We start from the raw sequence: 72089 nt of genomic DNA on the forward strand, positions 1-72089 counted from the left end.
AACTATGTCTTCTGAAATCTGTTGAACTCCAACCAGACCTCAATGGCATTCAACAAATCAGAGACTGGACATATATCCAATTTGTTGGGAAACTGCAAATGTTCACATATGGTAAACTTACAGTGGAATTTTCTACTTTTGACAAGTAATGTCCTGCTCCCCAGGATGCTTCAGACAGTTCTGTGACATTTTCCTCAAGTTGCTCAGGAAATATAGAAATTCTAACCTGTTCCTGGCTTGAGGAACTGCCTTCTTCCAATAACGTATTTTGTCTAATCTCTTCCCACATACTTCCACGACTCTTCATATACACTTGACCACAATGATCCAAGATCTGAGAACTCCACTATCTGCTTATTTCTGATCCCATTACCCCTTTGATTCTAAACAGTTCCCTCACATTAATTGTTTACTGCTTCATTCATTCACCAACCCGGATATTCATACTGGACATTTAAACTTATGTGGCGAGTTGTTGAAATAGGGACGTCTAGTACCTTGATTTCTATATTGAGGCAGTCTTCCAGGATGCTACAGGTGAGATTGGATGAATTTATAAATCAGGCAAATGTAGTTTTCAGTTTGATTAAAGTCTGACACAGCCACCCTCATTTCACAACATAACTTTGATTTTACATCTCAGGAATTAACATGCCAACACCTTGGGATTTTTTTTGGAAGGATTTAACTGAAGTCCAAGTCCATATAACCATTGTCATTGAATCACTAGCGCGTGGAAGCAGGCCATTTGGTCCATCAAGCCCACACTAACACTCCATTCATCTATTAGTCATAAAATAGAAGTATAATGTACCCGAATTTTCACATTTTGCATTCTACAGTAGATCACAAAGATTTTGGTACTTGAGCTCATCCTAAAACTCTTGCTGCCCAGAAAGGTCCAACCTCAACCATGACCAATTGTCATCTCCTAGTATGACAATATTTAAAATTAGATCTCTCATTTTCACTTTTCAATTCTTCCAGGACTTCAGCCTATCCTAGCTCTCAATGAATCCAGTCATTCATCCCTCAAGATCTCAATTCTGTTGCAATACCAGCCTTTTAAGGATTCCTTATTCTCATAGTTCCACTGCTGGCAACTTCCAGCTGCTTAGGACCTAAATCAATTTTTTCTCCTTAAACATCACAAAGCAACAGCAGTCGATAAAATTGACATGGTAAAAGAGGAATTCATTTCCAAAAGACAATTCTACCAGTTCAGATTCAGAAAGATGCTTTTAAATGTGGCTGGATTCCCATCCAAACAGCAAAGGAGTGATAGAAGTATTTATAACAATGAGATTGAGGAAGATCTACAAGAAATGCAAGCAGACTGAATGCAATCAGGAATAGAACATTTAAAAAAAAGGAGACAATTGACAGCATAGGTATACTTATTGAAGGGGTCTAAAAATAGGATTTCCTCAAACAAGAATGAAACCACTTGCATGTCTTCACCAGAACAAAGGGAGGTGGTGACAATCATGCATTAAAGGAGCCAGGAGATATTAAGGACAACTGCTAAATGGCAGAAAAGAGGAGAGAGAAAAAAAAATCATGATTTGGGAACTAAACATTACAGCATGGATTTAGAAATATCATAAAAAGGAAAGACTGAGTAGCTACATTCATTATGTAGAACATTATGACAGTATAAAACAAAAAGGGGCATGAACTTTCAGCACGGCAAAACAGAATCCATATGGACAATTTGAGGTATAATAAAAAATATATATTCTGCAAAAAAGACCAGATTAATGTGATTCCATGGGTGACTGGATGTCGTAAGGAAACAACTGAGAATGAGGAAACATTAAGTAGCCTGACATAAGAAAGCCTAAAGAGGACACAAAGAGATAAGGACCATGTCAAAAAGCAGAGGAACTATTGTTGATACATATAAAAAGCATTGTAAAGAATATGGAACTTGATACCACAGGGAGCAGATGGAAGTTAAACAACCATTTGGGAGAAAACACACATGGTACAAGGTTCAGGTGGCATGTAAACACTAACATGGCCAGTTTTGGTTGCCAGCAGTGGAACTATGATTCTATGCTGTATATTCTAACTTCTCTTTTTTTTAAAAAAAATGTTTTAATCAAACTTCAGTAGGTTTTGTGCCTTAAGATTAACATTTACTGATATTGGGTGATGCAACCAAGGATGTTTTTACTACATTAATATCACAACATAAATAGCTGGTTATTGGACCCTTAATTTCAAGGGCACCACTTTGTCTTGTACCATTTCTTCATTTGAAATATCTCACCTTGATAAATTACTCAGGATGGTGAATGCAAACTAAACAAACCACATGTTGTGCCACAGCCCACTACTGATACCTGTAACATGGAATACCAGCATAATAACATTATAAGCTATACTCCATAAATTGTGATCGTCATAAGCAATAGTTGAAATACTACAATCATGGGTTGAAAGTTAATGTAATCACAGGATTTGGATTCACAGTCTAGAACAGTATCATCCATCCTAATTGCAGTTGAAAAGTTACAATACCTTCTCAAGTTGCTTCAGTCCCTATGGTGTAGTTAAGTGTCTTCCAGGATTTTGACCCAGTCACAGTAAAGGAAGTGAAAAAAACTCCAAATCAGGATGGTGGATGACTTGGTGGAAAACCTGTAGTCATGGTCTGCCTAAGCATCTGCTGCCAGATTTGAAAGCTGTGTCTAAGAAATCTTAGTGAACTGCTGCTATGCATTTTATGAACAGTACACATTTCTGCCACTGTGCATTGGTGATTAATGTATATCAAAGGTAGTTCATAGTGGTGAAAGCAAGCTTTTCTCTGGATGGTGTCTTTTGAGTGTTTTCAGAGCTGCACCTACCCAGCCAAGTGGAAATATGTAAATGGCGTACACACAATTCAGGCGAGGTTCAGAAAACCTCGTTTTTGCTGGCACCTCATGCATTCTCAAAAAACCAGCAAAAATTGCATAACTGAAATACTATTTTCACAATGAAGTCGGTTGAGGGTGTGAATGAGAAGGCTCTCTGCCGTTAAGTTTTATTTAAGGCAAAGCTGCATTATTATTTAATTGATTTATGCTGGAAGTATAACGTTTATACCTCCACATTACCTGCTACTAGTGTATTTTTACATTATCTCCAGCATCTGCAGTCCTCAATTTCACCTGTTTTTACATTATGTAGACCTCTTGATCATCTGAAATATTTCATCTCATGGATGCCATTTTAGTTTGCTATACTCACTGTAGAATTCTCAACCTGCTCTTGTAGCCACAATATTTATACACTTGGTTCAGTGTTCGGCTGAATAGCAACACCCATATCTTGGTGAACTGAACCAAGTTCACCAACTGAACATCAGAGGCCGATGGCTGAATTCCTTCTTGTTGAAGAGCGTCATTGCCTAGCAGTTGCACGGCTCGAATGTTAGTTACCAATTATCAAGCTGAACATTTTTGTTAAATAAAAAAGAAAAACTAAGCAGTGAAGAGGTCACTTTTGAGTAAGCTGCTTGATAACAGTGCCAACAACGCCTTATTACTTAGTGACTGACATTAAACAGCTAGGCAGTAACTTCGCCCTGGTTTTTGTGGATAGGATTTCCACATTTCTGGGTAGATGACACTTGATACTGTCCTATAACTGTTTGGCTAGAGGTGCAAGTAATCCTACAGCAGACGTCTTCAGTACTATTGATAGATATAGTCAGATCACAGCGTTTATAGTTTTCATTCAGCTATTTCCTGACATCATCTGAATTAAACTTTTTACATTTCCTCTAAAATGTGACATGGATGAAAATAGTTTCTGCCCCACTCTCTAACCTTCCAACACAGCATATTAAAAAGGAACTTCAGGTGCGATGGAAGATGCAGCTTCTGTTCCAGCTACAAAGCTTTCTTCCCCTCCTTCAGCCACAATGTACACAACAGTGGATTCTGGTAGTAGGACACAAACTGGCTTTGACTCTAAAAACATGACCCAAAATAGACACCAATTCCATATCCTTCCGTACAATGCTTAATAATTTTGGCTCAGACTCTGCCTATCATAACATCTCATCAGCTGCAAAGGAGTGAGAAATTTGCAATGCAAGTGTGATGAGAAGGAGAAGCAAATTACATCTCAAAAACGTATAGAATTTCAGCATAGGAAAGGAGTTTCTTTTGAAGCAGTATTTAGTTAAGGATTCACTTGTATTATGATCACATAATCACAAGGAACAAGCTATTGGTCTAAGGATCGATTGCCCTTGGGTAAAAGGCATGTCCTTCTACTTTGACCTTTTGTCCCTCAACACTGAGCCACTCATCAATATTCCAATGCAATATATACTATAATGAATTACTTAAAAAAAACCAAACTGCAACTAACTTCAGAAAAAAAAGGCAGATTTTAGAGCAAAGCCATTTGAAGCCAGTGACCAGCTTGAAATGAAAGCCAGTGCTTATTGTCTTACCTCAAAATCCAAGTACACACAGTTGTATTGTTGAGATAAAGTCTGACTCTAGATTTTGGTGGGACTGGCTGACTGATTTTGTCCAATTAGAGTAGGTACTCCTCTTTGAATAATTTAAGAGAACTTACTGGTAACTAAGATTTTATTAAACAACTTTGATCAGTTGCTTCTGTACTATACTGTGAAAGCATCAATTGCTACTGATAAATAAGTCACCTAATCGGGCATACCATCAGAAGGATATTACAAGAGATTCTGTACTCCCTTGCAGAAGGCAAAATATATGTGAAGTTAATATAGTCAAAAGTATTGTCTAGCAGGCAATGAAAAGACTTTTTAAAAAAACACAGTGCACAGTTCTCAGAACATAATTTTTCTCCTTTAATAGTTTTAACTACAAGCATAACCTCTCAACCTTGAACAGTAGGAGCTGTAATCAAAGTTGATCTAAAAGGTGTTTATTTTAAAAAATTGATGGGAGATCAGCTAAACAGCACTTTAGGAATGGAAAGAGATTGTTGAGCCACTCATGTATAGTTGAAAACAGCAGGGTAGAGTAATTCAGCTGTACAGCATGGAAACCAACCCGTCAGTCCATGCCAACCAGATATTCTAAATTAATCTAGTCCCATTTGCCAGCATTTGGCTCATATCCCTCTAAACCCTTCCTATTCACGTGGGTGGAAGTGAGGGAGAAATGAACAAGAGGTCATTTTCAGATGAGAAGAATCAAATAGATCAGAAAATCCAGGTATGAAAGCATTTAAACACAATAACAATCTCAAATGAGGCATTGGTGAATCTGAAGGGATAGTAGTCAGTGTAGATAGAATGAACAGAATTTGCTGCAGAATAAAATGGCAACATTTGGGGGAAACTGAATTTTACTGAGGGTGGAAAGCCAATTAGCAAAATTTGAATACTATGGAAGTGACAAAGTCACAGTTAAAGGTTTCAACACCACATAAAACAATTAGAGACAGGTGATATTCTGGAAATACATTGGAGCAAAAATTCAGGGTTATAGAATAATGTTCATGATTGAACTTAGTAAAAAATAATGGCCAAGGTGCATAACATTTTAACATGTTGTTTCTTGCAGGTGTCTGAGAAAGTAGCTTCTGACTTTTGAGTATTAACCATGGCACATTTAATATTTGAAGTTGAGTGCTATCAGACAATGGAGCCAGTGGAGAGGAAGGGTTAATGCTGGAGCTAAAGTGTACAAGAAAAAGCTGGATTCAATACTTGAAGAAAAATTACTGAAGGTCCAATCAAAGGAGAGCGAAACCAAATTGCTATCGGCCCACTTAACTGGGCAAAAGTGGGCTGATGGGAAACTTGGGGAAGGATACTACAGATGTCAATAGTTGAAGTGGGAACAACAGGATTAATGCACCTCTGTTACCAAGGACATCATTTTGACTTTATGACATTTTCAATGCAGGAAATTCCAAATCACAGATCCAAATATGGAACTGCAATAAAGATAGCAGAGATTCCTGGATAAGTGTGGAGACGCACCCACCTGCGATCTCTAGCATTAATCCTAAAATTGAAAGAGCAAGGAAATCCTTCAAAAAATAACAGAAAGGAATACGTCTCAATAGGTTCACATCTTTAATATCCATCCATTGAACAAGGATGCAAATACACCATGTTAAAAAAATGTTCCCTTGTCAGCTTTCATGACTGGATCCAGTCCACTACAGGAACCTTGTTCATCAAAAGGACACAGATGGGGAGTATTTTGTTCCGTTAATCGAATGTTGGATAACAGTTAGCCATGCATTGGGATCTTGTTCAGATCATCTGAAATTCGGTTATTCGAACGCTGGATAATCAAGGTTCCTCTGTACTTAGCAAGCTGCCACATACTGTCTCCCTCATGCACTCACTAGCCTGCCGACATTCTAGGAACCCTTGCTCAACTTCTAATCTGCAGACAGCATTAAGGGTAAACAGTTCTGTTCTTTTACAAGACCATCAAATTCTGAACATTTCAGATTGAGATTTATATAATTTATCTAAAAATTGCAACTCCAGCTAAATCATAGAAAGTCTATAGATTACACTGTGCTAATGTCGCAACGAAGTTTGTAATCAAACCCAGTCTTGCCTTTACCTAGTTGTATTAATTAGGTAGCTACTTAATAATAGCATATAAAAATGTTTATATTTGTCTTGGCTGAACTCAGGCTCCTGAATGACATTTCAGACGCTACTTGTGTGACTGGTCATATTTATGTCCATCTAAAGAATGGCAAGATCTTAATAACATAACACCTTTAGCTTGTTAAGGCAGAACCTTACTTTCCAACATTTAGTTGGCAATAGCCAAGAATGTTGTCTGTTTCTGACTCCATAGTTAACTTAATATTTTACACGTAGTACACTTTGATGAAACCATGATTTTAAAGGAGGGTTGGAATACTTCTGTGCCTTGATCTTGTGATTCCAGTCACAGGTTTGAAAGAATTGTTATTTATGGAATCAATGTACACACTGCACCCCAAACTTAGAACACAATTTTGAGCCCAAGTTGACAAAACACCTTCTACACCAGCTTCTAAGCTGGATCCTCTGCAATCCAAATATGAACCACATCTGTTTACCATTCTGACTGAAAGCAATTTTATTTTGTTTCAGTGCAGTTTATGAACTTTATCATTGCCTATAGAACCTATATGCAGCAGCATTAATCTACTAAAATCAGTAACACTTAAAACCAAGGTAAAGTAGAACTGACAAGTTTCAATTTATTCTCACATGTGGCAATGGTCATTTCTGATTAAAAAAATACCCACTTGTTTACCTTGTTTTATTTCTCAGATCCGTTGTTCTCCTTTATGCAATATAATGGCTTTAAAATTCACTATGCCCGTGCCATTGAACTCAGACAGCAGATTCTAAGATTTTCAAATAATGGTGTAATGACCAATGGAAACTTTATGTATTTTACTGAATCATAGCACTAACTCTTGAAGCAAAGCCAAATGACATGGAAAACTGGACATTCAGCTTACGCATGAAAATATGCATATCAAGGAAAATAAGCCAACAGAAATTAGCATCTGTAACAAGTGGCTTATTACACTAACCTCAGTGCATGAGCAGAGTTTTTTTTAAAAAATGTGCTTTAAGTCCATCACCAATAAAATATTGCATTTCCATCATTTAATTTTCTTTAAAAATAGTTCTCAATTCCACATCCAACTTCAGACTTTCTGTTGCTGTGATTAAACATTTGAGGAAGATTACAACAGAAAAATTTCAATTCACTTTTAATAAATTTCTTTTGCTTAACTGAGGTTCTCAGTTCACATTCACACAACCCGCTTTGAGTTGTGACTGTATAAGTAGGTTTTGTGTAAATTGCACACTAAAGCAAACTAATGGCATTCAACTGGCTCTTTGAGGCTGTTATCACCACTATTCTATTCAGGAGCTGAGCCCATTTGAAACACTGCCTGCTGCAAAGACTTCCTAATCTTAGTCTTAATTTTACCTTTCAATCCTCAACCATTATTATACTCTGGAAACTAAACAAGCTATTTCCAATACCGCTTTCTTCACAAGGTTATAATGAATTCTAACATTTTCATCCAAACAGGCTCCAAAAGTGCCAGTTAATAAATGAGCAGCAATAACAGTGAATTGAAACATCCCTTGGAATTTAGCATTAAGTAAACTGGAGCTCTGGTCAAAACTACCTTTTAAACCTGTCATGAATGAAAAACTATCAATTTACTGAACTCAGCATCCTTGTCAAAAAACATCCACAATCCATTGAATTCCGTATCAGCTCCTAGAAAGGGAGAAAAATATTATCACAATCCAAAATGTAAGCTTCACATTTCATAGAAACGAACAGAAATTAAGCAACTTCAGAGCGCAAAACTTGGATAACAAACATAGAGAAATTTCTTCAGTCAGAAAGGTTGTGAATTATACGAATTCTCCAACCAGAGGAATGTGGACGTTCAGTTATGGTGGAGATTGAGATTGCTCGGCTTTTGGATACGAAGAATAGTGGAATACAGGGAAATCAGGTGGGCAAGTGGAATTGATGCTGACGATTGTGGCACAGCAAGCCCATGAGTTGGTACTTCTATTCCTGTTATTAACTTCCTTCATGGGGATTAAAACACGAACTATCCTCATCAGGCCTGAATCTCTTACGCCAATATCCACTATTGGAACAGGTCCAACAGGGATCACTGGTTAACAAGATCAAGAGTCTCAGGCCATGCTTCAGTAAGCTAGCTGTGATCATGAAAATCTAGTCTAAGTTAGAAAATAAAGCAGGAGGGAATACTTTTACAACTGAATTTATTCGATCTCACTAGCCAGACATGTACGCTTTACAGCTCACTCCACTGTAAGTGTTGCTCCTCAAGTCATCAGCCTATCCTCAATGTGAACATATCAAACTTGAATGCATAAAGTTCATACTCTCTTTATAAGGCTTCACTATCCAAAATAAACAATGAAACATACAAACATGTAAATTAGGAGGCAGCGGACACTCAGCCACTTGAGCCTGCCCTTATTTAATAAGATCATGGAAGATCTGATTTCTCCACATTCTCACTCACTCTTCGTTCCTTGCTTTTTTAAATTTGTTCATGACACATGGGCATTGCTGACTAAACATTTATTACCCACTAAGTTAACTCAACCACACTATTATGAGTCTGGAGTGACATATAGGCCAGGAGCATTTTTAACAATCAACAGTGACTTAGTTCACCATTAGGCTTTTTATTCCAGATTTGCATTAAATTCAAATTTCATCACCTGCTGTTTCAACCCATGTGCTCAGAATCTTAGCCACAGTTCTAGATTACTAGTTTGGTGAAATTACCACTAGACCACTGTCTCAAAGGTACCAAGGAACTTATCAAAGGGGCTATGAAACAAGAAATGGGATTCAACAAGTTTCAAAAGATACTTGTAAACCTCAAACCACAATGCTATCGACTTCTTTTAGATTGAAGGATACCCTGTTTACAAAATTGCCATTTAGAAAACAAGCTATTTGCCATAACCGCTCATTTACTAGCTTAGATTGTCTCTGCACGTTACTGCATATCCCATTACTGCAACTTTTAAATACCTAGCAATCAACCAGTAAAATTAAAAGTTTTACATAAATCAATTTATTAAATCAGATTACTTACAGATCCTCACATATTTTGTCCCTTAGAGCCTCATTTCTAGGCAACCATCTGCTAGATACATATAGGGAATATGGAAGCCTGGCACTTTGAAGCAGGAAAGTAAATAAAAAGGACAACTACTTCTGCAAAAGAACATATTAGAGAGAGGAGCAGAGGTTTGGAAACTAAACAACTTTTGCTGGAGGAATTTGAGCGCTAACATTACTCAAAAACACAAATGAAAAGCAGCACTGAAACCTGAAATATTTAGCACTTTTGCCAGCAATAAAACAACTTGGGGGCTGTAAAGTTAACTGATCTGTATTTTGTTGACTGAACTAGGGTACTGTGTTTGTTTCTTCAGACATTTTCCGATCTGCTTAAATTTTATTAAAAACTTAGAACCAACCTCAATCGGGCACACATTATTAAATGCAGAATCTGCACAACATAACTGGTGAGAGCCAGTTTCTAAGGAGGGAACCTACTACTGAAAGACAGCTTAATATAAACATTCAATTATCTGCTTGACACCTGAGCTAATGGAGCAACAATGTGCATTTATTAAAGTTAAAATCAGACTTCTGAAAATTAACATGAACTAAAATTTGCTTAAGTAGTCATCTATATTAAATGTCAACTTTTAAAACAAAAGCAATATTTTCATTACAAAGATTTTTTTTCCATATACTTTGCCTGGTTAGTGATCTTCCAACTTTGTCTCATTAAATTGGCAAGTATTAATTAGATGTTTTCAATTCTGACATGCTGAACCCCTTCAGTGCCATGTTCATCAATTCACTTGTCACTGAATGCTACATTCAAATCACCACATATTGGTCAGAGCTCTGTACACTTACCTACTTCTGTAGCGAACAAAACTGATCATGTAGCTTATAGCTTAGATCACTGCCTTCTCCACTGTGATTTCAGTTCCAGTGCAGCCCAGACCAGTTGATAGAGGTCAGATGCTGGCTGAGGATGGTTCTGATCACATGTGGAATGAAGTCTGGCAGCTCTCAGTTTAAGATCCAATGGACAATCAACACCCAATCAACTTCAGATACTATAACCTTAAATAGCACAGAAAAGGTAAACAGTTAGGCACAAGGATACTACACGTTTTTAGCTTTGTGTCAGCTTTAACCTTGCACAACGGGAATCTAGTGTATATAAATTCCTACACACCAAAGATGTGGTACTACAGAACGTACTTAAAATATAAAAAACAGACAATCCACTATATTGCTTTGAACTATTATTGTATTGACCACCTCTTCACTTCTGTAAAAGTAAAAAAACAATTAAATAATATCTTACCTACATGATGAGGTTTAACTGATGCTTAGCTCTATTCTGCTCTACAAGATAGATCTGTTTTCGTTGGCCTCCTCTTTAAATTTACTGCAGTTAAAGCTTTTGTTGCATGAATACCGCTCACTTTATAAGGATGCTGGCTGATATTAGGCTTCTTTGTCCAGACTTCTTGCGCTAGACCTGTTTTCTTGAAAGTGTAAACCATTTGCTGTTTAACGTCGGATCACGCCTTTCCTGGCCGATGAAGTAGCTGCTGTATCTACAGGATCTAAAGATTTTGATTCTTGGAGAAACAACTCAGTTCTAACAGTTTTTAAATTGAGGACTTGAAGATTCATCTCTGCACCTTTTGTCTGATTAGTAGTCCTTGCATTTTCCTAGCTGTGTCAAACACTGAATATTTCATCCACCCATAACAAATCTACCTAAGAAAACAATTACACACCCCCTTTTCTTTTTTTTTGGGATTTTATTAAAGTTACTGTGGACATACAACATTTTCCAAACTCTACACACTGCAGATATTTAACATAGAAAGGCTGAATATTATAACTCCATGATCCTGGTTCATAGCTCTCAAAATTCTCAGTGCATCTAGGAATATTTAAAATGTCAAAAAATCCCCTCAAACTCATAACAATTCCACATTGCAACTTAAGAAGAACACTATAAAGATACTACAGCAAAGAATTTTTTTTTTTTAAAAAACTAGAAATCTGTCTCCAAGGCATCTTTACAGTCCTTTCTCCACATCAAGAGTCCGCTCAATTAAACAATCCCAAGAATTGACAAAATGGTTTTCTCTGCCTGTGCTCTGGAGTCTTCCGTCATCTCACTGACTTATGTTCCGCTGAGATAATTTTTTCCTTAAAATTTTGCTGAGAGAATAACCTGCAGCTGTCCTGTAAACTCTGGGCTCTCATCCTCCCCTATTTATATAGTGATGCCTGTTACAATAAAATAGAGGTAAACAGTAAGCAATTAATCATAAAAATCCAATTTCACCATCTATTTAACATTGAAATGGTACAAAACCCTTAAGAATGTATGTCAAATGAACCTTTATTTCTAGAAATAAAGTTACTTAATTAAACTGTGGCTATATTCTTCCCCAGACAACCTGCTACAATTATGAATAGTTGTGCATTGTGGAATAAGCATACAAAGAAGAGAAAAGTTCAAATTACTTGAAACTTCAGGGTTTCAGGATTCAAATATGCAACAGATTTAAAAAAAAATTAAATCTTCACTACCAGTACTATACACAGAGTTAAATTCAGTAGTAGCACAAACAGATCATATACTTACCCTTGGAATGGGTTTTGCTGAATTAATATCTGTTACGTCCACCATATCCACCACCATAATTCCCTGGGATCAAAGGTTATATAAAATTAGATCAATACAATTTCATTTCAGACAAAACGCAAAATTTTAAAATTATTCAATATTCCGCATTCATTTTGCCTTTGGTACAGTCAAAATTCAAAATCATTCATTCAATGATAAAAACCTCAATGGGATTTTGTTGACAATTACCTTGTGAAAGTCATTTGCCCCATGTTAGCCTGGAATTCTTTACTTACACTGTCATTTGCCCATTGGTACACAATAATATATTATGAATTATCAACAATGTTTAAATATGTTGGATTTAAAAAGCAATGCCTTCAATAGGCCCTTAAAAGAAAACCTAGGTGGGTCAAAGCAGAATAATGTCTACTTTTGGTTTCGATGCTAAGGAACTGAGTGACTTGAAATTTCACAAACATTTCAAGGATTTACAGTTGAATAGGATTAAACTCCAGCTTTACCAAAAAAAAGTCAAATACTTAATAATATCCAAGTCTATTGAAAAGAACTTTAACTTATACATGGGCACACTCAGCTTTCAAACAAAACTTCTTTATAAAATAAAAGTTTCAAGTTAAAGCCTGGTTTGTAAGTAACATTAAGCATAAAATTCACTCTGTTGGGGAAAAAGACTTCAACTGGCAGAAATGCAAGGCAATCTAATTACCTTCTCTCAACAGGAGTGCAATTCTTTGATTATATTCTAGACTGGGAACACGAGTTGAAAGACATGAATTCACAAAGCCTGAGTTAAAAAACATGATTTATGTTATGTTACTGAACTAATTTGTTATGAAGGTTTCAGCTCGAGGACAGCAATTAAAACACCAGCACACTCCACGTAAAAAGGAAATATACTGTCTGATTGCTGTAAGCCAACAATCGAGAGAAAACAGTTTCGAAGAATTTCAGTTGAGCTGTAAAGTCAAGTATATCAATTATTCATGCCCCGACTGATATTTGCGAGACCAGTATCACCAAATGTGATGGCGGCAACATCCAATCATCTACTCTTCATTGAACTCTAGCCAATCTTTACATTTCGTTTTCATTTTTACCTTTATTAGATTCACCACTCATTTCTGATGTAAATTTGTTGCATCTTTCTTTCTTCTCTACATAGTTACTAATAAACTAACCTTTTAGTCAACACCAGAGAATCTGTTTAAATTGGCTCCTCTAAACCATAACTTCATTTGGTCTTTTAGAAAGGAAGCCACAAGGGAAGGCATCCCAAACTAAATTAACCTTTTTGCAACCAACTGTGGAGATGGATGAATAAAGGGCAGTTAGTTTGATGCTGCTCAATTGAGCATTTGATATTTAGGGTACCTCATCAGGAACCATAATAAATTCAGGGCACTTGACCAGGGACTAGCCATAACAATGAACAAAATTCCAAAATTTAAACAATTTCAGACTAAATCAAACGAATAACATCCATTGCTAAGATTTTAAGAAATTATATTATCAAAGTGACAATATTTTCTTGTATACAGGTTACTCAATGGAAAAAAACAAGTTTGGTGGCCATAGTTAAAGACAACAACTGGAATATTAATATTCAATTTTTCAGCCAATCTTAAAAGCATGCTCGGATATATATGTACCATTCTTTTTTAAAAAAGAAAAACCCTTCCTCCCTTCAGTCTATAATTTGGTCTACTTCAACCATTATTGCATTTATGGTCAAGTTGTAATCCTTAGTTTTAATTATCTCTAATGACTACATAGGCTTGATCCAATTTTTTTTAAATCTAGTTTCCCCCTACCTTGAGTAAATGTTATGAAAGTGGAGGTTTATCATTAACAAACTAGAAAACTCCGAATTGTTTCTATCAGAATACAATCACAAAATAAAATCAGCTCCTTCATAAAGGTTCCATTCTGAAACGTCAAGACATCCCCAGAATACTAGTAGCTTTATTGATTATCTGGTATTTGTAAAGCACATGGAGTTGGAGCATTTTGATCATCTCGTATGCTTTGCCATTCAACAGGATATGGATGATCTGATCATGACTTCCATCCCACATTCCTGCATTTGCCAATAAGCATAGATGGTTGACTAACAAGACAACCTTTGTAACAATATTTAATAACCCCATTTCCATCATTTTTTGTAGTACTCCAAAACTCTCAACTCAGTAAAAATGTTAATCCTAAATGGGAGACCTTAACTTTAAAAGAGTAGCCTCTTGATCGCATCACTTTCAAAAGGGTAAATCAGAAGATCTGCCATGTCATTTGCAGGATCGATGTCTCAACAAAATCCTATCCACTTTGCTAGGATTCTTCACTATACATGATTTCTTTATTTGAAAAATGAGAACGTATGAGTTTTAAATGCAGATCACATTAACTTAATCATTTAGCCTAACATTTTTTCCCACTAAATAAAATGTTGGTGGAACAGAGGATTCCTCTTAAATCATACTGCACTCAAAGCTAATTCTGATTTTCTCTCCACATTTGCTGCCAAACCTGCCAGCATTTTCTGTTCGGTTCAGATTTCTAGCAACCACTGTTTTGTTTTGATTCCTTTTGCATTATGTTAGACAAGGCAAGAAGTGCACGTTCAAAAGTTTTGTCCTGTAAGGACAAGAATAGGGTGGGACATGAAGAAAAACAGATCAACGATATTTTCATTCCTGATTACTGTTTAGTGATGCCAACTGAATTGTGAACAATGGTTGACATCATGACTGCCTCAGCTGTAATCTCCCCATCAGACCAATTTTCTCCTGCCACTTAACTTCACATTCATCGGTCAAGAATCACTTCTCCCTCACAAAACTACCAGTAATTTATGATGTCAGAAATATGGAGGGGCAACAAAGAACAGAACAAACTAAACTTGTAAAATGATCAGAGACATCTCTTCAACATAAAACTATTAACACTCCAGAGGTGGCAAAAGGGAATACTGCAAATCCATAAATGGAGGCTGTTTCATCAGGTCCATGTTTGAATCACAGCAAAACTCAAATATGCTCGTGGTTGGAATCAAATCATGTTGCTCTAACAGAATAAGAAGTCTTACCCTATCTGCCCAGGAATACTGACAACACTTACAAGTCAAAAAAGTGTTCAAAGTTTTAGCTTCCTAACAGTAATACATTTGCTGCTTGACCAGGGTGTAAGTTAAAGCAAGTACTCAATATTCTTAAGATAATGAATTATTTAAACCACCTCTACACTGATTTCTGCCATACATTAACTAAAAATATACCTCCATACGGTCCACCCATATTTCTTCCTCCATAGTTTCCACCTTTCATTGGTCCAAAATTAGAGTTCTGATGATGGTAGTTCCCAAAATCATTGTAGTTCCCACCTCCTCCAAAATTTCCTAGGACATAAAATACAGATCACCAGGTCAGTTATTTAAATCCTACATAATCTATGCCACCACAGGAACCCTTCACTATCACTGAAATTAGTCTTTACTGTTGTCATTTAAATTTGACAACCACAAATCCAGTTTCATTTCTCCTCACATTAAAAGGGAATGATATTTTGCTGTTCTACTCAAGGTCCTGGAACCATAGGCAGGTGTTCAAATTTCATTATAGCAGATGGGCAACTTAAAAGTTAATTAACTGAACGTGGAAAATTAACAAGTGACAAATGCACTGACCATGAGACTACGATTATTTTTTCCAACAATTTGCTTCCCTGAGAATTTATGGAAGAAATTATGGCACCCTACCCAATCTGGCCTATATGATCCTTAAAATTGACTTGAATGGCCCTATAACATGACATACCCAACTCTGGGAAAAAAAGTCAAAGAATAAAACACAGACCACCTGTTATCAATCTAAGCACCAAGCACAAAAGGACACCTGGTACAAACTAACAGCCAGCTCACTTGATCCTGAAAATTCTAACAGAGAACATATGCCACAATGACTATGCAAGTAAAAGCCTGACATGGTTTCCTTTCCAGACAGGTTTACTCCATCATCATCTTAACGTGCATCCTGTTCCACCAACAGGTCAGATCCACCAAAGGTCTATACTAGTTTGCAAATGATAGGACACACCATTAGCATCCTCAACATTGACTCCATGTTGAAGTGTCAGGGCCTTGAGTCAAACAGTGGAAGAAACCTTTGATGTCAGGTATTATTGCACCTCATTTAAGGAATCGGTGTTCTTACATTTTGAGTGCCAATGGTAGCTAGAATGTACTCAAAGTGAGGACGTTCACTTGGAGTAAGCTGTTAACACTACTGCTGAATAAAATATTCGAGTCCTAAAGGGCACATAGTGGTCAGTGATTACTCAACAAACACAGTTCACACAATATCTGACAAGATCATTTGGCTGAAGACATCACTGCAGTCTTGTTACAAATAAATAGCTGATGTCAGAGATGAAGTGAGGCTCCATTTGCAATGTTCAGAAAACACAGTAGCATTTGCCTGCATGCAGCAAGACTGCGACGAGGTTTAGGCTTGGGTTGATAAGTGGTAGTCAACATTTGCATGACATAAGTGCCAGACAATGAGTATTTCCAACAAGGGAATCTATTCTATGCAGAGGTTTGACATTCAATAGGATTAGCAACCAGAAACTTAACCAGATAGATCACACAAATACTGTGCTGAAACTTAGGTCAGAGACTTGGAATTCTACAGGTAATAACATTTACTTGAAGTGTAGTACTAACATCACAAATTGCTCAGCACCAGAAAAGAAAAAAAAACCCAGCCTACTTGACTGGCAATCACCAGTGTTGCATTCAACTCTATGTATATCATTTACAAGTAACCTGACAGTTTCTTTCGATTCACGAGAGCAACAGTACACATGTGCGGCATTTGCAAGATCCTCAAGTCTCACACCACCCAACTTGGAAAAATATCACTGTTTCTTTAATTCTGCTGCAAAAAAAATCACTAAATTGATAAATGACACCACACAACTGCAAGGGAGCAGCTTACTAACTCCTTCCAACTAATCATCCATGGAAACTAATGCCTGCTTCACAGACATACACGAACAGAGTTTAAGACACACCAAAATACTTTTGACCAACTGAATAAATTATACAGCGATAAGCAAATCAAAACTCAAGCACCAATATGCGATTTTGTTTTGGCAAACTTTCATGTATACATTTAGATCATTCCAAAAAAAAAATTACATGGCACTCAGGATTAGTGGTTACAAAAATATTTGTTGTCTTTCTTCATCCCAGCCTCAACATCTGCAATCAACTATATCCCAGAAGTGCCATCCCACACAGAAAGCTTTGGAGCAGAACTGCCCTGGATCACCATCCAGCTAAATAAGTTTACAGATAAACCTATTTTTGATGGGAATAAGCAAGCATCTGACCATTAATTCCAAGTAGCAAAGCTAGCCTTGTGTTTGCTTGGAGTTCAAAAATGTGCATTTGAATAGAGGTTCTTCAACTTTTGTTTCAGGACCATACTTTTACCTCCTTCAATTAATTTCATATCAGGTCCTTTTCCATCCATCAATAGGAATAAGGGTGACTCAAGTACAACCCTTTCTCCAACTACTCCTACATTTTTTCCTACCTTACATATCCCTCCTCTGATATTGCAATTTTTCAGCTTTAAGCAACCAAATTAAAAGAAGTTGACAATGCTATTTGAACAAACTAGAGAAATTGGCTTTCATTACCATTCTATACAAAAATTTACGCATCTCAATGCACTTAAGGCTGCAATAATTGTTGTAATGTCTGCCCCAATACCATGTAATTCATAAAGGTTTGTCGAATTTCTTAGCAGTAAGGTACTCACCACCATAATTTCCACCTCCATCATAGCCACCACCATGGTTACCAAATCCTCCACCAAATCCAGGACCTCCACCGAATCCTGGACCTCCAAACCCCGGTCCTCCAAAGTTACCACCTGGAAACATAAAACACATACTGAATATCTCATTCAAATCAGTTCTAATTCTCACTGCATTGCGTGGAATCACAAGGCAAAACGATACAAGACTCACAGTCGAATCTGTTCATTAACTTATTTCCAAAGGAAGTGAATGCAGGCTTGAAATCAAACAAAGACAAAGGCACAAACATGCAAAAATGCAATTATTTTGCATTTAATTGTACAGTTAGCACTTACTGTAAAACACCTTTGAAAATTCTATAATGTTTAAGTTTGAAGCCTCAAAGAATATGACCTGACGTCCTCATAAACTAGACTGACTAGATTAGATTACTTTGTGTGGAAACAGGCCCTTCAGCCCAACAAGTCCACACCAACCTGTTGAAGTGCATCCACCCAGACCTATTCCCCTACACCTAACACTATGAGCAATTTAGAATGGCCAATTCACCTAAACTGCACATCTTTGGGCTGTGGGAGGAAACCGGAGCACCCAGAGGAAACCCACACAGACACAGGGAGAATGTGCAAACTCCACACAGACGGACGCTTGAGATGGGAATTGAACCCAGGTCTCTGAAAAATGATTTTTCTATACACCTTGAAGGCACACTGGTTAGCACTTCTGCCTCACAGCACCAGGGGCCTAGGTTCAATTCCAGCATTGGGCGACTGTCTGTGTGGAGTTTGCACATTCTCCCCATGTTTGTGTGGGTTTCCTCCAGGTGCTCAGTTTTCCTCCCACAATCCAAAGATGTGCAGGTTAGGTGAATTGGCCATGCTAAATTGCCCATAGGGTTAGGTGCATTAGTTAGAGGGAAATGGGTCTGGGTGAGTTACTAATCCGAGGGTCGGTGTGGATTGGTTGGGGCGAAGGGCCCGTTTCCACACTGTGGGGAATCTAATCTAATCACAAATATAGATGTAAACCAAGCATAGGACTTCCACTTTGACAATTTGCTGTTCAGATGACAACAGGACCAGATGGTCAATTGACATAGGCCTACTCTGATATTCAATAACATGACTATCTTCCTATCCCGCACTTAGTGAGCAAAAATGAACTGATTCTTAACTTGAATATACTCAAACTGAGCAGTCACAGAACTGTGAAGTGGGACTCAAGATTCACAACCCTTTGACCAAGAAGGATTTCTCTTCATTTCAGTCTTGAATAGACAGCACCTAGAATATTCTAAGATGGTCCTCCTAGTGGGGCAAATATACTCTCAGCATTTACCCCTATCAAGTCCTTTAAAGATTTCCTGTGTCTCACCTTTCATTCTTCTAAATTCTTAAGGAGCTTATAACAATATCCTTCAAAATAATCCTTCAATTTCAGGATTCAAACTGGTCATCGTATGTGCCACTCTTCTTTGGGTAGAACAACCAGTACTATTACTATTTCCTGTTTCCTCCCCCCGCCACCGTAAATTCTGCCTATCCATTCACCATCTTCACAGCTTATTTCTACATGTAGCTTTGCAATAACATAACCCTGGATACATTAGAATCAGCCTAATTTAAGTCCGTGAAAAGTTGTAAACAGCTGAGACCGAAACATTTGAGGTACTCCACTGTTAAACCAAAAGACTAATCTCTTTCCTGTTAATCCATTCACTTGGATTAGGATTGGTTATTTTCAAGATTTTTGATCAAGAAATTCTTGTTGAGCACCTTAACGGAAGTCTTACAATATGTTACGAATCCAACTAGTTCAACACCATATTATCTTGATAGGCATTATATAAATATAAGTAGAAATAGGTCATGCAATATAATGTCACAATGTGCTTCATAACAGCATTATACAATACACGATAGATGTCATGTCAGACAATACTTTTATACATCTTAAAAAGGAAGCATGCAGAGCAGCTAGGCAGCAAAAATGGTATGGGGAGTGAACTCTGGACCTTATGACCTGTCCACTGAAGACACAGCTAGCAAAGATCGAGCAACTTAAGATGGGGAGATGATAAGTCAAAATTTGTAAGGACAGAGCATACAGAGATAAAGTGGGCTCTGGCCATACAGGATTTTGAAATCCCCGAAGATGATTAAAAAACAAGATCTTGCACAACCAATGAAGGTCACTGAACACAAGGGAGGGGAGACGTGAAAAGTATTTTGGCTGACTTTAATTTTATCAAATTTATCTAAATTTTATATAATGAGAGAGGACTAGTAAAGAAATTATTAGAATAATCAAGCCTAAAAAGTGCAAGGCAGGAATGAGTGTTTTAACAGATGAGCTGAAATATGTGACAAGTTAGAGGCCAACATAGACAATGCTGTGACTGTGCCTGGAAACTCATCTTGGGACAAAACGTAACATCAAGTTGCAAACAGACTGGTTTAGCCTATTACCAGGGAGAACAAGACAGTCAGAAGCTAGGAAACAGTGCAGAGCTGCAACAGCGACTTCCTTTGCCCCAAAATTTGACTGGGGAACATTTCCACTCATTCAATACTGAATGTCACACTAGCAGAGGGATTAAAGAAAGGTGAAGTAGAGTTGGGTGTAAACAGTACATACAAAAGCTAAAGCTGTGCTTTTGAATATCAATGAAAAACTGTTAGATGAAAACTAGCAGTTTCTTAGCAATTAATTGCCACATCCCATTTTCAGTATTTCTGCCAGCCATTCAAGTTGCTTCCTTTAGACAAATGGCACCTTCAGCCACGTTTGAACAACTTTTCCAATTGGACTTCTATTTTTTTTGCTATCAATATTGCCAATTTAAGTTTTTCTAATTCAAGACATTTCAAAATTGCAAAATCCCTAGAAATCACAAAGTGGACAAAAGTTGTCCTTTTGGCAATTCAATTTGAACAGAATTTGAGAAAGTGAGCATGTATTCTAACATGAGGAATCTCTGCTTTTCAAATTTCCCAACCAAGAAATGATAAAGCTTAAAGATTTTATGTCTTAATGATTAGAAATGTCTAATTTCTCCACTTTTCACATTAGATGCAATACTGTATATTCCTGGAATTTAAATTGTCTTTATATATGCCTCACAACTTAAAAACGTATGGGTCAGTAGGTTGATCCACAGAATAAACAGCCTTAAAAAGAGTTAGGTTTTCCACAGTCAGTGCCAAAGTACCCAATCTGAGTTGGCAGTAATTGAACTGTCACAACTGACACCAAAAAGTAAGTTTTTTTGCTGAGAATGTGGACAGCAGATGGAAAAACAGCACAAGTTTATAATACAAAGGACAACTTAAGTGATCATTCTGCAATTGTTTTTCATTATTGTCCTTGTTCCTCTGTATTTTCCTTTTTACAATATTGATCTAATTCTCCTATAAAAGATTCCATGTTTTAAAGCCTTATCTATCTGCTGGAATGAAACACTGACCTGATAAATTTTAAAAATAAAACAAATTCTCCCAATATCTCACCACCATCACTGAGATGTTTGCAAGATTTCTTTCCCCACTTGCACATCCATGGAATCATGTACCTAAACCCTAAAGGTTTCTACTTGATCACAACAGTATCTATTCACTCAGATACATACTCCCCAGCCTTTCAACCCATAGTTCACGTCTTCTGGAGTTTCCATCTCTCAAATATCTGCTCATTTTATTAAGCTACTTCATTAAAAATTATAATTCTCCTAACTGCCTTTGTTAGAGTATTCACAAGTATTGCACTGGCTGTATAGCACTGAGGTTGAAAAAGAGATTCAAGTCCAACTTTAAATGCAAAGACTTTTGCAGCGATTCTGTGAAAATGATGCTCAAGCCCAAATTATGTACAAATATAAAAGCGTAAGTTAACCCAACATTAAACTCTGCAACACATTTCTCAGCCAAATATTGACCAGAACACCAGTTATGTTTTTTAAAAATATTGCCACAGAATATTTTACATCAACCCAAGTAGGTATATGGGGTCTCAGTTTAAGTGTCTCATCTGAAAGATGAAAGAGTCAGTTCTGGTAAAATGTGTTTCTTCAATATGAATAGGCTTTAACATGATTGAAGAATTTAGACCAGTATCTGTAAAATACAAACATTACTTACCTGGACTGGCCATAATGCAAATTTGGCACCATTAGTTTAAATGGCATAGCTATTGCGCTATTTTCTTTAGCGCAAGATGGCACTAGAACAAAACTACATAAGAACTGACTGTACTTCCAAAAACATCACACTCACTGAATACTGCAGAGATGTTATTACAGGTTTTTATTCTCAAACCCCAGAGTGTAATTTGGAACATGTGACTCAGGTAAAGGTGCTTGCTGTGCTTCCTACAACAAAACTACAGTTCAGGAATGTGCTTTACAGTCTTTCGGTGGTATGAAATGCACTAAATACAGATCTTTATTTTGTTTTGTTGGTTTCCTTCCAGAACTAACACAGGGTTTTTCCCCAATCTACGAACGTTTGACCTAAACTTACAATAATGATCTAGTATGGGAGTGCAATTTTAAAGATTGGACATACAAACATTTCCCAAGCTTATGAATAGCTACTTTATGATGTCCAACATTCTATTCCAATTTGTGTATAAGTTGACTTGCAAACAGACTCAAGAACAAAACTCATTCACAATCCGATGACTCCTTGTATGCCCAAATTTAGTGGAGGAAGATTGAAAAGTTGCGATTATACCCCCCTTCACAGCTTAGGGAGCACACCTTCAGGGACTGATGACAAACTTGAGATCTGTTCTTATTTTCCTAATCATTTCTAATATCTATTTCGCATCTTCTGGTACACCTACTTTCTCACTAACGTTCCATGCAGATATTACACATTTCCATCCCAATCATTTAGTGGTTATTTTCCTGTCATTATTTCATAATTGATCATCTCTTCATTTTATCCTTTGTTTTTTGCTATCTATCCACCTCTCTCACATACACTATTCTCTAAAAGAGATGATATATTCAGCTAAGTTTTCACCAAATAGCCAACCAACACCGCAACGCAAGTAACAGACATGGATGAGTGCAGAAGGCGCATTCTTTCAACACCCTGCTTACATAATTCCCGATGAAGGGCTTTTGCCCGAAACGTTGATTTTACTGCTCCTCGGATGCTGCCTGAATTGCTGTGCTTTTCCAGCACCACTCTAATCTAGACTCTGCTTACATAATCCAACAGCTCATGAATAGTACACAGGCAAAATGCAAGAGGAATCCATGGTTAGCCAGTTAGAAAGCAACATATTCAAAAGATGGAAGGCCTAAGAGGAGAGAGGTAATGGGAAGAGAAACAATGAGAAACTTTTAAAAAAAATACCTCCTCCACCAAAGCCATTGAAACCAGGGCCATCGCCAAAACCACGGCCACCACCAAATCCATCTGTTAGGGAAACAGACAGTTTTAACAATGTTAAAATAAAGAAATATTTGCTTATTAAAATACACAATTATATCTCCAAAGCTTACTTGGGCCACCTCCGAAGTTACCTCCACGCCCCATAGGAAAATTGCCACTTCCACGAGGGTCACCTCTAAAGCCACCACCTGTCAATAACAATATTATATCAATTTTATTTTAAACTAATGTTACTGAATGTTCACAAAATCAGAAGTTCAGTTAATTGAACAAGCCTTATCACAAGGTCAAAAGGTTATGTCTGAAATTTTAACAATTGCTTTGCTATTTTGATCAAATGCTTTAGGAAAATGTTTTCTGCAAGTTTAAATGTGCAAGTTGACATAGTCTAAGTAGAAGACCATAGGACTGTGTCTCATATGTGAGGGAGAGAGAGCGGGAGAGAGAAGACTGATGGCAATTTAACCTGAGAGTCACAGACCTAAGGAAGGAAAATTTTGAGGAGAATCCTTCGTGGTAACTTCAACCAATGTGAGAATTGAACCCACTCTCCATTGCAAACCAGTCACCCAGACAACTGAACTAATTGATCCCCCCGCAAGGTTTGACCAGAACCATTCTAAACGTTAAATGATCAAGATGTCTCAACATGGTCAAAATACATACCTCCTCGTCCTGACCTGTTACTTTGTGCCTCCAATATTTCTTGACGTGACAAAGCTTTTCTTACTTCTGCATTATGCCCATTAACGTAATGATATTTTTGAACTGGAACAGAAGTTTACAACAGTAGTTACACGTTTACAGCTATATGGTACTGTGGCAAATTTCACGTTGACATGAGTATGCAACTACAAATACAAGCTACCGATACGTCAAATAAAATCATCTGATTATACAGTTTCAAATACCGCTATTTACAGAGCTCTCCTGTATATTCTATTTTGAGCAGATGTGCTGAGTTATCACAATCTAAAAACTGAACCCAGACCACACATTATTTACAATCATGCCTGTGTTGTGTGCCATTCTCCAAAAGTATTAATTTAAGGCTCCAAGTTTTGTATTTAACTTTCAAAGTCTCACCTCTAAGTTGTGGAAATCCCCTTATTACCGTTACCGTATCACGAAATCTTAGCATTCTAACATCCTTGCTCTGATATTCTGTCTCAAAATATCTCCATTTCTTTCTTCCTTTCATTCAATTAAAGTTCTCCTTAGTATCTCAAAGAATGACCAAACTTTACCTTTTATTATTAATTTCACTTACGTATAATGCCTTGATATATTGCCTTATTTGCTAACCAAGTTGTAAGTACAAAATGTTATTCTTTCAGACTAAACAACCTTTTCTCAGCTTCCAATTAATTTCAGTGGAGATTGCTGATGCGCGTGCATGTGGGGTAGGTGGATGGGGGTGCATGTGTGAAGATACTTACGGACTACTTTGTCCACTGGATCATGGTCATCAAAAGATACAAACGCAAAACCTCTCTTCTTCCCACTTTGGCGGTCTGTTATTACTTCAATGCTTTCAATTTTTCCATAGTTCTTAAAGTACGCTCTGAGGTGATGTTCATCAGTGTCATCTTTTATTCCACCAACAAATAGTTTCTTCACAGTCAGGTGTGCTCCTGGTTTCCCAGATTCCTAAAAAAACAGTGCAAGCACTGTCAAATACATTCTCAAAATTAATCCAAAACAACCACTGCATCAATAAATGCCATTTTTCTGAAAATCCAAAATCTTCAATTCTTCCAACTGTAATTGGATATTCAAGTCACCTAATCAAGAACAGGAATCATTTCTATTGTGAGGCATTCTCAGACATTAGTTTGGAGAAACTAGGAAATGAAAAGCAACAAACAGTCATCATCTTAAAAAAAAAGCAGAGAACCACCTCTGAGCTTTGAACTTCAAAGGGCATTTCACCACGATCACTCAAAATTTACATATGTCCTAACTACTATCAGTTTCTGGTTAAATGACAGCACGTTAAAGTTTTTTTTAAATGGGATGGTGTAAACAAGTACAAGTCTGAAACAAATAATGTAGAAAAAGGGTTTGAAGATTCTTGAATAAATTTTGTCTAATTAAGAAGGAAGACCATACTTAAGTAATCAAATATCCTTGTTCATCAATAGTCCAATTCAAAAAGCAGGAATACACAAACATGACAAACTCTACAACTGTGACAGAATACAATATGAAATTCTATATTTTAGTAGGGAGTTGGTGTTTTAGTAGCACATGGGGATACCCTTGTGGCATGTAAAACTACAGAAAGCAACTGACCCAAAGAAAGTACTTTGGAAATACTTAAATGAAGAGACTGCAACATTAGCATTTCTCTCATGGACACAACATTAGCATCTCTATCGTGGCCAACCTTCCTCAATCTAAACAAAACAACCAGAATTAACAATGAGAGTTGTGCTTGCTCCACCAATACACTGAATGCAGATATGAGATTTCTGCACAGGAAAATGTACAAGATGTCCTTTGTTGCTTTTTAAATTTGAAACATTGAAATGATAATGCTATCATTACTAAAAATTTACTTCTCTTGCAACTGCTCGTTTAGGCTCCACAACACGACCATCGATTTTATGAGGCCGAGCAGCCATTGCATCATCAACTTCTTCAGCTGTAGAGAATGTGACAAATCCAAACCCTCTTGATCGCTTGGAAGGAGGATCCCTCATGACCTGCAAAGTTGATTACTTGTAATTTCATACTGCAACACTTGAATACAATTATAAAAACAAGTATTATCTTTTAGAATCATTGAATCCCTATGGTGTAGAAGCAAGCCATTTGGCCAATCGGGTCCATGCCAACTCTCCAAAAGATCCCACCCAGACTTGCCCCCTACCCTATCTCTCCATTTCCCATATGGCTAATCCACCTATCCTACACATCCCTGGTCATTATGGGCAATTTAGCATGGCCAAACTACCTTACATGCACATCTTTGAACGGAGGGAGGAAAACCAGAAGACCCAGCAGAAACACAGGAAGAATGTGCAAACTCCACAAACTCATCGGCCAAGGTTGGAATAAAACCTGGTACCTGGTGCTGAGAGGCAGCAGTGCTAACCACTAAGCCAGTTTTGAACACCAGTATATTAACTAAATCCAGGAACATCATCTAATCTAGACACAGTTCAAGAGCTTCCTTTTAAGCAAGTCATCAATTGCTGACTTCTACTTGTCAGAACTTTTTTCACCAGAGCAACTGCTTGGCAAAAGCAGCTAAATATTAGGAAAACAGTAGAAACTGATGCTTCTGGCCTTTTGTGTATTTCTTAAAAAGCAGTTATTCAGTATTGAATAATCAATAATTTTAAGTACAAACACAAGTTTGAAACTGAATGTATTTCCATATAATTTCTTGACTATTATAGTTGGCAATCTACTCCTCTTGCCCAAAATCACATGCCCAGAATGAAGACATTAAGTTTGAGAAATGATTATATCATTACCACTTGTCTTAACAAGGTCAACTGGTCATTTTCCTTCTTTTGCACCAATAATTTAGTCTCAATAATCTGATTTGAACAAACTATATACGCATTTCCAAAACTTACCACACAATCTGTGAGCTTTCCCCATTGCTCAAAATGGCTTCTCAAATTTTCTTCAGTTGTGTTAAAGCTGAGACCACCTATGAACAGTTTGCGATACTGCTCCTTATCCCTATTCTGGAGAAATAAATATTTTTAATTGTGCTTAATTTGACATGGCATTCGTCCCCTTTTAATACCAAGGCAACCGAACATTTAGCAAGCTCAATGGAAATTGTATTGTACAGCAAAGGACAGTCGGTCTGGGGCAAAAGCACTTGGAAGCATTTCAGGATGACTGACAAAAGTACAATCATTCTGTCATCAGTGAGAGGGGAGTGAGGTGCAAAAAAATTATGATTCAAGGTAAACATTTCAATATTTACTTGATAAAATAGAGTCACAAGCTTTTCAGTGCTGTCAAAATCCTTCCAAATCACCCACACAAGACCACAGAATGAGAGGTAGGAGAACAATTTCCTATGGAGTCAACCCTTTTGACAAATCCTATATGAAGGACAACCCTTGATATCTAAAAAGGAATTTTCTAATAGTGGGGAAAAATAAAGAGATTTTAAAAAGCAAGTTTAAAACGGAAGACTTCAGGGATTTTACAAATACTCCAGCACTTCTATCTTTCCGGGATCAAAATGAGAACACAGAGCTCTCCCTCAATTATATGTAGTCAAACTGCTTCCTTGAGACATGGAGTTCTGGATGAGTTTTAATTGTCTGAAATCAAAGACTGCTGAACAAGTTGAAGCCCAAAGCTTTGGCCCCTGCAAAAAAACTCAGTTCCCTCACCAATTATCCACCCCAGCCAGTGCAAGGTGGAACAGAATTTATTTCTATTTAATACCAAACTGAACTTCCATCCTCAATCCAACACTGTACACTTTCAAATCTGTTCTGCCCTATTCCCTTTTTATAAGATCCCAAGAACAATATTTCTCACACAGGATGAAAATGCAACAGTTATTGTTGATAATCCAGTATATTTTTAAATTCATACATGCATATGAATTAAAATTATATAATCCTGGATTACAAGGGATATTACTATTATCTGTGGGCTATCATAAACCACCATCTTAGCATTAGTGAATTTAAATTATCCCATTCTTTTCATGGCATGTGTCTGCCTTCCCCTCTTCCCATCTAGACTGCAAGGTGACCGCCTCCTCCCACAATACGAGGGAAACTCACTCCGCCATTCTTGTTCTCTCTCCTCATGACTGCAAAAGCTCACATCTTACTCTCAGGGGCACAAATATATCTGTAGCCTAATATACAGTACCCTCCAAAAAACAAATGGAAAGCACCCAGGCTCTTTACAAAACAGAGGAGAATTTGCATTTATATCATGCTATTCAAGATTGCCAGATCTCCCAAAATGTTTTAGTCCATGATGTACAAAGTAAACACTACTGTAATGCAGGAAATTTGATTGTCAACTTACAGACAAAATTCTCAAAATGTGATGACCAGATGTTTATGATTTTGACAAAGAATGCATGTTAACCAGGAGTAACTCCATGGTTATCTCAAAATACTAGATTTTGTTTCCAAACACCTGACAGGGCAGACAGCACCTCAGTTTGAAATTTCATTCAAAAAGATAGTTCTTCGGCAGTGTAATACTGGAGCACCAGTCTAATGTGATGTACTCAGGTCTTACATTGGGACTTGAAGCAGGTATGTAACTCAGTAAATACACATCCATATCTCCTTTTGGTCTTCTACACAGTTCAATGAAACAACAGTAAGAGAATAGTGTTGCAATTCTACACACCTCAGCCCTCTGGCCATATGGATTTAACAACTTCAGTACGAATTGTTGTTCATGTTGGGTGAATGTTGTCAGCACTTCTCAGGAATCAGTGAGGAGTGCATCATGGAGGCTGATACTTGATGCAAAAACCCTCCAATTTACTTTTTTTTTCTTCTCCTAGTCTCTTGCAGTTTATTCTCTTTTGGTAGTTTTGTTTTTGATGATGTTGATGCTTTTAATCCTATCAAGTGACATTCCCAAGATGTTTCTGAAATCATCCTTCCTCTGCAAGGCAACCTTTACCCACACTCGCCTGTCACCCTTCAGCAAGGCTTTTTAAAAGCCTCTGGAATGACTTACAACTGCGTAGAACATGAAATGCTCATTCTGTACTTGCCTTCCACCGACTCCCCTGCTCAGTGAAGTGCGTGTGCTGAAACTTTTTGGTAGTGGAAAGAGTAAAACCTCCTGGATAGTTCAGTAAACTCATCACAAATATAGAAAAGTTGGAGATTACCGTTTATTAGAAGATTGGGTTCAACCCCTGAAATGTTAATGAGCGTTCAAACTTCTTCAGGAGGAGGAGGACAAGTCTCTCTCGGGATATCAACTGGCAAGCTGACAACAAAAGTGTTGTAAAATAACAACAAAGACCCGAGAAGCGCAGATATCAGTGATCTAAATTCAACCCCTAATATATGTCACCTACACTCGACTCGTGTTCCCCAACAGAAAGGGTTACGTCCGCGAACGGGCTCCGATTAACCACCGTTATTAGCGCGGTATCCCCGTTTTCTTCTACCGCCACAGGATTTCAGATCAACCTTTCAAAATAGTACACTGAGAGAGTAAAAAAAGATACGCTACGCCACCTCCCGACCCTCATTTCTTCTATCCCTTACCTCCATCCTGCTCGAAAAAATAATTTTTAAATAAAAAAACGCTATACTTCAACTCAAGCGCTTCGTAAATAACGTTATATCGATTAAAAATGGCGTTTATAGCTAAAGAAAAACGATTAAAGAGACAAGCTGCAATCCACAGCCTCCTCGACGCTGCCACCACCAACGCCGCTCAACACTTTCTAGAACCTTCTCTCAGCCACACAAAATGGCCGGACGGTTATCACGTGACGCCAAGTCGCCAACGGCAAAGTTGGTGACGAAACCGGGAAAAAAATTCAGAAAGTACAATAAAATTTGTTTATACCACGGTTCTGAAAAAAATATTTCTAAAACAAATGCCGCCCTTAATTGAAGACAATAATTACGCCCACCTCGGGCTTCTGACGGAAAAAGCCGAAACGGCTTCGGGTATGACGCAACTTAATTTTTAAAATCGAATTTTTAAAAAAATATTTCATAGTCATTCGTGTTTCGTAAGACGTTATATTTTGTTCCACTCAAAATCCGGCTGAATGGTTTGATATACTTTGCGATAATAATTCCCATAAGGGGGTAACTCTTAGTCACGTGACGGGCGCGAGTCCTGGCCAATGTTTAGTCTTTCGATCAGGATTTTTATTCGATTTCAAAGGTTTAGGTCTACGTCCAGCCGGCGCGTGTTCGTGAATAGCTGATGTTGGGTTATTTGATAAATTTTACAAAAAAAAAGGAGGGTGTGCCGGTCGGAGGTGTGCGCAAGCGCGCTGTGTCAGAGCGTGTTTTTGGCGGGACTGAGTGAAGCGGAGAGAGGGAGTGAGAGAAAGAAAGAAAGAAAGAGAGAGTGTGAAAAAGGAAAAAAGGAGAGGGAGGGGGAGAGAGAGAGAGTGGGAGGGCAGTCTGGAACAGCCTTCGGAGCACATCAGGACTGAATTGGGCAGGTAGGGCAGGCAGTAGGTAGCTCGCCAGCCGATTAGTGCTTCACTGTTTTACTCCCATCCGGTGACTCCTCCTGAGCGCGGAGTGTGGGCCTGGCAGCTCTGCAGAGCAGCCCGAGATTAATTACCCAACAAGCTGATTTTTAAAAAAAAATATATAAAACTTCCATCTCAATCGAGTGGAGCACACCAAGAGTGTGTAGGCCGCAAACTCGCGGCCAGTGTCTGGAGCTAACGGAAGTTCATTTAATAATTAGGGGAGGCCGTGGTTCATTTGTTTTGGTCGTGGAGTCAAGGTTTCTCGGACTTGTGAACTCTCTGCGTGTTCTTTTGGCTTGGGGGAAGGGTGGGTATAGCGAGGTTGGGTTTCAACCTAGAGACTTGAAAAAAAATTGCACCGTCTTTGGTTCAGGACCTAAGGGATTTACGTTCAATTTTTTTTTGCTAACTCAACAACTGCTTTGGATTTTATCTTTTGTCGCTGTTTCTGCGTGGGGTTATTTATATAAGGTTATGAGGTAGATGAGTTAAAAGGCAATTTAGATGAGATTGTAATTCCTTAATTGCGGAAGTCTTTTTTTTGTTTAATACTGTAAATATCGGTGATTTGTTATGTTTGTAACTAGCACTTTTTGTGATTTAACAGAATCATTGTGGAAATTCAGGACTTGAAGCTTAGAATTCTTACGAACTGCGCATTCTTTATTTTTCATTGAGAATATAATTTGCCACTGTCAGTTTCTTTTAGTCTGGTCGTTGACTTGAGGGGAAATATAACTAGGAAGAATTAAAATGGCGAATTAGTGGGTCTTAATGTTAGATGTTTTTTATATGTTAGATAATTTTGAATTCAAAGATTAAGAGCAGTAAGCCATAACACTCTTTTTTCAATTGACAAGGTAGTTGTAATAATGCTTATAAATTTAAATAAGGGGATCAACAAAAAGTTTAATGTTTTCTCTACTTTATTACTATTATTGCTGTAGTTCTAATTTTAAAAAGATTGGCTTAGAAGTTTGAGATTTTTAAAACAGTTAAGCTTTATTAGACACTTCTGTATTTTGAACCAAATGCTACATGACAGGAGCAAGTAATCACATTGGGAATTGGTTATTGGTTTGTTTTTTATTTTTGCAATGTTTGTATTCAATTGATTGATCAGAGATTAGGTTGCTATAACCTTTGCCATCTTGCACTATGTATCCCTTTTCTATTACTTATATTTTCAATTTAAACAAGTTTTAAAATAGTTGCTATCATCTTTACTCCAAAATGTAAATGTTTGACATGCTGACTTTATACATATGAGCAATTGCTGATTATTTTTTCCTAGGGGCTTGTGTAGGCGGATACAAAGTAGAAGATGACCACGGTTGAAGATTCCTTTTTTTCTCCTATTAGCCTTGTTTCTACTAGTGAGTTAATCCATGTTTACAAATAATAAAAAGAAAATGCATCATGTTATATCCCATTTACAGTACTTAACCATTAACTATATTTAAATTAATGAATAAAATTTGTTCATAAACTCCCAGGCCCCAAACAATGAAAATCAGAGTTCCTGTTCTGGTCCCAGGTCTGCCATTCTGACCACAGAATGAGGTTAACTATTTATCTTGGGACACTGACTTTTCAACACACAATTGATACTATTCAGAAGATAGTTATTGTGCCACTTGTGATGTTGATTGATTTTTTAAAATTACAAAATGGCAGATTTTTATATTTGTGAATTAAGGATCTGCTGAAATTAAACAAAAAACTTCAAATTCTCATAGTCAGCAGCTGATTCAGGACCCTGCATAGAGCTAGTAAGTGGGGAATATCATGGATGTGTTCAGTGGAGCTAGGAAAAAAAATGCTCAATTATGTATTAGATTTGTTATTGGAGCCTAAATATGCTTGGTGTGGTTCCTTGTAGCAATATGTGTCTAACAAAAACATCTTGTGAAATGATTGTCTGAAGTTGCAAGCTTCTGCAGATATGCTCTCAGAACTTCTATCTTGATAGAGCAACTTCTGGAATGTGATGGTACATTACAGTTCTCTCCACGTTTGGGCTCTTATGATAAAGTGCACTTCCTTGTGCATGTTTCAGTTTGGAAGTGTGGATGATAGACATAATGGTAGAGGCTCCAAAGTTCTTGCTATCACATGGCTGACCAGGAATCTTTGCCATTCTTACTAATATTGGTGTACGCTACTGGGATTTCAGCACGTAAAGCTGCCAATGTCCCAGAGGACCATAGGGCCGCTTCCTCATTAGAGAAAGATGACTGGTAAGTTTAGCTTGAGAGTCACCATGCCTCTGACCTCAACTGATGTGGAAATTGAACAACGGTGTCACTCTGTATCGCAAACCAGCTATCCAACCAACTGAGCTAAAATACCCTCTGGAGAAATTTTACCGGTTGACATTCAACCTGTTTGGCCATTTTATGATAGTACTCCTTTCTTAGTCATTTAAATTCTGGTAAGAACATTGAAGCTAGGATTTCTGGCTGAGAGATACCACCCACTCCTGTTAGCTCCTTTGAAAAGTGTATCTTTGGATCATTTTAAACAGATACAGCTCTGAATTCAGAAGTGCAACTCTTCTCCACTTTCCCATTTTAATCTCCTTTTTTGTACTGTGAAGTTCCAAATTGTAGTCAAAAAGAACGCTTTGTGCTTAATGGAAGCCTGAAGTTTTAGATTTGTGTATCTTATAAATTCTGTTTCACAGCAAGATTAGATTCGATCTCCCCTTTCCCCAAAGTGTGATCAATAGTTTAAAATTTTTTTACTGTAACCTTGTAAAATGGGAATGACAGTATTGAATAATCATACTTTTTGATATGGAATCAACTGTTGACAAGCCAGCACTAAGCATTTTTCCATTGTCACACTTTTTGCTAGTTAGAGGGCAAATAAACTTATTTCCAATTCTTTCACAACTCAGTTTAAATTAATTCTAAAACCGAAGGCATCACTGTTGTTGAAATGCTTCTGTAGGGTTTAATCATTAGTGACAATGTGATACCTCTTAATAGCACTGTAGTAATGCTTTGATTTCAGGATAGCCTGCAAGGGTATAAATTCTGACACAATTTTTACATTTTCTTCCCTCTTCTTAATCCCTGTATTGCTGGATTACAGATTCTAAAATGCTTTCCGATGTCTCGCCCAGACATGTGTGTGATCCTTATTGTTTTGTAGCCAAACTTTATTATTAACAAAGAACAAAATTTATATGCACATGTATCCCTTTTAGGTAGTTAAGGCCTTGTGCTCTTTTTTTTTCCCCTCTTAAGCCAAAAGGCATTGAAACCAGTCATGTCTTCTAGTTTCCAAATTAGTGTTGGCTGTCTGAATGCGCTTTTATCCTTGGGCATCTGATTTGTCTGGCTCAGCAATTTGATTGTATTGAGACAGTGAAGAAATCTCTTGGCTATTTTCAAAAAGTTAACTGGTCGCCAAGATTATTTTCACTTATTATTGTGTGTGTGATACTTGAGCAGTAATAGGACATTTAGTGTTTTATCCATTTGATTTTTAAACGGTAAGGAGAGGACCAGGCTTTTAAAACTATTGAAAGGTAAAATGCAGCAAGTTCTTTCTTAGTCACTTTCATACTGAGTTTGCAAAATAAGTTTTAACTTTTAAAACTGGTTGGGATATCCTAGAAAAAGGAAAACTCTCCAGTGAGAATGTCTCTATGCATCCCTACTAACAGCAGGAGTTTTAAAAAAAAAAATCAGTATTTGACACTATGATCAGATTTTCCTCCTTAGCCCAGGGGCACGACCTGGAAACTTGCAATGCTTAGCACAAGCGAGTTTGAATTTGAAGGGTCGTCTTCCCTGTTTGCATAGTTCTTAACCAAGCAAATGTGCTAACATAGTGGCTTAAACATAAAACTAAATTGCACTTGGAATCTTAGTTCAGTAGGTTAGACAATCCCCTTTGCTCATGAGAGTTTGGTAAATCCTCAGAAAGATTGTTTAAATTAAAATGCCACTTAGTATCAAAATGTGTGAAATTAAAGTGTGGATAGTACGTCCTAACTGGCTGAAATCTGCATACATTGGCTCAGTTTTTGATAGTAACTGTTATGAGAGTAACTGTGGACTCTTGACTTTTCACCCTGCTCTAATTCTTGTCTTTTTTTTATATAGTAATTTTAACTACCTCAGGTGATATAGAATGGATGCAATAGATTTACAAAGCAATAAAATTGTTCAACAATCTTTTTGTTTCAAAGACTCTTAAAAGATCATACCTAATAGTCTTTCCCTGATTTAAAGTTGAATTTCCCTAAGAAAGCAATATCTCTCTCATTTTCCTTTTGCTCCATAAATGGGCTTGTCTTAAAATCTGTCAAAATTGCAAATTTGAGGTTGGCGCTGGCACTTTTCAAGAGCCAGCACATATATTTCACAGCCTTTGATTTTCCAATATTTTATTCTAGCTTTAGCTTTATAATCTAAGCTAGCCAGCAAAGCGCATCTGCAAGTTAACTGTTTTCTGTTATCTGTGTCTTTGTGCGTAGAACTTTGGGGCAGCACGGTGGCTTGGTGTTCAGCACTGTTGCCTCAGCATTGGGACCCAGGTTCGATATTGTACCTAACTCCACACTACCTGTGTGGAGTTTGCATATTCTCCTCATGTCTCCATGGGTTTCCTTCTGTAATCAAGATGTACAGGTTGAGTGAACTTGCAATGCTAAAGTGCTCATGGTGTTCAGGGATGTGCAATTAGGTGCATTAGTCTGGTGCATAGAGTAGTAGGGGAATGGGTCTGGATGGGCCTCTCTTCGGAGGTCGGTATGGACTTGGGCTGAAGAGCATGTTTCCACACTGTAGGGATTCTATGAACTGTTAATTGCGACAGATTGGATTTTGCTCATCTGTAGAGAGGTTTTCAAACTTTCCCCTTCAGTTTCCCGTCTCCAGAAGAGTTCAAAGTTGCCATTGGGTCTGGATTTTTTCAAGAAGTTCTGAAATAATTACAAGGATGACATTTCCATTTTTGGTGCAGAAGCTCAAAAGAAATTGACATTTAAAGAAACTTGGGCTTTACATCCAAACATTTGTGCCATTTCACTAAAATTTCTGTTGGAACCCTCTTTAGGTCACTAACAGCTCCATGGTGTTCATATGAAAACATCTGACTTGCTGCATTGATGGTGAATCTGAACTAGTTGTCCATTTTGCCTCCAATTTTTAAGCCCAGCAGCATCTAACACTAGTCATTGCTCTCTTCTTGTTCTGACATTTTTCCTTTTCCACTTAACATGCATTCAAATATTCAGAATGCAGGTCATGATTTCTGCGCCACACTGGGACGCTTCCAATATTACATTAATCTATTTGTTAGATATACATTTAATTGAAATGTGAAGTTATCAAATCTTTTCATAGTGTTTAATGCGCTGAGGCCTGCACTTTTTGTGCCCTGATTATTTTTGCTGTCTGACCTCCACTCATTTGTTTTGCATTCTGTTTTAAATAAGCCTTCTGAAATTTTGACATGGTAATGGTTAGCATAGAAAGTGGTACAGACTTTTGTGTAACTTAACCAGTTATGCAGTTTCAGAAAATTCTCAACTTGGTTTTTCCATTTGAAGGCCTTCAAAAAAAAAGTTGAAAGTGAGCCTTGAATGTCAGTCCTTCTGGGGAACTGTTAGAAACCAACGACTTTGAGGATCCGTGTTCTCTTCTGTTCACCTTGTGTTTCAGTTTATAATTTATGTGGATGAGTGAAAGGAGAAGATTTGGCAGTAGAGTAACTTACTGGTTAAGTACTCAACTGCTAAGCCAAAAGTTGAATTCAAATTCCACCATGGCGAATAGGGAAATTGAATTCAATAAATTTGATTGGTTCTTGGCCAGCACAATTTTTGTTTTTAAAAATTGAACTGATTCATTATCTTTTATGGAGTTGACTCAACACTAATTTCTGAACTCTCTTGCATATCATTGGCATTTCATGGTAAGTAGTAGTAAGGATAAGTAATGACTTGTAAGTGGTGTATCCCACGATATTTTGCAAAGAGCACCAGTAACCCAAGGTATACGTATAATCTGTATCTTTTCTTCTCAAAACAAATCTATAAAATTGGTAGGAGTTCTGCACTTCTAATTTGAGCCTTTATTAGAAAGATTGATTGCAATTTTTATTAATCAGGTTGTGCAGCTTTTTTTAAAGCCTCCAAATTACAATGCACCACAGACTTTAATTGTTTGCAATTTAAGGTATTAGCTTTTAAATATTTTAGTTTTATTGCCATATTGTAATAGTGCACTTCTCATTTGAGGCACTTAATTGGGTAATTCATAAAGAGGGGTATGGTATTGATGCCACTTTAAAATTACTCAGGTACCTTGTGATTACTTCAATTTCAATTGGCCATATTTCACTTTGGGTTGGAGAAAAGACTTTTATAAAGAATTTTATTTGGAAAAACAATGACATTTACATACATGGACACGTTTTGAGGATAGCAGACTTTGGTTGCAATGTTTAGTGTGTCAAGGGAGTGCAGTTGAAAATGATATCCCAATCAGATCAATTGAGGAAGAAAGCCTCAACATTTCAAAAGTACATGAAAATGCTTTTGAGGGCTGTAACCTGCAGGAGTGTAAACCCATAGTTTGAAAGTGGGATTAGAATGAATGGACATATTTGGAAGAAAAGGCTGCTTTTTGTGTCACAGATTCTGATTTTTGTGAAGCCATATGAATATTTAGAAATACCTTGGAAAAGATGGATGTAAAAATCTATAGTGTCAAATTTCAATTAACATGCTTTGGATGAAAAGAACATCTTAGCTTAGTTGGCCCTTTTTGCCAACTACAAAATCTCCTTGTACAGCCTCCAATTGATGTGTGCCATGATCATGTTCTTGGAGATGCGTGTACTGCAATATTCCTGCAAGCCTGTATTTGCATTTAAACATGTAAAAGCATTTGGCTATAGGATTTAATAACTGCGATGCATTAACTTGGGTTCTGGTGCTGGTCAACCCTACATCAGGGATGTATCAAATTTTGGCTGGTTCACTAAATGAAACATTTCAAACTTGTATTATTGGCTCACTTTTGTACCAGTAGCCATCATGAATAACACATGATTCATTCAGTGGAACATCTGATAATGGGGGAAAACCAGTTTGTTTTGAAACTGAAATGCTGGCCTTAACTTGGATTTGATTGTAACATACGAAGTGAGCATGAGGAATTGAGACTAATCAGATACTACTTGTTTTGATTTATCATTTATTTCTAAATTTCATTGTTAGTTCTCAAATCAATTTGTAAATACTATTTTATGCTTTATCATGTCTTTTTTTTTCTAGCCAAAATGGGAAAGAAGCAAGGTAGCAAGACAAAAAAATCAGAAGATGTTCAACCTGAAGAATATATTGTCGAAAGAGTGTTAGACAGACGGGTTGTACAAGGAAGGGTTGAATACCTTTTGAAATGGAAAGGTTTTACAGAGTAAGATGTTTTACTGCACAGGCAGCCTATTTCGTGACTTTTCTCACTTGTTTCTGTTTGTGTTAGATGGTGCATTTATTTTTCTGTTGAAATGTAATTATCCGCCAAATCCTGACTTAAAATTGAAGTGTAATCAATGACACAGTTAAATGGCTGCCATAATGTTGCTGATATTCTACAGGCGCCATTAAATTTGGTGAAATTGCTTCTATTTGGCTTCAGTCTCCCCATCTGAATCAATGGACATAGAAGTGTGTATGTCATTTGTTTTATGTGAAATAAATTCTGCTATATGCTGTAGCATCTGGTACTGAGATCCATTCGTTTTGTGTTGGGGCAGAGTCCACAGTGCTGAGAACAAGCAAGTGCTCACAAGTTATGATTTGCTACTTCTCAAAAGTTATTTTTAATTTCTTATGTTGTTTTAAACATTCATCAGTTGTCAAAAATTGAGTATTTGGTTTGAGTTGTGCACATAATCCAGTTACAACAATTAACAAGTACCTTGTTTGTGTTGGTAGCATTGAATAAAGTCAAACATTGAGCTGATTGTGTTGACACTTAAGTTGCAGCACTGTGCTCAAAGACTGCTCAGCCATTCCTTCTCATCTGCTAACGTGATACCAGACCTGTATCATCTAATCTTGAGACTGACTCTTAGCTTGTATTCCTCAACACTCAGCAAATATTGGGTATATGTATATTTGGTGTGTTGGTATGCAGCATGATTCATGCTTGATCAGTTCTTGTGCTATATTTACAGTATAGCATGGAGGATACTATGATCCAAACCACCTAGCAGCATAATTCCTGCTGTGGGTTGAATTTGAGTAATCCTAAATTTCTGTAGAGATTAATGTTGACAAACTTGAGTTTTGCTTGTAAATTTGTTCATCTGTACGTTGTTAGATGAATTTCCATTGCAGTTCCATAAATAACATCTTATGAAGACTAAGGAAAGAAAGCAAGATCATGCTGTAAACCCATGCCGTCTAAAAATAAACTACTTTATTTGGAACATTGCAGAATTTGTTATTGACTACGGAATGCTATTTCAATTTTAAAAAATTGAATTGGCATTTGGTCAGCTCCTTTTTGTGGTATTATTCAATAAGAAGTTTAACTTTTTGTGCTGTGGTTAGAGGATAAGGGTTATCGCCAGTTAGTTGTAAAGTGCATATAATACAAACTAGTGATTTAATTCATTTACAACATGTGCAATGAATAGGATTTACTACTTGCTTTTTTCCTGTATCCACTTTTTACATTGCCTACTTAGGAAGAGCTAGTGTCACGTGTCAAGAAAAGATTTGCTTGTGTGTAAATGTTTTCATGCTATGTGTAGTCATGTGTTTAGTGCTTTCCTTCTTTGACTGATTTTATTAGGATTGGTCCTGGTTAGTTAAATGGAGTATTCTGATTAAACACTGACTTAATTCAGTTTTGATCTGAACTTATTTCAGTGCTGACAATACGTGGGAGCCGGAGGACAATTTGGATTGCCCAGAGTTGATTCAGGAGTTTCTGGATTCCCAAAAGGCTACCAAGGAGCGTACCGATGGATTCAAAAGAAAATCTGTCTCTGAAAATGAGGGTGAAGAAAACAAGTCAAAAAAGAAAAAGGATCCAGTAAGCCACTGTCTTCAGGTTGATGTTTCCTGCACTATTTCAGCTGAAGCAGCTTTTATTTACTTTACAACAAGGCTGTGCAAAACAATAGTCTAGCAAAACAACAGAAACCAAAGATGATATCTGCTTTTTGCTGCACTATTTCTCACATTAGAAATCAAGCAAGAGCATTGTTCCCTGGCCACTAGTTGTGTGCAGTTACTTCACATGTTAAAAGTAGCTTGTCTCAATGCTTTTGGGGGTTTAATCATTTGCTTATTCCCATTCCACCTGAGCAATGTGAATGAGTCAATTAGGAAGGATGTAGCAGATGGTGTAAATTCAGGTCATGAGTCTACTGTCAATTTAAATCAAATTGCCACCTGCCTGACACCTTAACCTAGCAATAAATTTGATATATTGCAAATGGAAGTAACTTGGTGAGTAGAATTTTCAGGGGCATTTTCACATTTGAGATTCCAAAAAAAACACTTAGTTCCGAATAACAATTGAATTGCCTCCCTGAGATAACCTTTTAAATATTGTCACATTTTATTTAATTTCCTACATTGGTCCAGGTGCTTTTAATAAATTTGATTGTCAGTAGATATGTTTAGGACTGCCTTGTAGCACATGCCAGTGTCCCTACCCCTGGACCAGGTGGCCTGGGTTTCCGTCTCACCTGTTCTAGAGGTGTGTAATAACATCTATAAATCTATATGATTAGAAAAATAAGTTTTTTTTTCTGAAAAAAACCATGCATTTATAAGGATTCTTCTGGCACAGTGACTAAATCCCTACTCTGGCTCAGGAGACCCAGGTTCAAGTTCCATCCATTGCATATGTGTAAGAGGACATCTGAACAGCTTGGTTTGAAAATATCTATATGCGTTTATGGAGAACCTCTTCATTTTTAAAAATTAATTTTAAATAAAAGGCATAAAGAGGTGGAAATAATTAAAGTGCTCTAAGCCTGCAGAGGAAGTGGTCTTTGGGAAGGTTTATAAGGTCTGAGGAAGAATGTAATGCTGTGATTGGGAGATAGAGGGAAGTTTGAGGACTTGTTAAGAGAATGGGATTACCTGAGTACCAGTTTTCAGCTTAATGTGTTGGGGCTGGACTCCCGATTAGTGAAGATGATTATGATCACATGGTAAAATTTTATTATTTATTTCATAATGACTGTCTCAGTTGCTTACACAATGAGGTGCTACTAGTGCTGAGATGGCAATCAGCACATGCTATGATAGATGTGATAAATGGCTTTATAGTTAAGGATCAAAGATGCCAAAGTTTAAAGTTTGTGAGAAGATTTGTAGCACGGATGCTTGTTGTTGTGGTTCTGTTCGCCGAGCTGAGAGTTTTTGTTGCAAACGTTTCGTTCCCTTTCTAGGTGACATCCTCAGTGCTTGGGAGCCTCCTGTGAAGCACTTCTGTGCTGATTTCCTCTGGCATTTATACTGGTTTGAATCTGCCGCTTCCGATTGTCAGTTGCTGTCTGCTGCAGTGGCCGGTATATAGGGTCTAGGTCGATGTTTGTTGATCGAATTTGTGGATGAGTGCCATGCCTCTAGGAATTCCCTGGCTGTTCTCTGTTTGGCTTGCCCTATAATAGTATTGTTGTCCCAATCGAATTCATGTTGTTAGTCATCTGAGTGTATGGCTACTAGGGATAGCTGGTCATGTCGTTTCGTGGCTAGTTGGTGTTCATGTTTGCTTGACAGCTAACAACCCGCATCCATGAACATCAACTAGCCACGAAACGACATGACCAGCTATCGCTAATAGCCATACACTCGGATGACAAACAACATGAATTCGATTGGGACAGCACCACTATTATAGGGCAAGCCAAACAGAGAACAGCTAGGGAATTCCTAGAGGCATGGCACTCATCCACAAATTCGATCAACAGACACATCGACCTAGACCCTATATACCGGCCACTGCAGCGGACAGCAACTGACAACTGGAAGCGGCAGATTTAAACCACTATAAATGCCGGAGGAATCAGCACAGAAGCGCTTCACAGGAGGCTGCCAAGCACTGAGGATGTCACCTAGAAAGGGGACGAAATGTTTGCAGCAAAAACTCCCAGCTCGGCGAACAGAACCACAACATGCCAAAGTTTTGCCAGAACTGGTTCAGTTTGAGTATGTACTCCAGGTGGCTTAATGTTTATGAATGCCAAGTTAGAAGTTTAGTTTTCCTGATTTTTCGGAAGGAAAAGCCAATGGCTAACAATGAAATTACAAGCGATTATTGTGAAATATCGCTGGACATCTTAGGAGACTATCTAGAAATGGGTCATTGTCCTATGATTGCTAATAGGATGTGTCTTTTGAAACTTAATTTCTGTTGCCGAGTTCTTGGATCCCACACTCTAAAATTTTCTCTCCAGACTGCTCTGCTTTCCCACATCTTTCATTTTATGATCTTCCCAGTTTTTGACCAAGCTTGTTAACTACTCAATATATCCTCCTCTTGTTGAGGGCCAGTTTTTGCTCCCCACCTAAAAAAAAAAATCAGTGTAAGTTCTTTTGGATGTTCCTTTGTTAGAAAGGGCTATTGCACTTACACAAATGTGGGCAGCACGGTGGCACAGTAGTTATCACTGTTGCCTCACAGCACCAGAGACCCGGGTTCAGTTCCCGCCTCAGGCAACTGTCTGTGTGGGTTTCCTCGCACAGTCCAAAAATGTGCAGGTTAGGTGAATTGGCCATGCTAAATTGCCCGTAGTGTTGGGTGAAGGGGTAAATGAATGGGTCTGGGTGGGTTGCTCTTCAGAGGGTCGGTATGGACTTGTTGGGCCGAAGGGCCTGTTTCTACACTGGAGGTAATCTCGTCTAAAAATTCAGGAACAGGTTGGAGTATTGAGATTCCTATATTGTGGTCATTTGGAGATGAAAAGAATCTATTTGCTTTGTTTATATAGTAGGAAGTGAGTCATGAGGGTAGTCCACAGAATGCAAGTAGAGACATACATTCAGTGTGCAAAATCTCAGCAAAAGTTGAAAATTTTAAGGACAAATCACTAGCTCCTAATGTATATAGACAATCCCAGGAAGCTGACTGCATCCAATGTTTCATTGGGGAATGAAATTACGTAATATGTTATACTTAAAGTGTTGCAAAATGATATGCAGATCTGTTTGGTCAACATATTTCCCTTACTACAGCATCCAGAATACTCCCTTGCTCTTTTAAAGGTGACTTGATAAGATCACCTATGTTAGTGACCACACAGTCAAGGGAATGGCAGCTGAATGGGATGGAATTCAAGTAATTAAATGGTGGATGTGGACAGGTTTAATGTTTGAACATGGTAGGCAACAGTGAAATTAAATGAGTCATAGTAATTGAAGATTCAGTCGAAGTGGATGAGCAGAGGAGGAATGATTATTGCATGGTTGATCTCCGTAACAAAATCCATGGAACCTTTTCTGTCTGAAGGTGAGGGAAGAATGAAAAGGAATTTTTGGGGGTGTAGAGTCAATTAAAAGGTATGTGTCCCTTTTAATTCTGATCCTAATGCACCACTCAACATGGTAAAAGCTGGTTAGGTGATCATGGACTAGTTGATTGTTTGCTCCAGTTTGAAAACTCCAGAGGGAAGAAAAGAGAGGAATACCACAGAAGAATATTAGATCTTTGTTCATCTTTTGCTTTTGAAGATCTTCTCTCTCATATTTTTCTCTAGTGTTTCTCTTTTCTTCCCTCAGTCTGGGGTTTTCAAACTGGAGCACACAACCGATCTAGTCCATGATCACTTGATCTGCTTTCATCGTATTGAATGGTGCAATAGGCCAGATACCTTTTTTTTAATTGACTGTACACCTCCCAAGGAGGACAAAGTGAGGACTGCAGATGCTGGAGATCAGGAAGAAGGGCTTCTGCCCGAAACGTCGATTCTCCTGTTTCTTTGCTGCCTGACCTGCTGCGCTTTTCCAGCAACACATTTTTAAGCTCTGTACACCTCCCAAGATTGCTTTCCTGTTCTTCCCTCACCTTCGAACAGAAAGGCCCAATGGATTTTGCTATTGAGATCAACCATGCAATAATCATCCCTCTTCTGCTCACCCACTTTTACTGAATCCTCGTTTACTGTGACTTTCATTTCACTGTTGCCTACTACGTCCAAACTTACAACCTGTCATAGCCACAATTTAATTAGTTTAATTCCACCCCTCAGCTGCTATTCCCTTGACTATATGATTATGAACACTTGATAAGATCTCATGACATCTTTTTAAAGGTGCAAGGAAGTACTACTGGTATCATTGTCAACATGTGGGAAGAAGATAGAGTTTAATTTAGATAAATGTGAAGTGCTGTATTTTGGAAAGGCACATTAGGGCAGGACTTAATGGTAAGGTCCTAGGGAGTGTTGCTGAACAAAGAGACCTTGGAATGCAGGTTCATTGCTCCTTGAAAGTGGAGTCGCAGGTACATAGGATAGTGAAGAAGGCGTTTGATATGTTTTCCTTTATTATTCAGTGCACTGACTATAGGATTTGGGATGTCATGATGTGGCCATACAGGACATTGGTTTGGTCACTTTTGGTTTCCTGTTGGAAGGATGTTGTGAAGCTTGAAAGGGTTCAGAAAAGATTTACAAGGATGTTGCCTGGGTTGGAGGGTTTGAGCTAAAAGGAGAGGCTAAATAGGCTGGTGCTGATTTTCCTGGAGCGTCGGAGGCTGAGGGGTGACCTTTAATAGAGGTTTATAAAATCATATGGGGCATGGAGAGGGTAAATAGACAAGCTCTTTTCCCTGAGGTGGGGGGGGGGGGTCCGGGGCTAGAGGGTATAGGTATAGAGTGAGATGGGAAAAATATGAGACACCTAAGGGGCAACCTTTTCACATAGTGGGGGTTGTGGATGTAATGAGCTGCCAGAGGAAGTGGTGGAGGCTGGTACACTTACAACATTTAAAAGACATCTGGATAGGTATATGAAGTGAAAAGGTTTAGAGGTATGTGGTTCAAGTGTTGGAAAATGGGACTAGATTAGGTTAGGATAATGTCCATGCTGATCAGTTACAAGTTGTGGATCGAGGCGTCTGTTCCCATTGCTGTGCATGTCTATGAATCTAATGTCACAGACTATTTAAAAAGTGCAGCTTTTAGTGAGCTGGCCAAATGTTCTTCCAACATGTACACTCCCTACTGGTATCATTCTGGGAATTGGGTAGTAAAGAACACCTGGTCAGAAATGGCTGTGGTCTGTTTGAGATCATGGAAGTGGAGATCTCTTGCAGTAGCAAGGTTTGTGCATTTAGAAGTTGCCTGGCAAGATTAAGCATGGTTAGAAGTTTTCTTAAATTTGAAGGTGTAGATTAAAGAATTGATTGGCACTTAATACATAAAAGCTGATTGAAATGTTTGAGAAAGTTTGCATGGATTTCAGTTGATGCATGATAAGAAATGCTGAAATGGATGGTTATAAGGATCATATTCAAGTAGAAAAAGGCAATGTCTAGCCAGGTGGAAATTAACAGTATAAGCACTTTTTGGAAATTTTACCATTTTAGTATGTCCGTGAATGTGCTATTGAAGAGAGAGTTTTCTTCTTAGTTGATGTTTAAATGTTTTCTTATGGCTTAATGGCAATAGGACATTTTTGAATTATTATAAAAACAGATTTTTAAAGCAGTGGACATGTAGAGGGCAGTTCGCTAGTGGGGCTGTTGGATAAACTTGGTCCCATAAGCCCTTTTGATAGAGTAATCAGCCAAATGTCAGGAAGTCATCTGTAAGTATGAGGGTCTGCTGCAGCAGTAATGTCCTCCTGCTTGCTGTCACGTTAGTAATTAAGGTTGTAGACTTTGTGCATAATTATTTTAATAAAGGGAAGGTGAGAAGTTGTGCAGTTTTGCTGAAGGGGAAGATTAAATATGGTGGGTAAAAGTGAGGTTGAAGGGTGAAATCAGAATGATTAGTGTCTCCAGTATTTTGATGTCCTTTTACAACTGTTGGCAATTTTCAAAATTGGTGAGATCAAGGGGAACTGAAATACATTGCCTTTTGTGAGCCACTTAAAAACCTAAATCTGCTATCCAGGTCAGCATAGCATCAATTAAGTAGTGAATCAATTTTTGCTACTGCTCACTCTCACTCTCTCTTATTCAATCCATTGTATCACTACCTCGTGTGCCAGCTATCCAAATATCTCTTAGTGACAAATTCACTTGGTTTTAAAGTGTATGCCATTGTAGGATCCTTATCTGCATAACATAATTTGTATACATGTTTTCTATAACTTTAATGTTTGCATTATAAAATAATATATTTCTTTTAAAAGAATGACAACCAACCAAGAGGTTTTGCACGGGGATTAGAACCAGAACGTATCATTGGTGCAACTGATTCGAGCGGAGAATTGATGTTTCTAATGAAATGGTAAAGATTTTTATTGTAAATTATGCTCGAGTTCCAGTGTAGATTAATCTGCAGTTACAAGAATAGTTTACTACGGTTTGTGTGTTAGTGGTATGTTCCGTTCAGTATTACAAGAACATCTCAAATTTACTTGAATAGAATGCTAAACTTGCCAGAAAACTCAGTTCAGGAGAACGAAGAAATTTAGTGCTTGTCCTAACTCAGTGACTTACAGCCTAAGAAATACTTTTGTTTATGAAGCATGGCAAGCAATTTGCACAGTATAGCCCCAGCAATGTAGTGATTCAATTTTCCCTGTATTGGTTAAAGGATATGTATTTGCCGAGATGGACAAGGTATAGGGTTATGTCCTACTCCTGTTGCTATGTTTCTTCAGCTTCTCCCTGTCAATTACTTTTATTGTCCAACCCACAGATATCCTATTTTGGTCTCTTCTTTGGATGCTGGCTCCTCAACAGTTTCCCATTTGATCTAATGATGATTTCTTAATTTAGAGGATCTTTATTAAATTTTCCAATAACGTTTTGGGGTCTAAGAACAACAACCTTTCTAGGCTTGGCATGTAACTGCAATCCTAATTCTCTCAAAGTTTCAGTAAATCATCTGCGTTTTCTCTATAGACACAACATTCTCGCAAAACTTAAACTGTGCTGATCACTACTACTTGCTTTTATACTCCCTGCCTCTCTTTATTAAGCCACAATCCTAAATGTTGTTTTAAGATCCTTCTTGACTGAAGTCCAAAGATTGTTCGGGTTGGGCAGGAATGTGGAGTTGAGCCTGCAAGATCATGATCTTTTTGAAAAGCAGAGTAGGCTGCTGGGCCAAATGACTACTTACTCCTAATTCATATATCCATGTGTTCTTTATGTAATTCGATCTTCAAAAACTTTCTGCGATCCCCAGGTTTCTCTTCCTACGTGTCCAGTATTGTATAATTTAGTTTCTGTTGTCTCAGTTCATTTATTCTATCAAAGTGTTTCACTCCATTTCTGTTAAATTGTATCAGCCCATTTCACCAATCTGCCAATGTTTTCTTAAGTCTGTTACTTTCACCTTGCTCCTTTCAAAGGTTTCACCTTTATCTCCCCATCCTCTGTTAATTTATATTCAAGCCGACAGTATTAATTGACATCTCCACAGGGATGTAGGTTATTCCTAATCAGGGCTGGGGCCCTCTCTGCCCTTGCCTGTCTTGTTTGGGGTGCAGGGGGAATTGTACCAAATAAAAAAATTTTGAATTTATAACATTTCTTGTTAAATAGGAAGCTAACCCAAGGCACTTTAGGGAATTGTATTTTTGTACAGTGTGCGAAAACAGTGGGAACCTGGGTTATTTTGACTGGACAAGGCAGGAGGAATGTAGCAAAGGGAATTGAACAAATGATCTTCATCTTAAAAAATCTTGAAGTGCCTTGCAATTCATAGAAATGTTGAAGGCATTTCGGCCCAACATATTTATGGCAGCTGATTATAGGACCAATTTGGCCAGGCCCATATCTCTTCAAATTTCATCTCTTCACGTGTGTCCATTTCCTTTTAACATTGCAATTCAGTCTACCTGTATGCCACGCTTTGGACAGTGCATTCCAGGTTAAACTATTTTGCATAAAATAGAAACATACAAATGAAGAATAGGAGTAGGCCATTCAGCCCCTTGAGCCTGCTACATTATGCACTAAGATTACGGCTAATCTGATTGTAACATCAAATTCACATTCCCAGCTGGCCCTGATAAGCTTCAGCCTTTTCTGAACAAGAATCCCATCCACCATCTCTTAAACAATGTAAGGGTTTAGTTTCTGCCACAGTTTTCAGTAAACACCACCTCTGTTTTAAATGAGTAGCCCCTGACTTTTAAATAGTGACTCCCATGAAAGGGAACATCCACTTGACATTTTTCCTGTCAAGACCCCTCTGGATCTAGTAAAATTCAATCAAGGTGCCTCTTATTCTTCTAAATACCAATAGACACAAATATAGCCTATGCAATTGTTTCTCAATAACAACCCTCTCATTCCAGGTCATAGTCGAGCAAACCTTCTCTGAAGTGCCTCAAACTTATTTACCTCCTTAAATAATGTGACCAGTATTGTGCACGTGTGGTCTCACCAATAACTTGTGTAACTGAAACATAATCTCCCTACTGTTATATTTCTTCTCGTGATAAATGGTAACATTCTATTTGTTTCCCTAATTACTTGTACTTGCACCATGTGTGATCCATGAACAAGAAGGCTCCAAACCTTCTGCAAGCCAGCGATCCACAATCTCTCAGCATTTAAATAATGTTCTTATATTCATCCTGCCAAATGGACACTTTCACAGTTTCCTACATTGTGATCCATTTGCCAAACTTTTGCACATTGTCTCAACCTATCGGTGACTCTTTGTAGACTCCTTATATCATCTTCACAACTGTCATTCTTACCTATTCATGTCATCAGCAAATTTAGCTATCATACCATTGGTCACTTCAATAAACATGATAAATGATTTCCCTTTGACAAAATCCTTTTAGCTTAGTTTAATTGTATCAAGCTTATCCTCATGTTCTATTATAATGCCTTTACTAATAGTTTCTAGCATTTCTCTATCATAGATAAGTTAACTGGGCTGCATTTGCTTGCTTTCTGCCTCCTTCCTTTTTGATCAAAGTTAGTTTTTGACCTAAAGGAAGCTTTTCTAAATCTAACTGGTTTTAATTCTCCAAAACATATGTATCATCCATTTAATTGGTTATTGATAGAACACAAGGATGAAATCCATCACGACTTGGGGACTTGTCAACTCTGTTCCTACAGTTTACTCAGTAATACTTCCTTGATGATTGTAGTCTACATTCCTCCTTCTTTCTTTCAATTTTCTAATTTATAGCTATTTTCTGATGTCATTCATATATCCTCCTCTAGTGAAGACCAACATTGAGGTCAGTGCTTGCTTTAACTTTAAATAGAATTGGACTCCGGTACTGATGTCAGTGCCTCATGAACTGAAACCCATTCCACCTATACCAACCTTAACTCTTTGACCTTTTTTTTAAACCCTATGCTAGTTTGCCCAAGGCCGAGATGGTAATCCGGAGATTGTTGCATTAGAGATTCTGTCTTTCAATTTAGGTCATGTGTTCCAAGTCTTTCAGCAAAATCTCCTTTTTAGTTCTAACAATGTTGTAGGTAACACCAGACAGTCATCTGTACACCTGCTCATGGCTGCAGAAAACATTATATATTCCCTAACTATTGTGTCACCTACCACAACCACGCATCTATTTCTTTCTCCCACTTGTATGGCTCCTCTTGATGTTGGTGAGGCCTCTTCTGGAATACTGTCACCCTGTTTTAGGATATTATTAAGCTGGAGAGGGTTCAGCAGAGATTTACTAGGATGTTGGTAGAAGCATCGGCACGGTGGCACAGTGGTTAGCACTGCTGCCTCACAGCACCAGGGACCTGGGTTCAATTCCCGCCTCAGGCGACTGACTGTGTGGAGTTTGCACATTCTCCCCGTGTCTGCGTGGGTTTCCTCCCACAGTCCAAAGATGTGCGGGTCCACACTGTAAGTAATCTAATCTAAAGTAAGTAATCTAATCATCAACATCTTCTCCTTCCACTCCTCCCACTTCCTCTAAACCAAAGCTGTAGCCATAGACACCTGCACGGGACCCAGCTATGCCTGCCTGTTTATCGGATATGTAGAACAGTCCAGCATCAGCACCATCTCTTCTCTCCTCTTTCCCCCCACCCCCCCAAAAAAAAACCTGTGCCTCCACTACATCGATGACTGACTGTTATTGGTGCAGCTTTGTGCTCCCAACGAGAAGGTTGAACAGTTCATCAACTTTACCAACACCTTTCACCCTGACCTCAAAATCACCTGGCCCATCTCAGCAACCTCCCTCTCCTTCCTGGATCTCTCTGTCACAGTCTCTAGTGATCGACTAACCACAGACATATGCTACAAGCCTACCGACTCCCACAGCTATTTAGACTACCTCCTCCCACCCTACTTCCTGTAAAAATGCTATCCTTTATTCCCAATTCCTCTGCTGCATCTGTTCCCAGGGTGACTCCCTGCCACAGCAAGAAGCACAAACCCTGCATCCGCACAACTCTCCTTACCTCCGTCCAAGGCCCAAGGAATCCTTCCACATCTGTCAGAAATTCATCTGCACTTCTATCCAATGTCACCTATTGCACCCAGTGTTCAGCATGGACTGGTCTGACTGAAGGGCTTGTTTCCATGCTGCATGATTCTGACTATCAAAAGAAACATTTCCTACCTGTTTGGTTTGTTTTTGCTAACTGAATTTTCTAATGAAGTATTCTAATTTTCCTTTCATATCAACAGCTCAGTAATTCCTTGATTTTTATTTTAAATTCTGTCTAATCTTCCGACCTCGTGTGTTGCTGGGAAAACACAGCAGGTCAGGCAGCATCTGAGGAGCAGGAAAATCGACATTTTGGGCATAAGCCCTTCCTCAGGCTTATGCCCGAAATGTCGATTCTCCTGCTCCTCGTATGTTGCCTGATCATCTGTGCTTTCCGAGCAACACGCTCTCGACTCTGATCTCCAGCATCTGCAGTTCTCACTTTCCCCTTCCAATCTTCTGACCTGCCACCTACCTTTATACAATTGTCTTTGAGTTTGATACTATCCTTGACTTTTATTTTATTTAACCACAGGTGGCAGTTGTGACTTTGAATTTTTTCTATTTGCTGGAACATATCTATTCAATGCTTTGTGAAATTTCCCATTAAATGTTTACCACTACACCTCTTTCACCTATCCTTAACCTAAATTGCCTGTTCACTTTCACGAGCTCTGAATTCATTTCCTTTTAATTATTCTTAAATACAAAGTCGTGGTCTTGGATGCACACTTCTCTCTCACAAACTGTATTTGAAATTCAGTTGCGTTGGGGTGCTTTCACTATTGAGTCAGTAATTCATTAGTCTGGTGCTGGTGAAAAACATGTAGCGTCTGTAGCCCCTCTTTTCCCTGTCACTGTTAGGACCCTGGTGTCTGTAGCCTTGCTCCTGAACCTGCAGCCCCAATCAATCCAGCCTCAGCCTTGCTAACTCTTGCTGCTCACCTTACTGCTCCAGTCACAGGTTACTTTTCCCCTATCATTTCTGCTGATGGTCTATCTGTAGCAAATATAGGAGAAAAGCAACCTGTGATTGTCCATTCCTCTTCTTTGTGATTAAATTTTTCTTGTGTGTCTAGCAAGATTTTAGCGAGCTTATCTGATGCCTTCACATGAATGCATCCTTCTCCTGTTTTGTTGTGTTTTTATCAGTTTGACATTTAACAGGCAGCTTTGTGTTGAAGGCCTTATGCTCACCTGGTGTTATGCCGCAACAAAATTTCAAGTAGACTTTAAAGGTTCTTCTTTGCATTTATTATAACCTGATAGGTGATCATTTTATAAATGAGCCTTTTATGGATTCATGATTTTAAGGCAAAATGACTAAAAGTACTGAATTAGCATGATGGTGATTTGTTTCTAACTTCCTGTTTGTGAAACAACTTTGTAATATAAAGAGCATCTTTGGATGCTTTCTGTTTTGAATTGGCCATCAAAGTATAAATGCAATTTGCTTTCTGAAACAGTCACATTGGATTCAATACTAACTATTGTTCCATTTACAAACGTGCAAGAACTGTTAAATTACTCCAGCACTTTGTCCTTTATTTGGGTAGCTTGTGCCATTACAGTTGCCAATTTATTCTGGGAACCTGAGCTCTGTCAGAGTCTGGGTACTCATGCAGCCAGGATAAAAGTGACATTGTGAATTCAATCTGAGTGATGAGAAAGGGATTCTGAGGGAACTGTCAGATATTAACAGTTTGCAACTTAGTTTGGTGTATGAATAGCTCGATTAAATGGAGCTTGATTTCAGAAAGTTGCCTTCAGATGTCTTGTTTCACTGATTTTATGTAAACCTTTCTTATTTGCCCCCTTTTTAGGAAGGATTCAGATGATGCAGACCTGGTTCCATCCAAGGAAGCTAATGTTAAATGTCCGCAGGTTGTGATTGCGTTCTATGAGGAGAGACTGACATGGCATTCCTATTCCACGGATGATGATGAAAATTAACTCTGTGTGCATTAAATTTAAAGGAAGTTCTGGCAAGGTTTTGCGTATTCATGTTCAGAAGTACTGTTATTGTCAAATTTAAAAATCTGCACCCGAAATATCAAGTTCACCATCTGTTTAATGCCCTTTGACTGCAAGGTGAATTTCAGCTGGCTGGTTTATGCATTGAGAACATTTGTTACATTTACTTGGGATATATTGATTAAATGCATAAATATCAAATGTATTTTTGGTCCTTTTATTGACAGTAATAAGGTTACCTTGACTGTTTTGCCAGAAAAATTGTGCACGTTAATGGACAGCTTGTTTGCGATCTGTCTTTCAAATCCACGATTAAATTGCAGTCACCCCAATTTGAATCGCTTTGATATGAACCTGTTTGCTTATATTGTTGACATTTAAGAAAGCTGAACTGCAAGTGGACACATGACACATTAAGACTACATCTGGACAAATGATCAGTCAGTTTCCAACTTGCAGAATATTTGGCTTAGCAACATATTATGGCTATTTTAATTATTTTAATTATATCCTATTTCTAATGTTACTGTAATGTTTTGTTGGCAGTTTATGGAAATGTGGTTTCAAAGTATCATTAGCCATGTACTATTGCTCTGGAGTTACTATTAACTCAGGTTTTTTTGAATGGATTAAACAACCAAGAAACTGATCAGGCACTTCATATTCAATAAATTTGCTGTTGAAATGCTGAATTGAAACTTAGGTACTTGATCAAGTTGCTAAGTGCCATTTGACAGTCACTTGTGTATTACAGCCTGTAACTATTGTGAAGTTGACTCTGTTCAAGCTTATAAATGATATGATCATGAAGTAGCTAATCAGTCAAAACAATTCTGCTCGAATATTGAGCTAATGCAGCAGTTTGTTCTCCAATGTGACCAGTTCTGCAATACATAAGTTGGTTTTGAAATCTGAGTTATTTTATTTATAAATTTAGACTTAAGCAATGTTTTTGTTGAATCCTTGTACTGCCCAGTTTCTTCTGTAATGTTTTCACTTTCTTGTTGACTGCTGAGGGAAAATGTTTAATAAAACTATTTTTGTCTTTTTGAGTATAAATTTTGATCTTTTTACCCTGTGACATATGATCAAGTATCCCAAGCTGAAGATGAAATTACTGATTAGACCAAAGTACTGATAAGTACAAGGATAGATTATTGGCACTGTCTAATGCATTTTACACTTTCCAGATATGCATTTCATTTCAATTGGCATTAACATGAAGGTAGCTGGTAAAAACAATGACTGCAGATGCTGGAAACTAGATTCTGGATTAGTGATGCTGCAAGAGCACAGCAGTTCAGGCAGCATCCAAGGAGCAGCGAAATCGACATTTTCGGGCCCGAAACGTCGATTTCGCTGCTCCTTGGATGCTGCCTGAACTGCTGTGCTCTTCCAGCACCCTAATCCAGAATGAAGGTAGCTGGTGAAATTCTGTACCAGCATGCTCTTTTGCACTTCGCTAATCTGCAAGAAAGTTTTGCAGGTGATCTGTTATATTAGTGATCCTGAATAAATGGTTCCTGTCAGATCAGGAATGGTAAAGTAGAATGGACAAGCATGAAATGGCAAAAGTTTGTTGGATCGTGACTAACTACTTATTTTTCCCAAAAAAACCAACACTTTGATAGTCTTCAGGACGATTAGACTTAGACTATCTCAAAGGGTTTTGTCAAATCACTTTACTGTGATTTGAGTTTGATATTGACCAGATTATCATTTTGCAATGTTAATCGAAGAATAAATATTGACTAGGGGGCAACTCTTAACTGTCTTCAAAATCATCTCTCAAGATCATAGCAATTCCATTTAATGTCTCATTTTAAAAAAAACTCTAATGCAATATTATTTCCCATACTAGAATATAACTTTTTTTTCATGCTAGAGCCCAGAAGTAAGCTGTCAACCCAGAAACTAATTCACAAACAAGTATAGTGCAAGCTGAGGCACAATTGCAAGGTGACCTGGTGTATATAAAAAAAAACAAACTTTTTTTTTCACAAAGAAAAGAATTGAGAGTAAAACAAAATCTTTTGAAGTGATGGCCTTTAAGCATAGGCTTTGTGATTCAGATTGTCAGCTTGGTGAATGTTTGAATATCTTCCGTCCTGTAGGCATGGAGGGCAGAGGGAAGATGATTTGAAGCGATAGAAGGTCTTAGGAGTAGAAATGAGTATTTCGTTTTGATAACAAGACAGTGGTACAAAGTGGAAATCAAGCCACCTTAGTTTGTATTTTGGTAATGATTTGTAGCTTGGTCACAGCTCAAAAGTTATATAGAAAATTTGTAAAGTCATTTAGTATTAATGATGTCTGTTGTGAGCACAGGTCCCAAAACAATGCCGGCAAACATTCAGAATCAAGAAGATGAATTTTGTGGCTCTGACCAGAATAGTTTTGTCTCCACCAGGTGCATCAAATCAGTCTGGCTGTCCTGTTTGAAAGATTATTTTTCAAAAATTAATTTTCCTTGTAATGACTTAATTCAGACCTTTTCACATTAAATATCAGGATCTTGAGCCTTCATGTCTATTGGGGCCTATCCCACATGTTACAAAGTCATATGAGGTATCCAGTGGAAATGCCTCCTCTAGTTAAGGAAAGCAGATGGGCTCTCAAAGCTGGTCACTTAGAGATTTGCTCTAATAGTCACCAGTGTTTCCAATGACCTTTTTTCAGATTTTTTTTCTAATCCACCAGTTAAGAGATGGTATTAGACACTCTGGAGCAGATGGGACTTGAATCCAGGCCTCTTCATCTGAGGTAGGATCATTACCAATACATCACAGAAACCTTCCTAACTGTGTCTATACCAGTGCACATATCAGTAATCGTCGTTTCCATTGTAGGAAGGGATGGGCAGATTTGTAACCAAGCACTTGGATAGGACCAAGGGCTACACAGAATAAATCAATTGGATAGACTGTTATGAGTTATTGGCAGGAAGGGCAAATGAGATTGAATGGGGATGTTGTACACCCTGGAGTTGTTCAGGGAGAGGTGGGTGCCGCAGGGAGTGGAGTGCATCATTTCCCCCTCCAACGCTATTTTAGTTTAGTCCTTGCCCTCCCCTTCACTGTTTTGATCACACAGCATTGCCCTTTGATGTGAAGGGCACTGCTTGTCACAGGCCACGTGGGTGTTTTCCTACTTTTTCCTGGTGGTGGAAATTGAATAAAGATTTGTACACCTTGTCTCTCACTGTCTCACACCTGCACACACACACACCATGGGTGCTGGGGATAAAAATAATAAGCACTACCGCAGTTAGGCGGTAGTGTGGGGGTTAATGAAAAAAAAGAAAAAAAAATTAACAGGTGATTGTGAAGGGCACTGCTTGTCGCTGGCCACTTGGGTGTTTCCTTTCTGCCTGGTGGTGGAAATCGAATAAAGATTTGTGCACTGTGTGAAAAAAAGAATAAAAAAATCATAAATGAGAACTAGCTCCCACAAGTGAAAGAGTTCAAAGATTTAACAGAAAGCAGTACAAGGAGCTGCACAAACTAAGAAAGGTTTGGGATCTACCACAATGGGAAAGTAGGTGCAGGAACGAACAGGTTGAGATAGCCATTGTAGAAAATAAGATCTACAGTTACACCCAGTGTACTCTAGGCCTTATCCAGATAACAAATCTGCCCAGCCCTTCCAGATCTCCTGGATGGCATTATTAAGCAGTATTCAACCAAAATTTGTCATTCAACTGTCTCATGTTGGAAAGGCTTCCAGCCACATTGATTGGCATTATTGACCAATTTACAATGGTTTTTTTCCTGACTCTGCTGAGAAGTCCTGCAAAATTAACTATAACTGCTTGTTTGGTCATTTGGTCAAGGCTGGGACCTTGATTGGTCTTTGTATTATTTTAGCATTGTTGACAGTTTTGAGGAAGGGTGACTGGACCTGAAACGGTAACTCTGATTCTCTCCACAGATACTGCCAGACCTGCTGAGCTTTTCCTGCAATCTCTAGTTTTATTACTGACAAGTGTTTTGTTTTGTCTCGTCCCATTCCTTGCTGCCACCAGCATCTGCCAATATTCCTGAACATATCTTCCTTCCCACACGGGTGAGCATATTGGTAGTATATTTCAATGAACTTATGCTGAATGCATAAGTAACCAACCCTTCAAAGAGCAGGCCACCCAGACCCACCCCATCCCTGTAACCTTGCATTTCCTGTCGCTAATCCAGTGAGTGTGCACTTCCGTGGACACTATGGGCAATTTAGCCCGGCCAGTCCACCTAACCTGCACAATTTTGAACTATGGGAAGAAACTGAAGCACTAAGAGGAAATCCACACAGACATAGGGAGAATGTTCAAACTCTACACTCATCCGTGGATGGAAATAAACCCAGGTCCCTGGTGCTATGAGGCAGCAGTGCTAACCATTAAGACATCGTACTGCCAAAATGATTTACATCATTGTCAGAGTAGTCTTCAGGATCACCCATGCAGTGCAGCATATAGTTATTGGACAGATCACAGATTAACCAAAGCAATTCTCAATCTGCTAATAGCTCCAACTCAGTACAAGTGACCAAAGTTTATTCAAGTTTCTTTCAAATGATCTGAGTAATGTCACTTAGGGCTGAAGGTGACACGGTGGCTCAGTGATTCTGGTTGGAATGCTCTTTGGAGGGATGGTGCGGACTCGATGGACCAACTGGCCTCTTTCTTTACTGTAGGAATTCTATGACCACTCCTAGTTTTCAACTGCAAGGGCTAGGATTCTCTTTAGGTGAAACCCAATCCTTTGATATGGAAGTGGACAGCAGTGAATCAGCTGGATTGCACCTCCACCAATCCCCCAGTATAACTGAAGAACTTAATAATTGAAAATCACAGTTCATGGCTAATGCAGTGAGATACCAGAAAGTGCAAATAACTAAGGAATCCAATCATAAGCGAGGAGAGAACTTGATAAATTAAGTTCAGTCAAAGAATGTGCAGGTTGTCGATTTCTGTGATAGATTTCAACTTGTTTTTAATAGATATTTATAAGCAACAGCTCTTAGAATTGCTTAATATTGACTCAAAGTGCCCAAAAGAGTTGCCTTTCCTTCCACAATGGAGATACACATGAAAAGGTGACACTTTTATTTATAAATGTTTTACTTTTTTATTGTTTACTTTCTTTTGTTGCTCAGCAAGACAAGGAGCGACAATTGTAAATTGGTCATGGTTGGAAAAAAGGGCCTGACCTGTCCTTTCCATCCACCAGCTGGTCAAACTTTTCCTCGCTCTGAACAACCTCTCTGTTAACTCCACTCACTTTCATTAGGCCAAAGATCTGGCCATGGGCCCCAATAATGCCTGACACTTTGTGGGGTACATGGAACCTTCCCTGTTCCAGTCCTACTTTAGTCCTCACCTACAACTCTTTCACTGATACACTGATTAATCATTGGTGCTGCTTCCTGCTCTTGTCTGGAATTAGAAAGGTTCTGCCTCGGAACACTTCAACCCCAGGGCATCAATGTGGACTTCACCAGTTTCCTCATTTCCCCTTCCCCCACCTTACCCCAGTTCCAACCTTCAGCTCAGCACCGTCCTCATTAACATGTCCTACCTGCCAATCTCTCTTCCAATCTATCCACTCCACCCTTCTCTCTGACCTATCACCTCCATCCCCACCCCCATTCACCTATTGTACTCTTTGCTACCTTTTCCCCAGCAGCTCCCCCCCCCCCCCCCCCCCCTTCAACCTCACTTATCTCTCCACCCTGGAGGCTCTCTGCCTCCATTCCTGATGAAGGGCTTTTACCCGAAACGTCGATTTTCCTGCTCCTCGGATGCTGCCTGACCTGCTGTGCTTTTCCAGCATCACTCTAGTCTAAACTCTGGTTTTCAGCATCTGCAGTCCTCACTTCTGCCTAATTGGAAAGGTTTATCAATTTCGCTTCCAATTTCAACTCCTCTCTCACCTTCATCTGGTCCATCTCTGACTCCTCCCTCCCCTTCCTCAACATCTCTGTATCCATTTGTGGGGATAGGCTGGCCACCAGTATCCACTGCAAACTCACTAACTCCCACAGATACCTTTACTATACCTCTTCACTCCCTGCTTCCTGTAAAGGTTCTATTCCATTCTCCTAGTTCCTCCATTTCTGTTGCATCTTTTTGATAATGCCAACTTCAGTAAGGACACATCTGAAATGTCCACTTTCTTCTTCAAATGAGGATTCCCCAGCACTGTAGTTGACAGGGCCCTCAATGGGTCTGATCCTAACTTACACCTTCACCCCCTCTTCCCTTTCACAACAGCGATAGAGTATTCCTTTGTCCTTGCCTACCATCCCACCAACATCCACATTTACCTCCTCCCTCCTCAGTATCCAAGGCCCCAAACATACCTTCCAGATGCAGCAGTACTTTACCTGCACTTCTCTCAATCTAGTCTATTGCGTTCACTGCTCACATTGTGGTGTCCTCGACTTCGGAGCAATGAAGCATAGATTGGATAACCACTTCACAGAACCTCTAAATTCTGCCTGCAAAAAAGACCCTGAGCTTCCAGTTGCTTGTCGCTTTAACATACCAACCTGTTCCCTGGCCAATATCCCCATCTCAGGCTTGTTACAGTGCTCCAGTGAACCTCAGCACAAACTGGAAGAACAACACCTCATTTTCCACTTTGGAACTCTACAGCCTTCTGGAATCAATATTGAGGCACCTTATTCCAACCCCCACACATCAAGCCTGGTCTGTTATTACGCACAACACATTATTATCCACAAATAGTCACCATTAATAGTTATTCATTCCCCCAGACTGATTTTTATCCACACCTTTGTCTATCCGACTGTTTTTCTCTCTCTTTGGACTTTATCTCCACCTATTGTTTACTCATTCCCCCTATCTTCTGCATAAAAGCAAATTTTTCCTCGCTACTATCAGAGCTGAGGAAGGGTCACCGGACCTGAAATATTAACACTGATTTCTCTTTGCAGATGCTGCCAGACCTGCTGAATTTTTCCAGCAATTCTGTTTTTGTTTCTGATTTACAGTATCTAGAGTTCTTTTGGCTTTTATGTAGAATCAGTAAATGTGTTTTGTTCTGAGAACTCATGGTGTAACTTGATTGAAGATAAAAGCAGAGGAGGGCAGTGCAGTAGACGTTGTCTATATATACTTTAGCAAGGCCTTTGCCAAGGTAGGTTGTTGAGTGTGGTTAAATCTCACAGGATCCAGGGAGAGCTAGCCAATTGGATGTATAAATGGATAAGAATTTAGGAGTTATAATTACAGTAATAGGTTTATGGACAAAACCAAAGTTGGTGGTGTAGTGGACAGTGAAGAAGGTTATCTGGGAATACAGTGAGACCTTGATCAACTGGGCCAGTGGTCTGAGGATTGGTAGATGGGAGCTTAATTCAGATAAATACGAGGTATTGCATTTTGGTAGGTCAAACCAGGGCAGGACCTACACAATCAATGGAAAGGCCATGGGGAGTGTTATAAAACAAGGAGATCAAAGGGTATAGGTTCGTAGTTCCTTGAAAATGGAATCACAGGTAGACAGGGCAGTGAAGAAGGCTTTCAATATGCTTGCTTTCATTGCTCAGAGCATTGAATACAGGAGATGAGACCTATTGTTGCAGCTGTACAAAATGTTGGTGAGGCCACATTTGGAGTACTGCATGCAGTTCTGGTCGCTCTGCTGCAGAAAAGGGATTATTAAACTAGAAAGAGAACAGGAAAAATTGACTAGGATGCAACCTGGGCTTGAAGATTTCAGTTATAAGGAAAGGTTGGATAGGCTGGGACATTTTTTTCACTGGGACATAGGAGACTGAGGGGTAACATAATCGAGGACGATAAAATCATGAGAGGCACAGGTAAGGTAGATAGTCAACAGCTTTTCCCCATGGTAGGGGAATCTAAAATCAGAGGGCGTAGGTTAAAGGTGAGAGGGCAGATATACAAAAGGATCCAGAGGGGCAATTTTTTCACACAGAGGGTGGTGAGTGACTGAAAGGGACTGCCACAGTAGTGGTGGAAGCAAATACAACTTTGTCATTTAAGAAATATGTAGATAGGCCTATGAGTGGGAAAGGTATGGAGGAATAGGGACCAAATGTGGGCAAATGTGACTAGTTTAATTGTGAAAACTGGGTAGCATGGTCAAGTTGGGCCGAAGGGTCTGTTTCCATGCTGTGGAACTCTATAACTCTATGTTACTTTTAGTGAAGGAAAATGCAGATAAGCTGAGTACTTTAAGGATAAAGTTTGGATTAGAAAAAATAATTTTTGGGAACTATAACAGAAATAACATTGGATACAGTTTAAGGAAAAGACAGCTGCAGGATCTTTTAAGTTCATTTGATTGAATGGTTGAAGCATTTCAGGCAGCATCTGAGGAGGAGGAAAATCGATGTTTCAGGGAAAAGCCCTTCATTCCTGATAAAGGGCTTTTGCCTGAAACATCGATTTTCCTGGTCCTCGGATGCTGCCTGACCTGCTGTGCTTTTCCAGCACCACACTGTTGATTCTAATCTTCAGCGTCTGCAGTCCTCACTTTTACCTGGTTAATGCATTTATCTGCATATGCTGTTCATTGAGAATTAGCAACATTTTTTGTAACAGAATGTCATTGAGAGAATAAAGCCCTAAGTGCAGACAAGACCATCACATATCCACATCTTCAAGTGAAGTGGAGAGAAGAAATTAAATCTTGAGAAACAAATTGAAATGTCAGGTACAGATGAACACATGGTGTGATATTGTACTCAACAGCCTAACATTTACATAGACAATAGTTAAGCTTTTGGGATACTTTTTTAATATTTACTTATATTGGTGGCACCATGGCTCAGTGGTTAGCACTGCTGTCTCACAGCACCAGGAATCCAGGTTTGATTCCAGCCTCAGGCGGCTGTCTGTGTGGAGTTTGCAACATTCTCCCCGTGTCTACATGGGTTCCCTCCGGGTGCTCCGGTTTCCTTCCACAATCCAAAAATGTGCAGGTTGGCTATGCTAAATTGCCCATAGTGTTCAGGTGCATTAGTCAGGGGAAATGTAAAGTAATAGGTTTGGGGAATGGATCTGGGTGGGATACTCTTCGGAGGGTCGGTGTGGATTTGTTGGGCCACATGGCCTGTTTCCATATGCTTCGACTTGCATATATGGTAATACAGTACTGGATGGGGTATATCACCTCAGGAAAATGAACATGTACAACATGATACAGTAATTAGTGAATTAAGTGTGAACTGTCAGACTACCAGCAGAGGCAGCAGTGATAAAGTTTAAAGCAAATCAGAAGGGAATACACTACATGCTGTTGAGGCCGCTAAGAAGGCAGTTACAAAAAGCCCTGATCAGGTGGTGGCAGCAGCAATTGAGGTGGGGGAAATAAATGTGGTGCATTTACATAGAGATACAGAAGAAGAGAAAAAAAGCAATGGAAAAAATAAGATGTGGCAAAAAGGAGCCAAAGGCATCTGGTGAAGAGAGAGTAAGGGTGGTAGCACCTCACTGCAAAATGAGTAGTCATGGGCACCCACATGGGTACCAGCTATGCCTGTCTCTTTGTCGGCTACGTAGAACAGTCCATCTTTTGGAGTTATACTGGCACCACTCCCTACCTCTTCCTCCCCAACATTGATGACTGCATCGGCGCAACCTTGTGCTCCCACGAGGAGGTCGAACAGTTCATCAACTTCAGCAACACATTTCACACCAACCTTAAATTCACCTGGACTATCTCTGACACCTCCCTCCCTTTCCTATACCTCTCCATTCCATTCATGAGGACCAACTCAACACTGACATTTTTTACAAACCCATCGACTCCCACAGCTACTTGGATTACACGTCCTCCCACCCTACCTCCTACAAAAATGCTATCCTGGATTCCTGATTCCTCCGCCTCCGCCGCATCTGCTCCCAGGAAGACCAGTTCCACCACAGAACACACCAGCTGGCCTCCACCCCCGAGGCTCCCAGCCTCATTCCAGATGAAGGGCTCTGACCCGAAACGTTGATTTTCCTGCTCCTCAAATGCTGCCTAACCTGCTGTGCTTTTCCAGCAACATACTCTCAATTCTGATCTCCAGCATCTGCACACCTCACTGTCTCGTAATCATTAAGAGAACCAGTTTGAGAGTGGGTCATAAATCTCATCAGGCCACAATAAAAGTAATTCAGTCAGACGTACGACACATTTTCTTTTGTAACTTTAAATGCTTGAACACTTCTCTCTGAACAATCCTTAGATTGCTCAATCTTAGTGAAAGAAGCACCAGCTTAGCAAATTTGCTTTCATATCTGTAATCCTGCTCATACCTGAACCTGCACAATGAATCTACAGTATGCTTTATTCCTTTTTTATGTCTTTACTGCTTTTCTTGTAAAGAATGTTGACAATTACTCATAACTCCCAACTATGGTCTGATTAAAACTGTAACATTTTAGATTATCACTCGCTATCTTTCTATTCCGTGGCTGTATATGAATATTTATTTTGAAAATGAAACTGTTTAAAATGAGTAAATTTTTTAATGTGATCAGAAACATGGTCCCTAAAATTTTACATTATTTCAGAAAAATCTCCCTCTATAATGTCAGTGAGGGACTAGCAAAATCCCCATCAAAATAAGCAAGACTAAGATTCATCTGAAAAAAGCAAAAATACTGTGTATGCTGAAAATCTGAAACTAACACAGAGAATGCTGGAAAAACTCAACAAATCTGTAGCATCAGTGGAGAGACAAACAGTTAATGTTTTGGGTTTGGTATGACTTCTTCAGAGCTAAAAGGGTATTGGAAATAGGTTATTAATTTTTATACTATTGACAGAGACAGAGTAGCTACAAGAGGGCAGGTGGTATTGAGGAGCAAGAGAGTATAGAGGCCCAATGTAAAAGATAGATGGGGTAGTAATAATAGAGAGAAAAAAGACATAAAATGGATGATAATTAAGTTGCTAAAAGGAGAGAAATAATCCACTCTACTAAATACAAACTAAGCAAGACATAAACATGGCATCGCTGTGGGGGATGGAGGTGGGGGGGGGAAGAGAATGCAGGAAGAATGGAAAACAGAGATACTGCGGTCAGTTTCTGATGTTATTGAATTCAATATTGAAACTTTGAGGCTGTGAATTGCTTAAGCAGAAAATGAGATGTTATCCTCACGCTTGCGCTGTGCTTCATTGGAAAATTGTCACAGGCCTAAGAGAGAAATGTCAGCATGATAGCTTGGAGGTCAGGGTCATTCTTACAGACTGAACAGAGATGTCAATTCTGAAGGATAGGTGGCCAGAACTATTTATTTATCCAAAAATATACTTTATTCATAAAATTTGAAAAAGCACTTTACAAAAGATTTGTATTGAAAATTACTGAACATGCAAGCTGTCTCCATATAATATGTTCCATTCTTAGGTACCTCAATATCCTGTGCAGTGTCAAGGCCTAGACAACAGGCTAAGATAGAGTCATAGATTCAGAGAAACAGACCCTTCGGTCCAAATCATCCATGCCGACCAGATATCCCAAATTAATCTAGTCCCATTTTCCAGCACCCGGTCCATATCCCTCTAAATCCTTCCTATTCATATACCTATCTAGATGCCTTTTAAATGTTGCAATTGTACCAGCCTCTGTCACTTCCTCTGGCAGCACATTCCATATGCGTACCACCCTCTGCGTGAAAAGGTTGCCCCTTAGGTCTCTTTTATATCTTTCCCCTCTCACCCTAAACCTACGCCCTCTAGTTCTGGACTCTCCCACCCCAGGGAAAAGACCTTGTCTACTTATGCTATCCATGTCCCTCATGATTTTATAAACCTCTGTGAGGTCACCCCTCAGCCTCCGACACTCAAGGAAAACAGCCCTAGCCTATTCAGCTTCTCCCTATAGCGCAAATCCTGCAACGCTGGCAACATCCTTGTAAATTCTTTCTGAACCCTTTCACATTTCACTACATCCATCCAATAGGAAGGAGACCAGAATTGCACGCAATTTTCCAACAGTGGTCTAACCAATGTCCTGTACAGTCACAACATGACCTCCCAACTCTTGTCCTCAATATTCTGACCAATAAAGAAAAGCATACCAAATACCTTCTTCACTATCCTTTCTACCTGTGACTCTACTTTCAAAGAGCTATGAACCTGCACTCCAAGGTCTCTTTGTTCAGCAACACACCCAGAACCTTAGCATTAAGTGTATAAGTCCTCCTAAGATCTGCTTCCCCAAAATGCAGCACCTCACATTTATCTACATTAAACTCCATTTGCCACCCTCAGCACACTGGCCCATCTGATCAAGATTCCATTGTAACCTGAGGTAACCCTCTTCGCTGTCCACTATACCTCCAATTTTGGTGTCACCTGCAAACTTACTAATTATACCTCCTATGTTCATATCCAAATCATTTATATAAATGATGAAAAGAAGTGTACTCCTACTACCTTTATACTCTGCTAAGGATTCACTCGAGCTCTCCTGCATATACCTGACATATTCTTCCTTCTTTTTCTTAACCAAAACCTCAATTTTTCTAGTGTTCCAGTACTCCTTACACCTACCAGCCTTTCCTTTCACCCTAACAGGAATATACTTTCTCTGGATTCTCGTTATCTCATTTCTGAAGGCTTTCCATTTTCCAGCCATCCCTTTACTTGCGAACATCTGCACCCAATCAACTTTTAAAAGTTCTTGCCTAATACTGTCAAAATTAGCCATCCTCCAATTTAGAACTTCAACTGTTCGATCTGGTCTATCCTTCTCCATCACTGTTTTAAAACTAATAGAATTATGGTTACTGGCCCCAAAGTGTTCCCCCACTGATATCTTAGTCACTTGCCCTGCCATATTTTCCAAGAGTAGGTCAAGTATCCATCACCCTCTACGTTTTCCAAAACAGCATACTTGTTTGAAATGGGGTAGCCATAGAAGGCTCCAGTATTACCCACCCACCTCTCCTACCTTTCTTGGAGTTAACCCATCTACCTGACTGTATCTGTGGCTTTTCTCCCTTCCTATAACTACTATCCATCGCATCCCCTTGCTCTTGTAAATTCCTCATTGCTTCTAATTGTCTCTCCAACTGATCCATTTGATCTGATAGGATTCGCAACCAACAGCATTTATTGCAGATATAACCCTCAGTAACCCGTAAACTCACCTGAAACTCGCATATCCGACAAGAAGATTATATCACTCTCCTAAAGGTCATTTTGCACCTTCCAATCTACAGACCCAGAAAATAGTACTGTTTTGTTGCTTTACAAAACACTGGTCCAGTGCTCTTCATACTTGTGGCTTATATTTTAAAATTTTAACCAAGAGACAGATCCCAATAAAAACATATAATCAAGAAAGAATCCACACTACTTACTATTGTAGATTTATAGCAAGGCTATACTTAAGACTATTCACTTACCTGTTTCTGTGCTTTGACCTCTCCCAAACAGGTTTGTCCTAGATCAGTTGTGAATTTCACTGTTTGTTAAGTTTTCCTAGACATACTCTGATGTCCTGTGATACATGAATTTAAACAGCAAAGGCAGTAACTGAGCAGATTCACTGCTGTGTTAGTTAGTAGTGAGGGTTTCTTTCTCTCTCTCTCTTACAGACCATGTGATTGCTGGCTCTGTTTGTCTTCTTCCCTGTTTTGATTTTTTTTCAAAGTTACAAAACAATTGCAACAGCATATAAAACATAATTGCTGCTCCTGGAATTTGAGGAAATCACCTCCAATACCCAAGATACCTCAGAAATGGAGCAGCCTGTTACAGCCAGAAATTTCTCCTGTCCTCCATCTTGGATTGGCCAGATGAACACTTATGGGAGGCCAGACTCAGAAATCTGACTATAAAAAACATGGAAAGGTAAGTGTCCACTTTGTGGGCGGCACGGTGGCACAGTGGTTAGCACTGCTGCCTCACAGCGCCAGAGACCTGGATTCAATTCCCACCTCAGGCGACTGACTGTGTGGAGTTTGCACGTTCTCCCCGTGTCTGCGTGGGTTTCCTCCGGGTGCTCCGGTTTCCTCCCACAGTCACAAAGGTGTGCGGGTCAGGTGAATTGGCCATGCTAAATTGCCCTTAGGTAAGGGGTAAATGTAGGGGTATGGGTGGGTTGCGCTTCGGCAGGTTGGTGTGGACTTGTTGGGCCGAAGGGCCTGTTTCCACACTGTAAGTAATCTAATCTAATCTAATCTAATTGGATTTATGCCAGACGCAGCAGTAATCAGATGTTTTAAGCCAACGTTGCAGAAAATTGTCCTGAACACATGTAAAGTATTAGCCAGGGTGAATTTGTCTGCTTTTCTTCATTTATGCAGATGTTAAAATCCAACATTGAAGCCACTCTGTTTTTACTACATGCTTATCTGATCTTTGCGATTATACACGCTGACACTTCTCAGCTGCTACTATTGACCTGGACACAACTTGGAGAAAGTGAAAACTGCAGAATAAGAGTTAAGAAGTGTGGTGCTGGAAAAGCACAGCAGGTCAGGCAGCATCCAAAGAGCAGGAGAGTCAATGTTTCTGGCATAAGCCCTTCATCAGGAATGTGGAGGGGCAAGGGGGGCTGAGAGATAAATAATGGGGTGGGGATGGTGGGAAGGCAGATGGCATGGTGATAGGAGGATGCAGGTGGGAAGTTAACTCTGTGACAACCATTTCAATTCCTCCTCCCACTCCCCCAAGGACATGCAAGTCCTGGCCCTCTTCCACTGCCATACCAAAGCCACGTGACAACTGGATGAAGAATGCCTCATCTTCCGCCTTGGGACCCTACAATCATAGGCATCAACATTGACTTCACCAGTTTCCAAATCTCCCCTCCTGCCACCTCATCCTAGATCCAATCCTTGAACTCGGCTCCACCCTCTTGACCTGTCCTACCTGTCTATCTTCCTTCCCACCCATCCGCTCCACCCTCCCACCGACACGTCACAATCACCCCCCACCTGCATCCACCGATGACCAACCACCCAACTTCCCCACAGCTCCACTCCCACCACCATCCCTCTATTTATCTCTCATTTCCTCTTCACCCTCCACATTTCTGATGAAGAGCTTATGCCTGAAACATCGACTCTCCTGCTCTTCGGATACTGTGACCTGCTGTGCTTTTCCAGTGCCACACTTTTTGACTCTGTTACATAGCTCACAGTACAGTTTCAAATTCACATCTCTTTCTTGCCTCTGTCAATAAAATTTCCACTTCTTGCTTCCCTCACATCATGTAACCTCATCACTGCAGGGATTTCACCTTAAGTCATTAATGGTCCACTCTCCCCTGCTTTCTGGAGAATCAGGTAATTAGGGCTTGAGTTGTGGTGAAAGAGGGAAATGAGGGATTGGAAAGCATGTCAGAAGTGAGACCTCTCCCATGATCTGTAAAGATTGCTCCTCAACCTCAATCCCATTCTCCTAATCTTTGCCCATCAGATGCAGAAAGGGTGGGAAAGGCAGAAGATCTCAGCCTGAGTCTGCATCTGCCCCTGGCAAAAGGAGCTGTCCACAGGTCCAATTTGGATACAACCTTTGAGGTCACTCTAGCTGCCTGTCTCTACATTGAGAGGGTTGCCTAGGCCTGGTGGATCCTGGAGAAGAAACAGTCATGATCTGCATGTATGCTGAGGCCTTCTGTGAAAGGTGGGCACGACAAGGTTCAAAATATCTTGACGATATCAGTAATACTAATTCAGTTTCCAACTTGTTTTCATTAACTGTAGCATGAGTTCCACATTAGTTGTTCTCTGGTTAAAACAGAAGATGATTGCTTGGGTTCTGGTTGTTTGCACAGAGACAATATCGCCAATCTTCTGATGTTACAAAAGGTAATCAAAGGGTAAACAACCACATCTATGGGACAGAAGGGTGATATATGACCTGCAAGCCACATGGTTGGCCTCCAATTACTTTAGGATACAAACCATTGAAATATATCCTGGTGAATTTCTCAAATGCCATGGAAATAGGAAAGGTTCTGTGGGTTTGATCCCTGTGACATAGATGAATGTCTTTGCCAAAATTCAGATGAAACCTGACCATTTGTGAACAGCGACAGTAACGCATGAAAAGAAAATTCAGTTCTTGGTGGGGGTGCATATTGATGACCGGATATGTGACAGTATGAAAAATAGCCTTTGGAATTGGCAATGTCTTTTACTGTTTCCATTGAATGTACTGATGTATGACAGCACATACTAATTATAGTACAGATTTTCAGAATTTGCAGCCGATCCCTTTTACAGGAAATTAATTCTGTCATCTCATGAAAGGGGGAGGCTATTTCAAACTGAGATCAGAAGAACTTTCTTGACTCAAAGGGTTGTTATCTTTGGAATTTCCCAGAGGGCTATGAAGACTCAGTTGATTAGTGTGTTTTTGTACCCAAAAGGAATCAAATGATGTGTGGATTCATTGGGCAAGTGGAGTTGGGATTGAAAACCAATTATTACATCACAGAGTAGACTCAAGTGGTGGTTCGACCAACTCTTGCTTTTATTTCTTATGTTATCTTACAATTAAAATATATAAATTTAAATATATTAGTCCAAGAACATATTTATGATATAAATTTACTATACACCTCAGGTTTACATTGTGCTTAAACTCCTGACTCCCCAAAGTCTATCCATCATCTACAAAGTACGAATCAGGAGTGTTCTGGAATATTCACTACTTACCTGAATGGGTGCAACTCCAATAACACACAAGAAGCTTGACACCATCTAGACCAAAGTTGCTCACTTATTTGGTACCCTATTCTCACATTCATTCCTTTCATCTCTGCTGCACAGTGGCAGCAGTATGTACCATGTAATTCATTAAGGCTCCTCTGAAGCACCTTCTGAACCCACAATCTCTGCCATCTAAAGGTCAAAGGCAGCAGATACATTGGAGTGCCACCACTTGCAAGGTTCCCTCCAAGCCACATACTATCCTGACTTAAAACTATATTTCCATTCTTCCACTGTTACTGGATCAAAATCCAGGAACTCCCTTCCTAACAGCACTTTGTCCTTATACCTCAAGGACTGGAGCAGGTCATGAAGACATCTTCTCCAGTGCAATTAGTGATGGGCAAGAAATGCCAGTTTAGTTAGTGACACCCACATCCCATGAATAAATTAAGGTTAAGAATCCTGGTTAAGAAATGCCTTTATTTTGCTCCCCTCCATATCAATTAATTTAAGTTATTTTACACAACAGTTCTGTCCTTGCCCTTCCTCTAGTTTGGCAGTAAGTGTTGCTCAGTAAGAACAAGGTACCATCACAACCTGAGCTTCCTTTCAGATGTCATGAACAGAAGCCACTCGCTAACCTTCAGGAACAGGAGCAATAGCCAACATTTTCCTTTCCTTCAGGTATACTGAGGCAAATTCAAAAGCTCATTGATTCCCTGTCCAAAATCAGTTAACTTAGCACAATGATATGTGGTGCGTTTACTCAGTCAGTCAAGCAGAGATCAGAGGTCCTTCACTTCAATCCAAGTTATATTTCAAAGGTATTTGTAATCCTTAAATATTTTGATATTTTTGAGGAGGACTCTGAGATTTTAAGTGAAATGGTCGAGGTCTGTTTTTGATCTGAATCTTTCAAAATGTTGCCACAGCGTCATTTTCATTTGAGTTTCATGGAGGAATTCTTTCCAAGAGACACATAGAATTTTCTCATTCAAACTAGTCTCATTAAACTATCTACCCCAGGCCCCTATGGTGTCCTGTTAATTCAAAGCTAGGTGGATTCTACCATTCACTGAAGCCTGAGAGACTGGCCACTGCCCGAATATTCCTGGATCCCTGGTGATGGTGCCATCTTTAAAATGCCATTTTCTTAGAATCCCTACAGTGTGGAAGCAGGCGATTCAGCCCATTGAATCCACACTGGCCCTCCAAAGGGCATCCCACCTTATCCCTGTAACCATACATTTCCCATACTAATCCACCTAGCCTATACATCCCTGGACACGATGGGCATTTTAGCATGGCCAATCTAGGAGAATGTTTAAACTTCACACAGACAGTCACCCGAGGGTGCAATCAAACCCAGGTCCCCTGTCCTTTGAGGCAGCAGTGTTAACCACTTAGCCACATTATGCACCAGGACAAAAACAGGCATTCAGAAGCTGCCCTGCATGGTTGCACACCATCAGGGGAAATTGATATTGCAATTTGGTGACCAGGACTTTGTTGTCTTGGTGGGTCGGAGTGATGGGGGGTTGGGGTTTGGGGGGTGGGGGATTCTGGTGGGAGGGTGGTGGCGTGCAGAGGTTTTCTTCCCCAAGGAACTCCAGAGGTGGTCATGACTCCAGGTCCTGCTAGCATGGTCTGAGATTAACCAGGGTTAGCGTAGGTTGAGCCACCCCGCAGTACCAAAACAAGGTCAATAGCAGTCCATTGTTCCGCCAGAATAAGTGCCACACTCTTCTCTCTGCTACCTCACATTCACTCTATCACCTATTGCCCACAAAGGCTCAGGCTGCACTCCTCTCACTTTCACCTACCACATCATCCCTCAATTGTGGTCTTAACAGCCCATCCAACTTGACCTTACATGCCCTCTGTGCTTCCTAGTTTTTTGGAGGAAAAGCAGTGAGCTAGACTTCCATGTCGGCAATGATCGGAATCTGGTTTCTGTCTGTCTCGTGACATGAAGGGAGGCTTCACATGAACAAGGTAATATTTTTGCAATTAGTGAAGGTAACAACAAGCAATTAGGTTAGATTAGATTAGATTACTTACAGTGTGGAAACAGGCCCTTTGGCCCAACAAGTCCACACCGACCCGCCAAAGCGCAACCCATCCATACCCCTACATATACCCCTTACCTAACACTGTGGGCAATTTAGCATGGCCAATTCACCTGACCCGCACATCTTTGGACTGTGGGAGGAAACCGGAGCACCCGGAGGAAACCCACGCAGACACGGGGAGAACGTGCAAACTCCACACAGTCAGTCGCCTGAAGTGGGAATTGAACCCAGGTCCCTGGTGCTGTGAGGCAGCAGTGCTAACCACTGTGCCACCGTATCCCTATTAATATCCTTCTTGCTGCTATTTGTCTTCTGCTATACAGCACAACATGCTACATTTGCTTCTGACATGGCAGATAAGGGGAAATTGGCATCTGTTGTGTGAACAGGAACCTGGAGATCTTGCTCGACAAGGTGGTACAGAGGAGGGACAATCCCTTCCCACAGGACCACCAGAGGAGGGCATTCCATCAGACCCTGCCAGCCTGGTCTGAGTTGGCACCCATGTCAGTGCAGTCTCAGCAGTGCCTAAAGAAGGTCAATTACAATAGTAAATGTCAACTTTTCGGTGATATCTCACACTCATTCCATCTCTGCTACTGCACACACCTCTTTGGTCAATGCTCTATCAGACTGACTATTCCATGCAACATCTTCCCTCACTGGCACTTACCCACCTAACCCCCACACCATTGACCCTGCATTGCTCCCTGTGCTGCCTATTCCTTCACTCCAGAGATCTCACTATATTTCTCCCACAGCACTAAAAGCTGTGTCATCCAGTTTCATCTCAATCAACCTCCCAATTGCTCATTGCAGAACAAAAAATGTCTACAATGGAGCAGAAAGAGCTGAAAGGGTTTTGGGGTACCAGGCATTTTGCTCTTCACCCCTCCAAAAAGAATACTGACCACTCACACAGCCAAATAATCATACCCTATCCTCTGGACCGCTACTAGAGGCTGTCTTTGACTCATTGTGCCAGGACCCTCTGACTGAAAGATGCCCCCCTGGATTTGGCTGAGGATGACTCTCCTTAGATTTGAGATGGGGCACATTTGTTCATAGCACAACCAGTATGCTTGACATGTACATGATCGGTACGTGGTGTAGGACTGAG

General features: G+C 39.1%; 2 protein-coding genes across 14 annotated transcripts; one reads left to right on the plus strand and one right to left on the minus strand.

The window, feature by feature from the left end:
- Positions 1-6061: 6061 nt before the first annotated feature.
- Positions 6062-29887, minus strand: LOC132815637 (heterogeneous nuclear ribonucleoproteins A2/B1-like). 7 transcript variants are annotated; one of them, XR_009644683.1, is made up of 12 exons: positions 29714-29887; positions 27065-27178; positions 26036-26182; positions 24914-25124; positions 24141-24242; positions 23585-23662; positions 23436-23498; positions 18072-18185; positions 15521-15640; positions 12244-12306; positions 10479-10691; positions 6062-8264 (listed from the first exon to the last, which is right to left on the minus strand). XR_009644683.1 is itself a non-coding variant. In XM_060824594.1 (11 exons), the coding sequence occupies exons 1-10, from the start codon at positions 29717-29719 to the stop codon at positions 12266-12268; spliced, it is 996 nt and encodes a 331-aa protein (XP_060680577.1). In that variant the 5' UTR covers positions 29720-29887; the 3' UTR covers positions 10701-11882; positions 12244-12265. The 7 variants fall into 7 exon arrangements, 4 of the variants coding, with proteins under 4 accessions (XP_060680577.1, XP_060680581.1, XP_060680578.1 ...); XR_009644684.1 differs by having other exon boundaries at positions 9640-10691; XR_009644685.1 differs by lacking the exon at positions 15521-15640.
- Positions 29888-30289: 402 nt separating this feature from the next.
- Positions 30290-53302, plus strand: LOC132815638 (chromobox protein homolog 3-like). 7 transcript variants are annotated; one of them, XM_060824604.1, is made up of 6 exons: positions 30290-30347; positions 31964-32045; positions 37970-38111; positions 39575-39740; positions 46022-46119; positions 52093-53302. In XM_060824604.1, the coding sequence occupies exons 2-6, from the start codon at positions 31994-31996 to the stop codon at positions 52220-52222; spliced, it is 588 nt and encodes a 195-aa protein (XP_060680587.1). In that variant the 5' UTR covers positions 30290-30347; positions 31964-31993; the 3' UTR covers positions 52223-53302. The 7 variants fall into 7 exon arrangements, with proteins under 7 accessions (XP_060680587.1, XP_060680588.1, XP_060680582.1 ...); XM_060824599.1 differs by lacking the exon at positions 30290-30347 and adding an exon at positions 30477-30633; XM_060824601.1 differs by lacking the exon at positions 30290-30347 and adding an exon at positions 30662-30976.
- Positions 53303-72089: the final 18787 nt, after the last annotated feature.

Source organism: Hemiscyllium ocellatum, chromosome 5 (genome assembly GCF_020745735.1).
Source record: "Hemiscyllium ocellatum isolate sHemOce1 chromosome 5, sHemOce1.pat.X.cur, whole genome shotgun sequence".
Taxonomy (NCBI): Eukaryota; Metazoa; Chordata; class Chondrichthyes; order Orectolobiformes; family Hemiscylliidae; genus Hemiscyllium; species Hemiscyllium ocellatum.

What these genes read in the sequence shown, in the direction of transcription:
- LOC132815637 (XM_060824594.1), bottom strand. An exon ending in GAAAGCTCACAGATTGTGTG is followed by an intron (nt 26,183 to 27,064) that starts GTAAGTTTTGGA and finishes TCAACTTTGCAG; the next exon opens with GTCATGAGGGATCCTCCTTC. An exon ending in TGGAGGTGGAAATTATGGTG is followed by an intron (nt 15,641 to 18,071) that starts GTGAGTACCTTA and finishes TTTATGTCCTAG; the next exon opens with GAAATTTTGGAGGAGGTGGG.
- LOC132815638 (XM_060824604.1), top strand. Translation starts at nt 31,994, where the DNA reads ATGACCACGGTTGAAGATTCCTTTTTTTCTCCTATTAGCCTTGTTTCT. An exon ending in TATTAGCCTTGTTTCTACTA is followed by an intron (nt 32,046 to 37,969) that starts GTGAGTTAATCC and finishes TTTTTTTTCTAG; the next exon opens with CCAAAATGGGAAAGAAGCAA. An exon ending in TTGATGTTTCTAATGAAATG is followed by an intron (nt 46,120 to 52,092) that starts GTAAAGATTTTT and finishes CCCCCTTTTTAG; the next exon opens with GAAGGATTCAGATGATGCAG.